We start from the raw sequence: 72089 nt of genomic DNA on the forward strand, positions 1-72089 counted from the left end.
AAAATATGGTCAAATCTATCATTTTTTTTTTCATGGCTACCGGGTTTTGTGTCTTGGTTGGGAATGCATTTCTTACACCACATTTATTACAATTTTTTTCCAATATTTTCTTCTAGTTATTTTTAGATTTCCATGTTTAATTCATCCTTTTTTATCCATATGAAATAAGAACTAGTAGTAAATAACTTCAACATCATTTGCTGAATAGTTCAAACCCTTCTCAACTGACTTGTGATGACATTATTTAAATACCAAGTTCCCATATATATACATTGCCCTGTTCCTAGGTTCTGTTCTACATCTGTAAGTGATTATTCCTTACACTAGGGTAAACGAACAGCACATATACCCTAGCTCCATGGATTGTTTTGAGATGTAATCAAAATTGCTTTATGCCTGATGTCTTTCAGATTAATGTGATAATCAGGTTATTACTTCCATTTAAAAAGCTTTACTGTGGTTCTATGAAACTGCTTTGAATTTATAAATTAGCTTGGTAGAACTGATATACTTATTATGTTGGGTCTTATACATGGTATACCTCTATTTTTGTGTTTCTTTTATACCCTCTAGCATAGACTGATCATTTTATTTATATAGGCCTTACATTTCTCTTGTTAATCTTATTTCTAGATAATATTTACTTCTTGCAGCTATTGTGGATGCGAGTCTATTTCCTCATACATTTTCTAATTGGTTATTGCTGGTGTACACACTTTTCATACTGGTGTGTTGGTGTTGTGCACAGCCTCCTTACTAAGCTTTCTTAGTTGTAATAGCATGCCAGTAGATCATCACAGGGGTTTTTGGTCCACAAAAAAAAAAAAAAAAAAGACCCTGTATTTACAAACAACGAGAGCCTTTATCTCATTTTCCAAACTGTGTACTTTTTAGTACCGTTTCTGTCTTCGTATAAACTTTTCATCAAGTTTGTTTCCTGTAGATTTGTTAGGTATATTTAATCAAGCCAAGAATCTAAGCTAAGGAAGTTTCCTTCTATTTTGAGATTGTTAAGAGTATCAGAGGATGTTGAATTTATCACATGCTCTTTCAGCTTGTGAAGATGACTACAATCCTTTAATCTGTTAATTTAGTGAGCTACAGTGAGTTACTCGTGACTCAGTCTTGCATGTTTTGGTATAAATCTTACTTGAAAATGATATATCTTTTACTACACTGCTGAATTCAAACTGCTAGTTTTATTTTGGATTTTTGCACCTACATTAATTGAATATGGTTTAGTTTTCCTCGTGTTTTATTTGTGCAGTTTGCTATAAGGATTATGCTAACCATATGGAATGAATTAGAGAGCTTTACATCTCTTTTCTATCCTCTGGAATGGTTTACAAATAAATGTGCCCCTGGAAGGTTTTTCTTTTTCTTTTCTTGAGTCGGAGTCTCACTCTTGCCCAGGCTAGAGAGCAGTGGTGGCATGATCACAGCACACTGCAGCCTTCAATCCCGGCCTCAAGCGATCCTCCCACCTCAGCCTCCTGAGTGGCTGGGACTACATGCACACACCACCATGCCTGGCTAAGTTTTTGGGGGGTTTTTTTTGTTTTTAAATTTTTGTAGAAATGAGGTCTTGCCCAGGCTGGTCTCAAATTGCTGGTCTCAGTAATCTTCCCCCTTTGGCCTCCCAAAGTACTGGGATTTGAGGTATGAGCCACCACACCTGGCCCCTTGAAAGTTTTTCTAATTATATTTGTCTTTTTTTTTTTTGGAGAGAGTTTCCCTCTTGTCTCCCAGGCTAGAGTGCAATGGCACCACCTCAGCTCACTGTAACCACTGCCTCCCAGGTTCAAGCAATTCGCATGCCTCAGCCTCCTGAGTAATTGGGATTACAGGTGCCCACCACCACGCCCGGCTAATTTTTGTATTTTTAGTAAAGATGGGGTTTCACCATGTTGGCCAGGCTGGTCTTGAATTCCTCACCTCAGGTGAGCTGCCCACCTCGGCCTCCCAAAGCGCTGGGATTACAGGCATGGGCCACCGTGCCCAGCCTCTTATTAAAAATAAGTTCTTGGCTGGGTGCGGTGGCTCACGCCTGTAATCCCAGCACTTTGGGAGGCTGAGACGGGCGGATCACGAGGTCAGGAGATTGAGACCATTCTGGCTAACACGGTGAAACCCCGTCTCTACTAAAAATACAAAAAATTAGCTGGGTGCGGTGGCGCGTGCCTGTAGTCCCAGCTACTGGGGAGGCTGAGGCAGGAGAATGGCGTGAACCCGGGAGGCGGAGCTTGCAGTGAGCCGAGATTGCACCACTGCACTCCAGCCTGGGCGACAGAGTGAGACTCCGTCTCAAAAAAAAAAAAAAAAAGTTCTTGTCCTATTTTCCAGTTTCTCCTAAGATGTTTCATTTATATACATTTTCTACTTTTTATCAATTTTTACAATCCATATTTTTACAAAGTCATCACATTTCATCTAGTCTTTCAAATCTTTTGGTTTAACACTATACTATCATTTATAGTAAATTATAAATAGTACTCTCATAATTAAAAATATCTCTTCAATTTGTAGGTATCCTCCTAAAATTATTCCTAATACTGGCAATTTTTGTTAATTACTTCTTGTTTTTCTTTATCATATTTTACAAAGGTTTATCTTTCATTTTTAAAACCCTGTTTCACTGATCAAAATTGCTGTTTTATTCATTTCTGCTTTTGCCAATTCCTCACCTTTCTTTTGGTTTATCTCTTTCTTAGCTTTATATTTTTAATTCATCTCTTTTGTCTTCTTACCTCCTGGAAAGTAAATCAAAATCTATGCAATTTCCTCTAACACCTATTTGGTAGAATTCCTCAGCTTTAGAGAAGTAGTTTTTATTAATTCTAAATAATTTGCAATTTGTTTTGATTTCTCCTTTACATGAGTTATTTAGAAGATCATTTTAAAATTTCCAAGTGGACAGGGGGTGCCCAACATGGCCGAACAGGAACAGCTCCAGCTCCAGCTCCCAGCGTGAGTGACATAGAAGATGGGTGATTTCTGCATTTTCAACTGAGGTACCGGGTTCATTTCACTGGGGCTTGTCGGACAGTCAGTGCTGGTCAGTGGGTGAAGCCCAACCAGCGAGAGCAGAAGCAAGGCGAGGCATCGCCTCACCTGGGAAGCGCAAGGGGGAAGGGAATTCCTTTTCCTAGCCAAGGGAAACTGAGACACACAACACCTGGAAAATTGGATAACTCCCACCCTAATACTGTGCTTTACAGTATTAGGTCTTAGTATTAGGTCTTAGCAAACGGTACCCCAGGAGATTATATCTACGCCTGGCCTGGAGAGTCCCACGCCCACGGAGCCTCCCTCATTGCTAGCACAGCAGTCTGAGATCTAACTGCAAGGCAGCAGCGAGGCTGGGGGAGGGGCACCCGCTATTGCTGAGGCTTAAGTAGGTAAACAAAGCTGCCAGGAAGCTTGAACTGGGTGGAGCCTACCGCAGCTCAAGGAGGCCTGCCTGCCTCTGTAGACTCCACCTCTGGGGACAGGGCATAGCTAAACAAAAAGCAGCAGAAACCTCTGCAGATGTAAATGTCCCTGTCTGACAGTTTTGAGGAGAAGAGTGCTTCTCCCAGCACGGAGGTTGAGATCTGAGAACGGACAGACTGCCTGCTCAACTGGGTCCCTGACCCTGAGTAGTCTAACTGGGAGATATCCCCCACTACGTGCATACTGACACCTCCCACCTCACATGGCTGGGTACAACTCTGAGATGAAGCTCCCAGAGCAAGAATCAGACAGCAACACTTGCTGTTCAGCAATATTCTACCTTCTGCAGCCTCTGCTGCTGATACCCAGGCAAATAGGGTCTGGAGTGGACCTCAAGCAAACTCCAACAGACCCACAGCTAAGGGTCTTGACTGTTAGAAGGAAAACTAACAAACAGAAAGGACACCCACACCAAAACCCCATCAGCATGTCACCATCATCAAAGACCAAAGGCAGATAAAACCACAAAGATGGGGAAACAGCAGTGCAGAAAAGCTGGAAATTCAAAAAATCAGAGCGCATCTCCCCCTCCAAAGGAACGCAGCTCATCACCAGCAATGGAACAAAGCTGAACGGAGAATGATTTTGACGAGTTGAGAGAAGAAGCCTTCAGTCGATCAAACTTCTCAGAGCTAAAGGAGGAATTACACACCCAGCACAAATAAACTAAAAACCTTGAAAAAAGAAAGAAAGAGTGGATAACTAGAATAACCAATGCAGAGAAGTCCATAAACAAACTGATAGAAATGAAAACCATGACACAAGAACTACGTGACAAATGCACAAGCTTCAGTAACTAACTCGACCAACTGGAATAAAGAGTATCAGTGATGGAAGATCAAATGAATGAAATGAAGTGAGAAGAGAAGTTTAGACAAAAAAGAGTAAAAAGAGATGAACAAAGCCTCCAAGAAATATGGGATTATGTGAAAAGACAAAATCTATGTCTGATTGGTGTGCCTGAAAGTGACGGGGAGAATGGAACCAAGTTGGAAAACACTCTGTAGGATATTATCCAGGAGAACTTCCCCAACCTAGCAAGGTAGGCCAATATTCAAATTCAGGAAATACAGAGAATGCCACAAAGATACACCTCGAGAAGAGCAACTCCAAGACACATAATTGTCAGATTCGCCAAAGTTGAAATGGAAGGAAAAAATGCTAAGGGCAGTCAGAGAGAAAGGTCGGGTTACCCACAAAGGGAAGCCCATCAGACTAATAGCAGATCTCTCGGCAGAAACTCTACAAGCCAGAAGAGAGTGGGGGCCAATATTCAACATTCTTAAAGAAAAGAATTTTCAACCCAGAATTTCATATCCAGCCAAACTAAGTTTCATAAATGAAGGAGAAATAAAATCCTTTACAGACAAGCAAATGCTTAGAGATTTTGTCACCACCAGGCCTGCCCTACAAGAGTCCTGAAGGAAGCACTAAACATGGAAAGGAACAACTGGTACCAGCCATTGCAAAAACATGCCAGAATGTAAAGACCATCGATGCTAGGAAGAAACTGTATCAACTAACAAGCAAAATAACCAGCTAATATCATAATGACAGGATCAAGTTCACACATAACAATATTAACCTTAAATGTAAATGAATTAAATGGTCCAATTAAAAGACACAGACTGGCAAATTGGATAAAGAGTCAACACACATCACTTTGCTGTATTCAGGAGACCCATCTCACATGCAGAGACACACACAGGCTCAAAATAAAGGGAAGGAGGAAGATCTACCAAGCAAATAAAAAACAAAAAAAGGCAGGGGTTGCAATCCTAGTCTCTGATAAAACAGACTTTAAATCAACAAAGATCAAAGGAGACAAAGAAGGCTATTACATAATGACAAAGGGATCAATTCAACAAAAAGAGCTAACTATCCTAAATATATATGCACCCAATACAGAAGCACCCAGATTCACTAAGCAAGTCCTTAGAGACTTACAAAGAGACTTAGACTCCCATACAATAATAATGGCAGACTTTAACACCCCACTGTCAACACTAAACAGATCAACAAGACAGAAAGTTAACATGGATATCCAGGAATTGAACTCAACTCTGCACCAAGTGGACCTAACAGGCATCTACAGAACTCTCCACCCCAAAAGAACAGAATATATATTCTTCTCAGCACCACATCACACTTATTCCAAAATTGACCACATAGTTGGAAGTAAAGGACTCCTCAGCAAATGTACAAGAACAGAAATTATAACAAAATGTCTCTCAGACCACAGTGCAATCAAACTAGAACTCAGGACTAAGAAACTCAATCAAAACCGCTCAACTACATGGAAACTGAACAACCTGCTCCTGAATGACTACTGGGTACATAACGAAACGAAGGCAGAAATAAAGATGTTCTTTGAAACCAATGAGAACAAAGATACAACATACCAGAATCTCTGGAACACATTTAAAGCAATGTGTAGAGGGAAATTTATAGCACTAAATGCCCACAAGCGAAAGCAGGAAAGATCTAAAATTGACACTCTAACATCACAATTAAAAGAACTAGAGGAGCAAGAGCAAACACATTCAAAAGCCAGCAGAAGGCAAGAAATAACTAAGATCAGAGCAGAACTGAAGGAGATAGAGACATAAAAAACCCTCCAAAAAATCAATGAATCCAGGAGTTGGTTTTTTGAAAAGATCAACAAAATTGGTAGACCGCTAGCAAGACTAATAAAGAAGAAAAGAGAGAAAAATCAAACAGACGCAATAAAAAATGATAAAGGGGATATCACCACTGACTCCACAGAAATACAAACTACCATCAGAAAACACTATAAACACTTCTAAGCAAATAAACTAGAAAACCTAGAAGAAATGGATAAATTCCTGGACACATACACTCTCCCAAGACTAAACTAGGAAGAAGATGAATCCCTGAATAGACCAATAGCAGGCTCTGAAATTGAGGCAATAACTAATAGCCTACCAACCAAAAACAGTACAGGACCAGACGGATTCACAGCTGAATTCTACCAGAGGTACAAGGAGGAGCTGGTACCATCCCTTCTGAAACTATTCCAATCAACAGAAAAAGAGGGAATCCTCCCTAACTCCTTTTATGAGGCCAACATCATCCTGATACCAAAGCCTGACACAGACACAACAAAAAGAGAATTTTAGACCAATATCCCTGATGAACATCGATGCAAAAATCCTCAATAAAATACTGGCAAAACGAATCCAGCAGCACATCAAACAGCTTATCCACCATGATCAAGTGGGCTTCATCCCTGGGATGCAAGGCTGGTTCAATATATGCAAATCAATAAATGTAATCCAGCATATAAACAGAACAAAAGACAAAAACTACATGATTATCTCAATAGATGCAGAAAAGGCCTCTGACAAAATTCAACAGCCCTTAATGCTAAAAACTCTCAATAAATTCAGTATTGATGGAACGTACCTCAAAATAATAAGAGCTATTTATGACAAACCCACAGCCAATATCATACTGAATGGGCAAAAACTGGAAAAATTCCCTTTGAAAACTGGCACAAGACAGGGATACCCTCTCTCACCACTCCTATTCAACATAGTGTTGGAAGTTCTGGCTAGGGCAATCAGGCAAGAGAAAGAAAGAAAGGGTATTCAATTAGGAAAAGAAGTCAAATTGTCCTTGTTTGCAGATGACATGATTGTATATTTAGAAAACCCCATAGTCTCAGCCCAAAATCTCCTTAAGCTGATAAGCAACTTCAGCAAAGTCTCAGGATACAAAATCAATGTGCAAAAATCACAAGCATTCTTATACACCAGTAACAGACAAACAGAGAGTGAAATCATGAATGAATTCCCATTCACAATAGTTTCAAAGAGAATAAAATACCTAGGAATACAACTTACAAGGGATGTGAAGGACCTCTTCAAGGAGAACTGCAAACCACTGCTCAGTGAAATAAAAGAGGACACAAGCAAATGGAAGAACATACCATGCTCATGAATAGGAAGAATCAGTATCATGAAAATGGCCATACTGCCCAAGGTAATTTATAGATTCAATGCCATCCCCATTAGGATACTGATGACTTTCTTCACAGAATTGGAAAAAACTACTTTAAAGTTCATATGGAACCAAAAAAGAGCCCACATTGCCAAGACAATCGTAAGCCAAAAGAACAAAGCTGGAGGCATCATGCTACCTGACTTCAAACTATACTACAAGGCTACAGTAACCAAAACATGGTACTGGTACCAAAACAGAGATATAGACCAATGGAACACAACAGAGTCCTCAGAAATAATACCACACATCTACAGACATCTGATCTTTGACAGACCTGACAAAAACAAGAAATAGGAAAAGCATTCCCTATTTAATAAATGGTGCTGGGAAAATTGGCTAGCCATAAGTAGAAAGCTGAAACTGGATCCTTTCCTTATTCCTTATGCGAAAATTAATTCAAAATGGATTAGAGACTTGAATGTCAGACCTAAAACCATAAAAACCCTAGAATAAAACCTAGGTAATACCATTCAGGACATAGGCGTGGGCAAGGACTTCATGTCTAAACACCAAAAGCAACGGCAACTAAAGCCAAAATTGACAAATGGGATCTAATTAAACTAAAGAGCTTCTGCACAGCAAAAGAAACTACCATCAGAGTGAACAGGCAACCTACAGAATGGGAGAAAATGTTTGCAATCTACTCATCTGACAAAGGGTTAATATCCAGAACCTACAAAGAACTCAAACAAATTTACAAGAAAAAAACAACCCCATCAAAAAGTGGGCAAAGTGAACAGACACTTCTCAAAAGAAGAGATTTATACAGCCAACAGACACATGAAAAAATTCTCTTCATCACTCCCCATCAGAGAAATGCAAATCAAAACCACAATGAGATACCATCTCACACCAGTTAGAATGGCAATCATTAAAAAGTCAGGAAACAACAGACACTGGAGAGGATGTGGAGAAATAGGAACACTTTTACACTGTTGGTGGGACTGTAAACTAGTTCAGCCTTTGTGGAAAACAGTGTGGCGGTTCCTCAAGGATCTAGAACTCGAAATACCATTTGACCCAGCCATCTCATTACGGGGTATATACCCAAAGGATTATAAATCATGCTGCTATAAAGACACATGCACATGTATGTTTATTGCAGCACTATTCACAATAGCAAAGACTTGGAATCAACCCAAATGTCCATCAGTGACAGACTGGATTAAGAAAATGTGGCAAATATACAACACGGAATACTATGCAGCCATAAAAAAGGATGAGTTTGTGTCCTTTGCAGGGACATGGATGCAGCTGGAAATCATCATTCTCAGCAAACTATCACAAGAACAGAAAACCAAACACCACATGTTCTCACTCATAGGTGGGAACTGAACAATGAGATCACTTGGACACAGGAAGGGGAACATCACACACCGGGGCCTATTGTGGGGAGGGGGAATGACGGAGGGATAGCATTAGGAGATATACCTAATGTAAATGGGTGCAGCACACCAATGTGGCACGTGTATACATATGTAAACCTGCACATTGTGCACATGTACCCTAGAACTTAAAGTATAAAAAAAAAAAATTTCCAAGTGGACAGGCCTTTTGTTATTACATTATACAAAGAACACATGATCTATATGATCTTTGAATTTTGTAAGTATTTTTCCTTCATACAAATCATTTATATGAATGTTCCATTGGTTTTCCAGGAGAATATGCTTTGTATTCATGATAGATACAAAATATTTATGTTCAATGGTATCTTTCATATCTTGACGGCAAGAGGGATGAGTTTTTCAAGTTCTAATAATACTATACAGTAAAACTAATTTTTTTGAGAGTGTGCAGTTCTACAAATTTTAACATATGTATAGACTCATGTTACCACCACCGCAATAAGGATACAGAACTGTTCATCACCAAAACAAACAAAAAACAAACTCCCTTGTACAGCCTCTTTGTAATCAACTTCCCCCAGCCCCAACACCTGGCAACCTCCGATCTGTTCTGTCACAACAGTTTCGTCTTTTCAAGAATATCATATAAATGGAATCATACAGAATGTAGCCTTCTGAGACTGGCTTCTTCACTCAGCATATGATGTTGAGATTCATCCAAATTGTGACATTTGCCATCATATGGATGCATCTCTATCCATTCACCTGTTGGAAGACATCTTGGTGATTACGAATGGCGCTGCTATAAATATCCATGCACAAGTTTTGTGTGAACGTAAGTTTTCATCTCTCTAAATACTCAGGAGTGGGACTGCTGGGTCATATGGTATGTGTATGTTAGCATTTAAAGAAATTGCCAAACTGTTTTGAGTTAATGAGTCATTTTGCATTCCTACCAGCTGTGAGGAACTCCAGTTGCTCTGCATATTTATGAGCATTTCAAAATGTTAGCCATTCTAGTAAGTGTGTGTGCAGCAGTAGATCCACTGATTCTGAAAAGAGATGTGTTAAAGCTTCTCATTATAACTGGTTTGTCCATTTTTCCTTGTATTTCTAAATTCTCACCCTACAATTTTAAGATGAAGGTTTTTGTTTGTTTTGAGACGGAGTCTTGCTCTATCGCCCAGGCTGGAGTGCAGTGGTGCCATCTCAGCTCACACCAACCTCCACCTCCCAGGTTCAAGCGATTCTCCTGCCTCAGCCTCCTGAGTAGCTAGCTGGGATTACAGGCATGCGCCATGACACCCAGCTAATTTATTTAATTTTTTTTTTTTTTTTTTTTGTATTTTTAGTAGAGACGGGGTTTTGCCATGTTGGCCAGGCTGGTCTTCAACTCCTGACCTCAGGTGATCCACCCACTTCGGCCTCCCAAAGCGCTGGGATTACAGGCGTGAGTCACCACGCCCAGCCTAACATGATGTTTTTAAATTGCAGATATAGTTTTTAAAAAACCTTCTGCAACACTGTACTTAACAGCCAAGAGTCTTTTGCCCTCTTTACCAATTTTCACGTTGGGTTCTATTTAGTCTGAAGTTAGCACAGCCACATTTACTCTTTAGCATCTGCCTAGTATATTTTTGTTCATCTCTTTATAATCTACGGCAGTGTTTTAGATTGTGCAAATAGCACACAGTGGGATTCCGTGTTTTTACTTAAGCCTAAAGATTCCAGAATTTAACCTGTTCATGTTTATTATGAGTAAAAAACTTGATCTTGCTGTATTGTGGATTTTTTATTTCTATGTAGCTTCTTTTTCTTTCTCGTCATGCTGGATCTAAAAATTCCATTCCCTCTTTCCAGGTAGTTTTGTAGCTATTAAAGTTGTTGACATATACTTGCTTCCCTCTCTTCTCATGGCAAATGGCAATTCTGCACTTCCCTGGTCTGCTGAACTCAGGCACAGCCATGGGATTTTCTTTGGCCAAAGAAATGTGAACAGAAGTGACATTTCTAGACGGAAGCTTTAAGTCATAATATATGCTGCATCATACTTTCATTGGACACCGCAACCAGCAATGTTCCAAATATTAACGTTCCACCAGCCTTGCTCCCAGACTGAGGGTGATATTGAATAGGGGCCTCTAGCCAATCTGCCAAAGGCAAATTGCATGGGCACAAATAAACCTATGTTGTTGAAAGTAATTAAAATTTGGGAGCTGTTAATGCAACATCATCTAACCTATCCTTACTAACATACCCTTAACTTTATATATATTTTAATATATTTTTTCAATCAACACCTAGAATCAAACACTACCTATATCCTTCCCGTGAATAAGACAAGATCTAGGACAAGCTTTCACTTTCTATGTCCTGTCCTGCCTCCATTCATGTTCAAACCTAGAACTTTAGTTGGACTTTGTTTTCACATGTCATTAGTATTTATTTAGACTTTTTCTGACTACAGGCACCTCTGGTGATTATAGTGGATTTGCAGGTCACAAAGCCAAGTAGTTTGTCTCATATCTTTATCAGTTTATTTGATCTAAACATCTTTCATGGGGCTGGGCCCAGTGGCTCAGGTCTGTAGTCCCAGCACTTTGGGAGGCCAAGATGGGAGGATCATTTGAGGCCAGAAGTTCAAGACCAGCCTAAGAAAGAACCCATCTCAGCCAGGCACAGTGGCTCACACCTGTAATTCCAGCGCTTTGGGAGGCTGAGGCAGGTGAATCACCTGAGGGCAGGAGTTTCAGACCAGCCTGGCCAACATGGTGAAACTCCATCTCTACTAAAAATACAAAAATTAGCCGGGCATAGTGGTGCGTGCCTGTAATCCCAGTTACTAGAGGGGCTGAGGCAGGAGGATCACTTGATGGTTGCAATGAGCTGAGATTGAGGAGGTTGCGATGAGATGAGATGGCACCACTGCACTCCAGCCTGGGCAACAGAACGAGACTCCTGTCTCAAAAAAGAAACAAAAAAAGAAAAAGAAAAAGGAAAAGAAAGAACCCATCTCTACAATAAGGTTTTAAAACTTAGGCATGGTGGTACATTTCAGCTACTTGGGAGGCTGAGGTGGGAGGATCATTGAAGCCCAATGGTTCATGGTTACAATGAGCTGTGATCCCATCACTACACCCCAGCCTGGGTGACATGAGTGAGACCTTGATTCAAAAAAAAAAAAAAACACCCTTTAATGGATTCATTGTTCATTTTGGTTAGTTACTCTGAGGAAGATTTTTTCTAAGTAATTTAGTTGCTGATGAAACGTCTAATACCCATTAATATCTTCCATTTCATGAATTTAAGCTTCAACTGAATCCATTCTGCTGTGTAGTCCATCTTCTGAGTGTTTCAGTTTTATAATCAAATTTTTAATTTCCAGAAACGCTAAATATTTTTTTCATGGCATCCTATTCTTTATGAACATAATTATCTTTATGAATTGCTGCAGATTTTGATTCATTAATTTAAAAATTTCATGTTTCTCCTAGTAACTATCTTCTTGAACAGGTTAATTTTAATTTCATGCCTCCTTTTATGTTACTGGTTTTCTTCAAATTTGATGATTCTTGGCTGTCCATATTTACAAATGAGGGCCTAAGATTAAAGTATGAAGTATTGTTTTTTCATCCAAATGGGAATTCTGGTTCACTTTCAATGAACACAAATGATTACAGGCACTTATATGGCGATTATAAATGGAAGTGGCAGATCATCATAGTCAGAGATCGATCATGTGGGCAGCTTAACTTCAGTTCCTCTTCATAGCCATTATGGATAATTCCCTTATTCTCTGATCCCAGCATTTCTTGGGTAAGAGCTCCCACTTCAGATGGCTGCTTTCTTAGCCTGGTGGCAAACTCCAGAATTAGATGCTCCAAAGATGAGTGGAATGGCTTAGCTGTTCCACCCTTTAATTAACTGGTACTTAGATAATCTGCTTCTTATCTTCCAGAAATTCCACACTGTTCAATTTTTGGTTTTCCAACTCTGCTATTATTTTTATTTTAATATTTCTCCAATCATTTCAATGGGATTCTAGAAGAGTAAAAGAATGTGTTCAGTCATCCATGTTAACGTTCCAGCATGTAGTTTATAATCAGAATTTTTCAAAAAACCAATCATCTCCTATCATGCCGATCCTCTGAAAATCAAGTGTTACTGTCTTAAGATTAGAGATTCTCTAAATACCCATTTGAAATTGGACGAACTCATTATTGGATATAGAACTGGATGGGCAAGTAAGAGTGATGATTTTTGACCACTAGTAACTATGTGTGAATTTAAGGCAGGATGACAAGCTCTTTGCTACAGTATCACATCTGACTGTTTTCTGAAAAAAGTCCTGTTTGCACATGGATTGTATATGTTATGGTAAGTACTCAGTAAAGGTGCATAGTAATTTCTCAGTAAAGGAACATACTTATACCTTTCTTTAAACCAAATGAAAATACCATATTTCAAAATTAAATGATATTATTTCAGGTATATTGAAAGTTTAACAATTATTTGTAGGGCTAAAATTGTATATATTAAGCAGCAAAATATCCACATTTTTAATTCTTAATGTTATGGTTTTAAATGTTTGATAAAATATATGTAAAATATGGAAGAATTTTAAAACTATAATTATGTGTATGTGTGTAGGTCTTGTAAAAATCCATGGTTAAAGAAAATTGGGGATATCAAGTATAAACTGATTTAACTTCCAACTCTTCCCATTTTTGTCTCTGTTCACACTTCCCAGGATCCCCCAACTCTACAATAACTTTTACATATTTTACAATGTGACCCCATCCCTGCTTTTATTTTCTTATCTGTATTTCTTTCCCAGATTCTCTAAGTTATTTATCTAACCATTTTGCACTCATCTCAAGTTCATCAAGAATTCAAATATGTACATCCCCATCTGTTCAGATCTGTTTCTTTTAGTCTAAAGAACATTAAAGTATCTCATGCTCCCTCCTTGTCTGAGACCCTGCTGCATAAATGAGCCTCTCCTTCTTTACTTGGTTCCTTCCTTTCACCTTACAAACATTTAAGTCTTTCTTACTCTAAAAACTTCCTCTGCATCTAACTCCATTTCCTCTTACCATCCAAACTCCTTCAAAGAGTAGCCCTATATCCAAACTTCATTGTCCCCTCAGGGTATTCCTGCCCCTCAATTTACTGCAATCTGGTATCTTCATCAACCAATTCAGTGAATTGCTCTCATTAAGGTCACCTGGGACCTAACTGCCAAAATCCGGTGGACACCTATTCTCTGCCAGGTGACACTGTATTCTTTTTATTTTTTAATTTTTTTTTATTATTATGCTTTAAGTTCTAGGGTACACGTGCATAACGTGCAGGTTTGTTACATATGTATACTTGTGCCATGTTGGTGTGCTGCACCCATGAACTCGTCAGCACCCATCAATTCGTCATTTATATCAGGTATAACTCCCAATGCAATCCCTCCCCCCTCCCCCCTCCCCATGATAGGCCCCTTCCCGAGTCCAAGTGATCTCATTGTTCAGTTCCCACCTATGAGTGAGAACATGTGGTGTTTGGTTTTCTGTTCTTGTGATAGTTTGCTAAGAATGATGGTTTCCAGCTGCATCCATGTCCCTACAAAGGACGCAAACTCATCCTTTTTTATGGCTGCATAGTATTCCATGGTGTATATGTGCCACATTTTCTTAATCCAGTCTGTCACAGATGGATATTTGGGTTGATTCCAAGTCTTTGCTATTGTGAATAGTGCTGCAATAAACATACATGTGCATGTGTCTTTATAGCAGCATGATTTATAATCCTTTGGGTATATACCCAGTAGTGGGATGGCTGGGTCATATGGTACATCTAGTTCTAGATCCTTGAGGAATTGCCATACTGTTTTCCATAATGGTTGAACTAGTTTACAATCCCACCAACAGTGTAAAAGTGTTCCTATTTCTCCACATCCTAGGTGACACTGTATTCTACTTCTTCCTTCTTGACACTTTTATCACTTGTCTCTCTCAGAATCCTTTCTTTGCTTATCATTTAAACTTTGACAGTCCCCACAATTCTGTGTTCTCATCAACTTTACGATTTTAACTACTGCTTATATGTGCTGATGACTTTCAAATTCTTTATTTCCATGTCTTCCCATGCACATCTAATCATCTACCAGTCATTTCCTCCTGAAATTTACAGGTGATGTATTCAACCTGTCCCAAACTAAACTCTTCTTTCCAAAGCAGTTCTTCATCCCATATTCCCAGCCTCAATGACACCACCACCCAATCTTAGTCACAGAAACACAAGTCCACCCACTGCCTTTCTCCTTATTTTCCATAACCGAATCTAATTTAATTGCCAAAATAAGATTAAAACTTATTCCCTCCCTTCATCTATACCTTGTTTTAGATCTCCTTCTCTTCTTCCTAAGTCATAAGTTACCAAACTGGCATTTTGTGGCACCAATTGTTAGGCACTCCTATTTAAAAAGGATTCTATAAACAAGTATATTTGAGAAGGGCTGCATACCATATGCCTGTCTTGAAGAGTCAGAATGAACATTAGCCTCTAGCACCCCTGAGAAGTACTACTGTAAAGAAACCTGCGGCCAGGCGCGGTGGCTCATGCCTGTAATCCTAGCACTTTGGGAGGCCAAGGCGGGCGGATCACGAGGTCAGAAGATCGATACCCTTCTGGCTAACATGGTGAAACCCTGTCTCCACCAAAAATACAAAAAATTAGCCGGGTATGGTGGTGGGTGCCTATAGTCCCAGCTACTCAGGAGGCTGAGGCGGAGCTTGCAGTGAGCCAACATTGCGCCACTGCACTCCAGCCTGGGCGACGGAGCAAAACTCCGTCTCAAAAGACAAAAAAAAAAAAAAAAAGAAACCTGCCTAATTCTATTTATGCGAGGGTCTCCTTTGTTTGTCTAAAAATTATTTCAGTAGCAGAAGAAGTGGAAAGATAAGTCCCATTTACAAATCAAAGACAAACCCTCTTCAGAAGAGTGCGGAAAACTGATTTCCATACTTCTTTAACGTATCAGCCTAAAGCTAATGATCTTAAATGCAAACCTGAGCATATCATTTCCATTCTTTACTAGCTCATTATTTACTGAAGAAAAAGAACCAGCTCCATGCAATGTGGATTATAAAACCCAATCTCGTTCCCCTAGCTGCCTCCTTGAGCGACATTTGCCAGTGCCTGATGACATTTCGGTAACTCTCAACTACTTGTGTTTGTGGTTCCTCAAACACACATACTCACACTTACAGCTCTGTACTTAAGCTCATGCTAGTCCCTCTGCCCTGAGTATCCTTCCCCTTCATCTCCTTATTCACCAACCTCTAACTCGTCCTTTAAGACTTAGCTTAGAAATTAACATGACCTTTGGTCTCTTTAGTTGGCCTTTCTTGACCCCACTGCTCTCCTCCTCCTTTTTCCCCAAACATTGGCTAAACTCCCTCAGCATTCCCACCATAGAATGTAATATACAGTATTACACCATCTGCTTGTGTGTCTCCCCTTCACCCGACTGTTAAAAGGCCAAGATTACATCTTGTTCATTGTTTCATTCCCATAACAGTCAATCCATGATTAATGAACTCAGTAGTATTGTAGTAGCCCTTTTGATAACAATCAGGCAAGACTATCCTGAAGAAATCCAACACTCCAGCTTTTCTCTCATCTCATCTCTCAAGTCATAGTCTGGTTGTAGGAAAGGACTTACCTATGCATATTTTACCAGGGAGGGATATTTACTCCAAAGATTTATGTCCATACTCTAACTCTGCCTTTAAAAAATTCAACCCAGGTGTGCTTTCTGATAGCGCCACTCTTTTCTACTTACAGTGTTCATTGGCTTTTTTCTTGGAATCTTCCTTAAGTGGTTCCTCTCTTAACAGTGAAACACGGTAGCTGCTTAAAGTATGGGTTCTGGTTCAGATCCCAGCCCTACCACCTATTTACAGCTGTGCAACTTTGGGCAATTCACATAATCTGTCTCCTCAGACTCCCCATCTATAAGATGGGCATAATAATATTAATAGTTCCCTATCTTATAGGGTTGCTATAATCCATGAACATGCTTAAGCATCTAGACATGTTTGCTGCTCTGGTTATATATTAGAATATGTCAATGGCTTCTGGCCATGTGATATATATTTATTTCCACATTTAACCAAATGGTAAAATTATTCCATTTATTCACTCCCATCCCTTTCTATTCGTCATACTCTCCTTTGTTGTTCTGTTTTCTCCCTCCACAGAATATTAGTTCCTTGAGAGTAAAGGCTTTGTTTTGTCCACTGCTGAAAGTCATAGCACCCAGAATGATATTATACATACTAGCCCCTCAGTAAACAATTGCTGAATGAACGGTGTAAACTATCAAAGGGAAAAATAGACCAAAAATTTCATTATAATAAAAAGTACAGAGAAATCTTCCTTTAGTGGCTTCCAATCCTATATTTTAAGACACCATATGCCGTAATAAAAACATAAGAAAAATTATTAAAATTTAACGTTAAGGCAAAAACATAATTTCAAAAGATTTAGTCGGATGAAAGGCGTGATAGAGAATGGATGCTTTCTTGAAATTCAAAATCAGATCCAAGAGTATCACTTTCAGAATGTTCTAGTGGACTGGATTTACTTTTATTTGTCTTGGATGAAACAGTCACTATTCTATTTTCTTTCTTGACAGAAACAGATTTTTTCAAAGACCTACTTTTAATTGGTTCATTAACCAAAGAACTAGTTTCCCCAGTTCCTTTGCTTTTCCGGTTTTCAGGAGAGTCAGAGCAGGAATGCAGGTCCTTTCCAGGGTGTTTCTTACCAGAGTGTTTTTTGGTATATTCACCTGTTTTGGTCTTTTTCTCTGAAGAAGATCTGCTATTTCTGGACAACTCCTCTTCTTTTCTTTGACTTCCAGTTCCAGAAGTCGCATGTGGTAAAGGAGAACACATTCTAGCAATGAATCCCTCAAAAGACTCCTGCTGCTGCTCAGTGGCTGGGACTCCCAGGTTGTCGTTGGAAGTTCCTAAGGTCTCTGGAGTAGACATTGGGACAGGGAAGGAGTCGAGAGGCAAAGGAATTCTAGCATCACCTGTAATTTTCTGAAACTAGAAGGAAAAACAAAACAAAAATTTAGTGATGAACAAAGCCATCCATTAAAAAGTCAAGTTCAGGCTGGGCACGGTGGCTCAAGCCTGTAATCCCAGCACTTTGGGAGGCCGAGACGGGTGGATCACGAGGTCAGGAGATCGAGACCATCCTGGTCTACACGGTGAAACCCCGTCTCTACTAAAAAATACAAAAAACTAGCTGGGCGAGATGGCGGGCGCCTGTAGTCCCAGCTACTCGGGAGGCTGAGGCAGGAGAATGGCGTAAACCCGGGAGGCGGAGCTTGCAGTGAGCCGAGATCATGTCACTGCACTCCAGCCTGGGTGACAGAGCGAGACTCCGTCTCAAAAAAAAAAAAAAAAAAAAAAGTCAAGTTCAAAACATCAATGTTATTCTGTGATCTTAGAAGATTTCCAGGTCATTTTTCCCCTTATTATATCTTGCCAAGTGATTGCCAACTCAACTTAGCTATATCCAGAGGTAGGTCCAGCACATTTTCAGACTTTTGTGTTTTGCGTAATTATTACTAATTTATCACTACCTCATTAAAAAAAATAAAACCTTATTCTATAAGAAAATTAATTTCTTTCCTATCCTCTACGCACATGTAAGCAGTATCCAATTTGTAAGCAGACTGAGTTTTCAAGTCATCAGCTGCCAAGACCAGTCTGAGACTGGCTGAGATGAGAGATGGGGGCTCCAAGTAAGGCCAGAGGAAAAGCAGCAGGGGATTCCTGTGGCAGACAAGTTTGCCCCTCCCATTCCCATAACTAGATGATGCATATAATATACTGCCTGTTTGTTATATATGAATTACTTATTCTGAAAAATTATCTATATCAGTACTTGTACCTTCATTAGTGTTCCTTCATTGTAAGCTGACTGCATACAAATAGAAACCTAGATGAAATATGAATAGAATATTTATAAAATTTAAAATTTAAAATATTTTCTCTAATCTTTCATTTCTTCACTGAGGATAGTCTACTTTAAATCATAAATTTTCAAAAGAACTTTCTTATTTTTTATTTACAACAATACAATATAATGAAATGGGCACAAACTTACTAATCTCAGTCTTGGAAAGGACCCCAAAGATGCTTCTGGTCCCCGAGCATGTGAACAGATCATTATTCTTTTCTCTCTTAGTAATTCCCTTTTTTGCTGATCACTTGTAGAATCACTAAGTTCCGTTCTATTCACTTACCTGGATATTTTGCATCCGCCCTAGGGCATTCTGCTTTGGTTCTGGTTTTTCATCTTCAAGTGCCTTCTTTTCTTCTTTAGGTGGATTACTAACAGTAGAAGTCATCTGGGGATGACCTAGTAATTGAAAATCTGACTGATCTATCCCAGCCATTGTGGCAAGCTGCCCAAGCCTGGTCAAGAGAAGAAAAAGAGGAAAAGGCAAGGATTACTAGAATCACGTAAGAACAGTTTACATTTCCCAGAACCTATGACCATGAAATACTTCTAAAATCTTAAAACCCATTATCCTACTCCAGACCACATCCCCAACCCTCCCAGTTTCTCAGAACTTCCCACATTTATCCTCTGAGATGAACCATATCAGATCGTACAATCCTTTAAGCACTGTTTCTTCCCCCAACAATGTATTAGATACCTCTTGACTTCATTTCCTTACTTACTCCCTATTTTACATACAGTCTCAGTAGAAGTTGCATTTTCTACCGTATACCTACTGCCTCTCACCTTCTTCCCCACACATCTATACCACCTTTCCTCCAGTATCTCCAACTCTCTCTTTCAGTATCTTCTTTTAGCAAAATCATTCTTGGTTGAGGACCACTGATCCATATCTCTATCTATATCTACCCTGCAGATTAATAACAATTTTAATGTCTAAGACAAAGTTTATTTTAATTCAAATTTATTTAACAAGCAAAGTGAATAAAAGAAAAATTCCTATACATTCCTGAATACTTTCAATTAAAACTACCTTCAATTTAGTCTTTAACAAGAATTACCCTTAACCAATTACTCTATCTACAGCTTACTCTTTTTTTTCTTTTTAAGAGATGGGGTCTTACTATGTTGCTCAGGCTAACCTTGAATTCCTGGGCTCAAGTGATCCTCCTGCCTCAGCCTCCCAAGTAGCTGGGACTACAGGTGCAAACCACCAAGCCAGATAAGTTTACTCTTTCATATTGGGCCCTCAACCAAGGTAGGTTTGTCATTTCGCATTTCTTTTAAAATTAATTCCACATTTAAAAAAATCAAGTGTATTACTTATAATTACACAGTAAATATGACTTCAGGAAGCTATAAAAATTGCTCAAGTTCCTCAGCAAAACACCATTAAAGTCATGGAGGGACGAATGTGATAGGGAGAAAGTAACTAACCCAGCATCTTTAAGGAGATCCAAAAAAGCATGAAACTTCTGAAAAGAATTCTCAATGCTGCCCAAAACACCTTCATCATCCAGGATCATATTTGTCAATGACTGTGCATGAAGGGCTTCAGACAGAGAGAAATTTATATTTCTTAACTGGGCATTTTCATGTTCCAGCTATAAAAGAAGATTGAAAATGTGTGACATGATTTTCTCTCATTATCACCAAAATAGTTTTTATGAAACTAAAATAAAACATTTTAAAAATGTAATTAATTTGCAGTTAATCTAACTCTCCACCAGTAAAGACAGACCATATTACATAACAATCAAAACCTGGAGATAACTGGCAAAACCTCCTACATAAACAATATAAACAGTATTTCATTAATGATCTTTCAAAAAGATCACATTTCTAACAGGTTAAATGCATACCTGGATCATTCTATATTTAAAAATTAGCTGTGTAAGGTTTCCCTCAAATTAGACAATGAAATAAAGAGTAAGCATATTACAATTTGGCTGTTAAGAACTAATTTTTGCCAGTAAAATACTTAATAAATTTAAAAGTCCTATTTCAGACCCAATTTACTAACTGTACAATCATCAATATTCCCCCTTTGCTTCTTGAAAATATGTACTCTCCTGCACACCATCCCCCTTTATCATCTATTTATCTAATACTACACATAAGTCTAACTCTGGTATTTCTCAGAAAGGCCATTGTGTTCACAATGCACCTTTTGCCTTATACAATCAGGTGCTCAACCTTTACTGAATGATTAACTGTCTTCCAAACCAATGCATGTACTTTCAAAAATTCCTCCTTAAACTTGCTTTGTAATAATATAGTTATATAGAACGTTCTAGCTTATGCCCTGCTCTTACGCACATTCACCTAATTTAGTCCTCATGGTATAGATTTTTATCTTTCATTGCATTCTTACCAGTTTTCCTTTATCTTTTACCTTATTTATTCGTTTTCCTAATTCACCATCAGTAGATAGTCTCATCCCCAACTTTTATGTAATTGTATATCAGTATAAGCCTAATAAATGCATTCTTGAATTGATGCATCATGAACAGAAAATAAGCTCCAGTCATATAAAAGCACAGGAAAAGAAAACAAACTACAAGTTTTACATTTTTAAAAAGCATGCTTTTTGGAATAAAGACCACACAATCACCAAATATAAGTAAATACAAATATTAACATAGTGTGACCAATTTGCAATATACTGTATTGTCTCACTTTAAAGTTTATAAAATGTATGTATGTATGTATGAGTTAAAATTAAACCAAAACCAAAACCAAAACAAAAAACTCTCAAAAGGTAAGAAAACTTTTATTTACCTCACTGACTCGCTTATCAGCCTTAAGTCTTATCACTCTTTCCTCCTTTAACTGCTTTAGGCACTCCTCCAGTTTTTCCTAGTATTAAGTAATAAAGTAAAGATTGTAATTAATTCCCAATACGATCCCCAAAACTCTTCCAGCTGTTGAGCTCACCAAGTGTTTAGGGATAGAGCCAGAAGTGAACTCATATATCAGGATTACAACCTACTGCCTGTATAATATCATACCATGCTAGGGAAATTAATTACCAAAAACATATCAAATTCTCATATTACAGATTTATTTAAATCCCACTCTTTCCAAAATAAATTTGTGATAGCTCACCATAGAAGGCATACACATATGTTTATTGAGTCAGAAATAAAAATTAAGGCTATGAAAAAGAAATTCTATTCTTATTTGTGGATCCATTATAATAGGAAGCCCTAGTAACACACTTAACACACCTGAATTACGTAACAGCAAATTAAAAATCAAGTAATCAATTAAAAGGGACAGGGCTCTTTCTGGTAAAGATTGAAATACAAAAGGAATTAGACATGATGGAGATTCTCCAATTCCCTCCAGAGTGAGGGAAGGAACTCTACTATATACCTACATTAGGAAAGGAAATTGGTACCACTTTCTGGAGTAATCTTCAGTAAATACTACCAATTCTATGTCTGGGAATTTACCCTAAGGAAATCACCGAACATGCAGACAAAGATTTATCTACCAACATAATGTCACAGGACTGTTTGTAACTAAAAGCCTCCAAATTGTGATTGTTAAAAAAAAAAAAAAAAAAAAATACCACATTCATATGATGAAATGTTCTCTGGAGTCACTAAAAACAATGATACGGGTCTTAACCAGAGTTAATGAAGGTCGTTTTTTTTGGGAGATGGTCCAAAAGCTAAGTAAGATTCTCTGATGTGGAAGAGCATTCAATGATGTGACAAAATATTTTGATAACTTTTTAAGATAAAAGGGCAAATTACAAAATATCCAGGTGTGTGTACCACGCAGAGGTGGTTTTTATTTCCCTCAATGGTTTTCACGATTTTCAAAAATTTTCTCAAAGGGCATGTATTTTTACACTCAGAACACGTTTGAAAAATCAGTAAATGCCCTAATAACTACAATTTTTTTTTTGTTTTTTTTTTTTTGAGACGGAGTCTGGCTCTGTCGCCCAGGCTGGAGTGCAGTGGCCGGATCTCAGCTCACTGCAAGCTCTGCCTCCCGGGTTTATGCCATTCTCCTGCCTCAGCCTCCGGAGTAGCTGGGACTACAGGCGCCCGCCACCTCGCCCGGCTACTTTTTTTGTATTTTTTAGTAGAGATGGGGTTTCACCGTGTTAGCCAGGGTGGTCTCGATCTCTTGACCGCGTGATCCGCCCATTTCGGCCTCCCAAAGTGCTGGGATTACAGGCTTGAGCCACCGCGCCCGGCCACAAATTCTTTAATGTTTCATTATCAGTTAAAAACAACCAAGTTTTTACGGGAAAAAGAAAAAACAAATTGTAAAATTCCTCTACTTACTATTTACATAATGGTTTTAATATTTAGAACTGTTATCAAAGAACTTCTAACCAAACATGCAAATAAGCAAAAAACTTATCACAATTGGAGAAAGAAGACTAAAATCCTACATTCCTAACTAGTTCTAAAAATCACATCAAAGCACAATTACATGAAATTGTTTCTCCCTCTAGTGGAGGAAGTGAGAACATAATGTTACATTTTTATGAAAGCACCCTCCTCAGTACTCCTTTGAAGAGTAATTCACGCTCCTTAAAGAAAATAAGGAAATATGAAAGGAAACAATTAGAAAGTAAAATCACTTAACATTCCACTACTTAAAAACGTCTAAAGTGTTGTAGTAATAATTTTCCTCCCTGACAGCTGCTCCTCTTCCTCCCTTTTCTATACACGGAAGAGTTGATTTTTTTTCTGGAACACAATCCCAGAAATATCAAATGTTATACCGTACAACAACCCTTGAACATCAAGGGCTTCAAGTATGCAGGATCATTATACACAGATTTTTTTCAACCAAATGCAGATCAAAAACACAGTATTCTGGCTGGGCACGGTGGCTCACACCTGTAATCCCAGCACTTTGGGAGGCCAAGGCGGGTGGATCATGAGGTCAGGAGATAGAGGCCAGCATGGTGAAACCCCATCTCTACAAAAAATATAAAAATTAGCTGGGTGTGGTGGTGCGCACCTGTAATCCCAGCTACTCGGGAGGCTGAGGCAGGAGATTCACTTGAACCCGGGAGGCAGAGGTTGCAGTGAGCCGAGACTGGGCCACTGCACTCCAGCCTGGCGACAGAGCAAGACTCCGTCTCAAAAAAAAAAAAAAAAAAAAAATACAGTATTCTCCTATGCAAAACCTCATACAGAGGGCTGACTTTTTACATACCCTGGTTCCACAGGCCAACTGTGGGGCCTGAACATGCATGCATGGATTTGGGTATATGCTGGAGGATGGAGTCATAGAATAATAACCTGAGTAAACTGAGGGAAGACTGTATATCCAATTTTATGTTAGACATTCTTCCATTTAACATTGAATCAGAGAACTCATAACTTTGACTTTTTTTTTTTTTTTTTGAGATGGAGTCTCGCTCTATCACCCACGCTGGAGTGGGTGGCCCGATCTTGGCTCACTGCAAGCTCCACCTCCCGCGTTCACGCCATTCTCCTGCCTCAGCCTCCCGGGTAGCTGGGACTACAGGTGCCCACCAACACGCCTGGTTAATTTTTTGTATTTTTAGTAAAGACGGGGTTTCACCATGTTAGCCAGGATGGTCTCGATCTCCTGACCTCGTGATCCGCCTGCCTCAGCCTCCCAAAGTGCTGGGATTACAGGCATGAGCCACTGCACCCGACCAACTTTGACTTTCTTAGTGGGCTACAAAATACACTGAGCCAGCTTATTAGTTCATGTAATCATTCCTTTATGGCTAACAAGGCTGTTTCCAACTTTTCAACATTATAAGATAAAATAACCACTTTTAAGCATGAAGGCTTTGTTCTCCCATATTTAGAATAATTTTTTTGCAATAAATTAATAAAAAAGGAATTTTAGGTCAAAGCAAATAAACATTTTTAAGGCTTTGCAATACTTACATCCAAATTGCTTTTCAAAAGATTTCTAAGATTTTATACTGCTACTGGCAATGAAACAGTCTATCACTTGGATATATCACCTCTACTCTAACTGTTGGCTTACCTTCCCACTTAAAGTGCAAGATATTCAAGAGAAGGTAGTATATTTTATTGTTTATCCCCAGCATCTATGTCTACCACAAAGCAGACAACCAATAAATAATTGCTGAATAGAGAAAATCCCTGCCAATATAAGATTTATGTGTGTGTTAAAGACAGAATGTGTGTTTTTCTCTAATAGATAAAAGGTCACTGTCTTCCTTAAATGTACATCTTTTTTTTTATTATTATTATACTTTAAGTTCTAGGGTACATGTGCATAACGTGCAGGTTTGTTACATATGTATACTTGTGCCATGTTGGTGTGCTGCACCCATCAACTCGTCAGCACCCATCAATTCGTCATTTATATCAGGTATAACTCCCAATGCATTTCTTTGCTTACTAATTAGTAGTTAAATTTCTCTTTTAGGTTATTTTTTGGAAATTCAGATTCTCTGAGGCAAAGTTCTGGCCTTACCCATCAGCTGCATAACCTTAGGCAAGTTCAATAACTCTAGGTCTTAATTTCCTCATCTATAAAACAAAGACAAATTCATGTATCACAGGGCTCTTGAAAGGAGTAAATTAATTAACACACATATAAAACCGAGAAGAGTGCCTGGTGTACATGGAGTATGTTCAATCAATGCAAAATGAATAAACATACAAATAGAATTAGTAGAGAAGAGCTTAAAATGGAAGTTAATCGTCTCCTCTTCACTCACACATACAGTTTCCCAGAGGCAACCATTTCTTTAAGCAGGTTTTTTTATTGCAAAATATGCTAAACATACTGAAAAATACATAAAACACACTATCAGGGAATACTCATGTAGCCGTAAACCCAAGTTTGCAAGTACAACTAGCCAGCATCTCTGAAATCCCCCATATCTTCTACTCATCACAAGCCCCTCTCCTTCTCCCAGAATTAAACACCAACCTCATTTTCCTAATGATCATTTCCTTTATATGTATGCATCCCTAACAATCTAGTTTTGCCTACTTCTAACTTCATGCAAAGAAAATCATAGTGAATGCAGACTTCTGTATCTTCTTTCTTTCAACATTGTTCTTACAATTCATCTGTTGTTGCCTGTAGCTCTTGTTCATTCAATTTTATTACTTTCATAGTTTTCTCACTGTACAAATACAATCTAATTTTTAATTCTTAATGGACATTTAGTTTGTTTTCAGGTTGGGCTATTACAAATAATGCACGTGGACCCTTTTGCACCTGTTTTTCTGGTGCATGTACCCTTGGATGACTTGTTAGGTCACAAGGTATTTATATACTTTCAATTGACAGACAATGCTAAATGCTTTCCAAAGTAGGTGTGCTGACTTATACTTCCAATATAAGCAGGGTAGAAGATTCTTATTACACTCCAGGTCTACAATACCTGCCACTACAAAATTTTATTTTTTGCCAATCTGATAGGAGTGTAGTTGCATCTCATACAGATTTCAGCTCATTTTTCTCTGATTACCTATATGGTTGAACACTTTTCCATATTTATGGGCTACTCAGCTTTTTGTGTGTGTGAGGTTTAAGTCAACTATTCTTCTTTTTAATCCTTCTCTAGTTCTAAATAACATATTATTTAACTACTATATGACCGAATTTCAGACATTATTTACTAACTTTCTGCTTTACTAAATAAAAGTTTGGTTCATTCTTACTTATTTACTTACTTATAGCCACTCCTCTCAATAAAGTTATATCACCATTAGTTTTTCCATTGGTCATGATCTCTTCAACTTCTAGTGATATATATTACTTAAAAATCTAAATTGTTTATCAACTCTAAACTCTCTCAATGCCCTGCTTTGTAAAATAAGGACAACATACTTTTCTGTCCCTTCTTTCCACCTGTGTCCACCTTCCAAACTTAGCTTTTACACTGTTAAAATTAATAATATTTATATTCTGTTTTATATGCAGAGTTGTTTGTTTTTTGAGAGACAGATAGATCAGTGTTTAAGAGAATAGGCAGAAAGCTTAAGCTCAAATCCCTGACCCAACTCTAAATTTAAGTACAGCTTGGGCTTACTTAAATTTAGCTTCTTTTCTGAAAAGTAGGACTAGTAGTAGTAACACCTACCACAGGTTATTCTGAGGATCAAATGAATTAATACAAGCAAAACACTTAGAACAGTGTCCATTACCTGCTAAATGTGACACAAGTTAGTTATTATTGCTATTACATGCAAATTGATAATCAAAGCCGCAGACCACGGCAGTATTCCCATCACATGATTAAATTAATACTGCCTACTGCAGAGTTATATTGTATCTCCATGTGTATACAGATTACACTGCCTTCTATGCAGTTTCAGTGTCACAGCCCTTGTATAGTGTGACCGCGTATTTTAAGTTGCCCTGGACTGTTCCAGTTTACAACCCTTGTCTTGATAGTGTTAACAGCACCTGCTTACACTATTAAAAAGTGTTCTAGTTTTTACAACAAATTGGATAGGTGGTCACTGACTGCTGTGCCACTGAAAAGGGCGGACAAGCTCAAGTGGAATTTTTCCCTTTTGTATATCAGCGGGAGCTCAAAAATCTGCCATAGTTTAATTTGCTTTATCTTCATGCCAACAGAACTTTCTCCTCCTCTGGAGTTTGATTCCCTCCCTCCCTCTTTTCTTCTCTCTCTTTTCCCCTCCCTTCTAATAGTGCCTAATACGTAGTAATACGCTTCAAGGATTTTTTAAGCTCTGAGTCACACAACCAACGGAAGCCTCTCAAATCCAGACCCGCTGCTCTCCACATTGAAACCACTGATCCCTGATATCCTATTATCTTCCTTCTTGGTTTATATCCTCATTTTGATGGACTATGTTTTCAAATAACAAGAAAAAGTACAGCGCAGGAGGTCCAAAATGTCCCATTCAGCCCCAACTTACGATTGACAGTTTGGCTGGATGGGAAACTCCAGGTTGACAATTATTTTAAAACTTTGGAGGTATCCTTCTAATTCCAGGATGCGTGGTAGCTGATGAGAAGTATAATAAAGTCTGGTTTTTATTGTTTTTTAGGTGACTGGTATTTTTCTCTCAGGAATTTCTTTCTTTTCTCAGTATCTTGAAATTTTACAATGAAGACTGTCTACTTATTTGTGTCTATCTAAGGCAAACTTCCTTATAATTTTTTTTTTGTAATTCCTTCCATCCATTTTTTTCTGTCCTCTGATATTTCTTACAGTAACATGTTAGACTTCCTAGATGCAACCCACTATCACACGATTTCTGTCGTATTTTCCAATCCTGCCCTTCTGTTCTATCTACTGAGAAATTTCCTTAATTCCTACTGAATTTATTTCAACCATCATAATTTCCAAGCGACCACTCTTGCTTTCTGCTATTCCTTTTTAAACGACACCCTATTTCTTTTTTTCTTTTTTTTTTTTTGAGACGAAGTCTCACTCTGTCGCCCAGGCTGGAGTGCAGTGGCACTATCTGGGCTCACCGCAAGCTCCGCCTCCTGGGTTCACGCCATTCTCCTGCCTCAGCTTCTCGAGTAGCTGGGATTACAGGCACCCGCCACCACGCCTGGGTTTTTTTTTTTTTTTTTTTTTTTGTATTTTTAGTAGAGATAGAGTTTCACTGTATTAGCCAAGACGGTCTCAAGCTCCTGGCCTCGTGATCCACCAGCCTCAGCCTCCCAACACCCTATTTCTTTTTTACAGGTGCTGTATCTTTCATACTTGTACTTAACAAACCTAAGGATGTTAAGTAGGGTTTTTTCTTAAAGTATTTTTGTTCTCTTAATTAGCTCTGGTCCTACCAGGACATATTTTTCATCTTTTATTTTCCTTGTCATGTTGTGAGTTTTACTCAACTATCAGGTGAACCATGGTTATCTTCTATTTAAGAATAAGGGAGCAGAGGATCACTGGGAGCTGATGACTGGCTTTTCCTATGCATGAAGAAGTGGGTAGCCAGTATGGCAGGATATCCTCAGCTACCCTTTTCTAGGGTGCAAAATCCACACTATCTACCCTAGTTCTCCTCAGTTACTTCACTGTTTTTCAAAGTCAAATGATCTCATTTCAGGAAAGTACAGGTAAGGCTGGGAGTCAACTCTTCCACATACAAACTGTGAAGGAGCTCCCTCTATGTTAGTCACGTTTCTAGTTCCCTTCCTTTTTCCTATACGCATATCTGTGTATGGAGCCGTTTCTGGAGTAGGGATTAGATTCCCTCTGAGCTGTAGGCTTCCCCTGTGCATATTCTAGGCAATGGTTTTCCTCTGTTCTACTGCTTCGGTTTCATACTCATTTCCATCTCTCGTCTGTATTTCAAAAATATGTTGAAATCTCTTCAATTCTCTTGATTATTGTAGGCTTACATGTGTTAGAAATTTTGATAACATCATTTTAAAGAGTTCTTAAAATAGAAAAGAACTGAGAAAATTCTCAGTGCCTCTTGAATCAGAAATTCCCACGTTATATTTCGTAACCTTCTTGGTCTCCTCAGTGTATTCACTTTTAGAATACAATTTCCTAATCCCCTGGTGAAGAAAATAAATACAACACATTTAAAACGATAATGAACATGAATGAGACATTCTAGGATTTTGTTTTTCCTCTGGAACTTAGCAGTAAACCACTTAGGTGCTACAAACTATAGGTGCTCATTTATAATAGGGACAATTCTACATTATCTATAAATTTTTCCCTCTAATGTTCTATCATTTTTATAATTATCTTAAAATTTCTCTATATAAATACTATTAATTTTAATTTTAAAAACGAAAATCAGGCTTCATTTTTTTGAAAATCAAAAAGCGATTTCCATAATCACATAAAAATAAGGTAACTGCCCTTCCACCATGTGATGACATGGTGAAAAGCCATCTATGAACCAGAAAGCAGGCCCTTGCCAGACATCAAATCTGCCTGAGCCTTGATCTTAAGACTCTCCTGCCTCCAGAACTGTGAGACATAAATTTCTGTTGTTTATAAGCTAAATGTAAGTATATAAAAAAGGGATAATTACTTCTATATTTCTAAGTTTCATATAAAAGAAAATTATATTAATTCTAAAAAATTAATTGTGGACTTCCCAGCACACACAAAAAAGTTAAGGCCTCCCAAAGAGCCCTAAATCAGCTGGTTACATTCATTCAAGGCTTAATTTCTTTGAGTTTATCTTATGATCATTAACGCCTTCCCTAAATCTAATATTCTATGATTCTAAGGAAAGGAAAATAGATTACTGATGACATGTTTCAATTTTTATTTCTTAGAGTACAGATGTCCTCCTTTTTACCTTGTTCTATGATAAATAACCATTCAAGGGATATGAGATAGAAGGATTCCCATGCAAGCTGTCCAGTGCATAATCAACCTTTCACCAAAAACTAACTAGAGTTTGAAATAATCTTCTCTATATCTTTAAAGTGATAGCTTTGTACCTGTAATACTTCTTGTTTTATGCTAGTTTTCTCAGGCACTTCATGAACACTCTCTGAAGAATCATCAACCTCTTCAATTTCAGAAGATGAAGGACTCTCTACTGTCACAGTCACAGGAAAACCTGGTTGCTTAAAGAAAGAGGACAAGATTATATAATAATATAAATCAAATACCAAATACTAAAGGACATCTAATCAAAGTGATCTTTCTGAAGTGTTAAGTCATTCTCTATAAATGTCTATCACTACTCCTTCGCCTAACACAATCAATAACAAAGTAAAAAGACACTATTCTTGCTATGTCACTGAAATAATTCTCTCATACAAGGTTTATAATTAATACTGGAATCGCCCATTTTTTTTTTCTTAAATAAAATCTTTCTGAAAAGAACCTGTATTATTTTATTACACTTTTTTCACATAAACCAAGCGAGGAGGCAGCGTAAACATTTTTTCTCAGATCAACTGTAGATGAGAAATTTATTCTCTACCATCACACACAGAGTCTTAAAGAAAATAAGATTTTTAGGAGAAAAAATCCATCAGTGGAGGCCTCACAAAGAATTGGAAGAATAATTTAAACTGTGAATAATAAACACTAGAATGGTCTGTAATCCCAGCACTATGGGAGGCCAAGGCAGGAGGACTGCTTGAAGTCAGGAGTTCAAGACCAGACTGGGCAACATAGCAAGACCCTGTCTCTACAAAATAAAATAAAAACTAGAATTAAAAAAAAAAATTAACCAAATACATGCACGCAACTAAAACTGAGACATCAAAAACCTCATCTTTTCCTCATTCTTAAGCCAAAACTACTGTAATAACAATGCAATTCTCCTGTCAAGTTTCAATGCCACTGGAATGTTGTTCAATATGATGTTTCCAAATATTTCAAAATTGACTGTGTCACAATCCCATAAAAAGTCCACAGATCAAAAAGAAGAGTGCCGGGATACATAACTGTACAGAAGAGAAGTCATGAAAATGCAGTATCTACCACAAGCATAAATCCTGAAAATCCCAGACGGTAGAATGAGATGCACGCCCACACTTTTGGCTATGCAAGGAGCAGTACCGACACACAGGTGCTCCTTCATCTCAGTAGTGCTACCTTTTGCAGAGAAATTACAGTCTCTAAAAACAACTGAAAAGGAAAACCTGATACTCTGTAAGAATTGGCTTGCTCTAATACCATGATGCAGAATGACAGGGAATGTGTTTGATCCTGACAAGGGAGGAAGAAAAACTCTGAGTAAGCAGAGGCTTTAGGAATGGTTGCTTTGTTTTGGCTTTAGAATCTGGAATTTTTATATACATTTATATATAATTTATATATATATTTATATATATAATTTATATGTTTATATATACATATAATTTATTTTTTTATATATATATATAAAATATGTGTCCCCAAAAAACATTTCTTTTAAACTTAAGGACATTGTTGACTATGACAACTCCATGTGCCGGGTGAGAAATGGTGGTCAAATTTGTTTCACTGGGGACAATAGCTAATTTGCAGACCCAGAGAAATGACTTCCTGTCTACACAGATGAAACCACAAGGCCTCCATTGTGTGACACATCCACAAGATTATACTGTGGCACTGGGAGAACCCAGAAAATTTTAAATGAATTTACTTCAGGGAGGGAAATGTTTTTGTAAAATTCTGTTTAGTTTAAAGAGCACAGAGAATGATCTTTCACCCTTCCCATTCCAACCCCCTATATATTATAAACACGGTAACTACGTACCTGCAACTGATTATATATATCACGTGTTTTGATTAATGGGAAACCCCTAAAGAGATATTGATAAATTAAGTTATATTTTGATGTAAATACACCACCAGTTAACACTAGGAAATAACACTTGCTAGTATTATGTAGACTATCCATACATAACTGTGCATAGAAATAAATCACCTCCAGATAAGGGCCTGGAAAACTCTGCTATGGAGAAAATTGAACAATTTAGCAGAATGGCTTTGGGATAAGTCTCTGAAGATGCATGTAGTTCTTATGTTTAGGATGGTTCAGATTTCCAATTTAACTTCTTTAACTGGTGATATTAATTGTTCTCTAATTCACAACTTCTTGTGACCAAGATGGGACTTGAAATTAGTAAGTATCTCAAGAAGACATGAAACTGCAGTTATTAAATGAAACTGTAAAGACCAGGGCCTCAGCACTACAGTTTATGCAATAAAAATTCACATTACCAGTTGTGAAATAAGTATAGTCATCAGTTGCCTAATAAAGATTATACATATTCAATTTAACCTGAGCAACTGAACAGATATTTCACATAGCACCCATTTCCAGTCCTATTTAAAATCAATTCTCTTTGTCTTCTTAAGCAATTGTTAATCTCCAATTTCTTGAATACTAAAAGTCATTTGAAAATAATTTATAGTAATCTAATTCATTTATTAAGCATAAAATTATAGTACAACATTTTTAAAACATTCTTCTGACAAAAATTACTATGAATAGCTACCCCCTAGGTAACTGGCTAAAACTAGTTATATCTGGTTTGATTCACTAAATATGATTCACTAAAATGAGTTAGGCCAGTTGGCTGAGTTAGATTAAGTCTAATCAACACTCTCCTATGCTTTATAATGCCCTTTCCCCAATCTTAAATATCCAAATTCCCAATTCTGTCCTATAGGACTTGTTTTAACTGCATATGCTTTAAATGAAACCCTTCCTCACCTGCACAACTGGAGATAATTTCAGTTTCCTCTGGACTCCCACAAGGATATAGCTTGCTGTGACACTTAATAACTTGAAACCCTACTTAAGATTATTTTTTGTTTTTCTTCCTTAAAGGATTCATGAGGCAGAAGCCACATGAGTCATTTTTACCCTATAGACATAAACAGAGAACTCTCACATAACAGAAGCTCCAAAATAAAGAATTGTGAATCCCATTTTTATCCTAAAAGATAGGAAATAAAAATACCCTACCTGTGCCTTTTTGCACGTTCTGCAGTACGCCATGGCAAGAAACCAGACACACCAGGTGGTAGAGGTGCGGGCGCATAATATTCTTTACCAAGGGAGTGTTTTCTGCCACTACTTACAGGTTTCTTTGTAGCCAATCCTACTTGAGAAAGTGTTAAAAAGAAAGAATCAAGATGCACTAAAGGTCTACAGATTAATTAGCACATGTGTATACTCTTAAAAGAATACCAATGGGCACCTGACAATGACACCAAGGCCATTAAATCAGGATCAATTTGTAAATATCTTTTTACATAGGCCACTAATATAAGAACAAATACATTTTTAATATATTTAAATATAAGTAAAAAATATAATAAATATATAAAAATATAAAAATGTAAGTTGTCTAGAGTAACAAGTTATCACTTTAACTAAAATATAACTTCAATATATGAGACATGCAGAGCATGAAAAAGTAAATAAAACATGTAACCCAAAGAATGAAAGATTATATGTGATACATTTCATTATGCATTATGCAGAAATATTAAGTTATTAAATCTCAGAATATTTTTGGCATTCCTGAATCTCAAGGACAGAACATAGATATACCCATGACTCCTACCAAACAGAACCTTCTGAATTGGACCAAAATTTCAATTTGAGATTAATTTTATCATGGAAAAATTATCCAAGTTGTAAGAGTGAAGGTAGCTGGACTAATTTTATAATGTAAAAACCATCCAAGTTGTAAGACTGAAGGTAGCTGGGTAGTAGGTGAGTCAATGTTGCCGCCTGTATGTCTGTCCACCTTCAGTGTTCATTTGCTTTTATAGAATACAAAAGAAACACATGAAACCTATTGGATAAAAGAATGAAGCATAAAGTCTTATCCAACATTTCAGTATTAAAGAGTCAAGTATCTTTTTATGAAACATTTGGTAGCAAAAGCTAGACCTATTAATATTTTATTTAAAACAAATTATATATTAAAATTCATATTTAAATATATGTTTCTGATATCGCTGAGAACAAATAATACAAGTTTATTAAAATGGTTATATTTATCCTTCCAATCTATTTTACTATGTAAGATCTACTTTAGCAGCTTTAGGACAGCATCTACAAGAACGTGTATGTGGTAATACAGGACAAATATTTCCCATAGTGTAGCTTATTGATAATCACCACATCATGTTGTGCCATTTCTCTGGACAAATTTATATACCTCTTAAAATATATAGGAGCTCAGTTCATTGTGTGCTGTTATTAATATAATTATCCCCAAAAAATTTCCTGTGTATTGTTTGTGGTGTGTGTAGAAAGTAATGCAAATATAATTTTTTTTTTTTTTTGGAGGAGTCTCACTCTGTCGCCCAGGTTGGAGTGCAGTGGCACAATCTTGGCTCACTGCAACCTCCACCTCCCAGGTTCAAGCAATTCTTCTGCCTCAGTCTCCCGAGAAGCTGGGATTACAGATGCACACCGCCACACTCAGCTAATTTTTTGTATTTTAGTAAAGTTGCCCAGGCTGGTCTCCAACTCCTGAGTTTAGGCAATCCACCCACCTCGGCCTCCTAAAGTGCTGGGATTACAGGCGTGAGCCACCGTGCCTGGCCACAAACAGAAATTTTAGTTAAAACCAAACTAATTTACTTATCTTGTTAGATGATGAAAAAAATTATAGTGGAAGTTTCCTATCTTCTGTCTGCACATGTAATTTCAATATGAATGTAACATAATTTACATAAATTATATAACCCCTATACTCACTGACACCTATTAAATATATAGCCAGACACTGATTTGGCTTACCTCTGTGTCTCCAAATAACTGAGGCAAATACAAAAAAAGCCCAAGAAATAAAGTTACTCTTAAAATAGCTCAGTGAGCTTGTAAACTTCAGTCACATTTCCAATTTCTTTAATCACGCTAAGAAAAAAGATTTTTTAGTTCTCATTCAATGATGTCCAATTATATACCACTAGCTACTAAAATTACAGCATTTCCAATGTTTTATATTTTATGTTAAATTGTTTTATATCTTAGCCATTTTTAAGCATCCAGTTCAGTGATACTGTCAAGTGATTATCTTTTAAAAATTTCAAGTAGCATCCAAATAAAAGATTATCTGGTATTAATTGTTTGGTGATCTTAATGTACAGGGTATGTAACTAAAGTCACCACAAACCTTTTTCTGGGAAACTGGCAGATTATAAACATAAAAAAATTATTTTCTTTCCGCTGTATTAGTCTTCATGGTTTTACTGTTTCAAAATTCAAAGTTACTTACAAGAAAAGGTCACTTTCATATTAGATTTGGCTTAACTTATTCCACTGTCACTCATTCTTATCAGTAAAAAAAGGCTACTTATGACTAAAGATAATGTGTTCTAGAAAATAAAAGTTAAAGACTCTTTAAAAACAATATGAAAATATCAGTAGAACTAGATTATATCAAATTTATATATTCAGAAGAATGTGAATTTATGCCATTAGTTGATAAAGAGTTTATAAAGTTTTTTTCATTACTCTTGGTCACAAAATTATAGACAATTTCAAAATTCTAAACTGTTATTTGGTAGATTAAATAAACTATAAATAGCAAACATTTACGGAATGTTTGTCTAAAATGTTCCATCTCTGGGTAATAAACTTACCTGCAGTATTGTTTTATAAGGATTACATACATTTTAAGGTTTTTTCATCATTGAAAGAAGCAAGGTGCTACCTGATTCAACAACTTTGGGTAAGAATTTGCAAGGAAGGAGGAGGAAACAAGGGGAAAAAAGGGAACTGGGAAGAGATTTTGTTTTCTGTAGTATGAAAGGATAATTCTTCATTAACAACAACAACAAAATCATACAAAAGCACTGCTGCTAAAACTGTCATCAAAGTGCATCCCAAATTTCAACTGCAAAGTATCAGAAGTAATCATCAATCAGAAAACACACCCAAAATCATGAATATTGTATGAAAAACAAATAAGGGTAATTTTTTTAAATGGAAGCACTAGCTTCCCTTTCCTAATGATTCATTTACTATTTCTACATTCCATAAATTCTCATAATCAGAATAATTATAGTCCTCATAATATGCACAGAGTCAAAATTGGTTGTTACCGTCAATATCATAAATGAGAAGAGATTTTAATTTTAACACACTAGAACACTAGTAGCATTAAAAAGCCAAGACCGAAAAGGTTACCAATTCTAATAGTAGCTTTTCCTTTGTGACCACTTCCTAGAATTATAGTTCTCTTTTTCTGTTTAGCAGTTTTGGATGGTTCCTTCACTGATGGAGAAGTTATCCACTGGTACTAAAAGAGAGAGAATAAACACTACATTTCAGTTACAGATCATTTATGAGGGTTAGATCTTAAATGGAAATTGTTAAGATATTCTAAGTTAATAAAAGGTTTGCAATCAGCAGTTCTGGGACCCAAAATTAAAGAATCGTATGGTATTTACAAAAACAGAAAAGACATTTGATTTGACTATAAATTTAAGATGGCAGCAAAGTGCCTTAATAGTTTCATTTTATTAAAAACAGACAAAAAGCTGGGTACGGTGGTATATACCTAGAATCCTAGCTACCTAGGAAGCTGGGAAGGGGGAAGATTGCTTGAGCTCAGGAGTTTGAGGCCAGATTGGGCAATATAGTGAGATCCCAGAAGAAAAGCAATTAAATAAGAATTATTTCTAGAGAAATAAAACATGATATACCTCTGATTTAGCACTGCTTCCATTCTGAAGAACTTTTTTGATAACTGCTTTCATCATAGAATGATCTAAAGTAAAATAACAATTGAAATTATAGTAATTGTTTCCCAATGAGTGGCTATTCCCATTTAAAAACAAAAGCCAACTAATTATTGCTTTTCCCATGAAATTAAATATGAATTCCATATAATGTAATTATATATCTTTTCCCCCTTTGATTATTCTAACTTCTTCCTCAAAAACAAAATGAAGTATGCCAACATGCATATTGTCCCTATGGCTAGTATTCTGGCAGCAGCAAAGATCAAATGTAAACACTTTGGAACTAAAATAGCTTTAGATACCTCTGAATAGGAAATCAAAAGCCTAGACACTGTCCAGATACTTAGATGCCTAAAAGGCACCAAATATACACAAATCAAAGTCATGATGCACCCCCAAAGCTGCTCTTCTCCACAGCCTCCTTTTCTCTATAAACAGTACCACCCAGTTGTATGCAAAATCATCTAGGACTTGAAAACAAAATTATTATTTCCTTTATACCCCACAAGTCTTGTTAGCTACACCCTGCTTCAACCACTTTTTACCACCTCCAATCTTCCACCCTAAGCAAAGCCACAGCCATCTCTAACTTGGATCAGTGTGAGTCTCCTAACTGGTCTCCCTCTTTCCCTTTTATAGCCCCCTACAAGTCTACTCTCCACACTAAGTCATCTGATTGAATTACTACTTGGAATATAACCCTTACCAGCTCAAAAATCCTCCCATGGTTTTCAGCTCATTTAGAATTATCTAAGTTCTTACCGTGACCTTCAAACCTTACAAGTTCAGGCCCCTGGCTAGTTGTCTGACTTCGTAGCATATCAGGCTCTTCCTCACTCAGTGCTCCCACCATGTTGGCCTTCTTGCTTTTCCTTAAATACTCCATCCACCCTGCCACCTATGTACCTACATATTCACTGCTTCCTCATCACTGGAATGTACTTTATCTGCATCTTTCATGGCTTGTTCCTCTCCTAATCAGGTCTCTGCTCAAATGTCACTTTTTTAGTGAAGCTGTCTCCTAACAAACCTATCTAATATAGTCCCACCTGTCCCCATTTGTCCTCTTACCTTAAGGTATTTTTGCACTTCCTACTGTCTAAATTACATTACCTATCTGAGTTCTGATATAACTCGCCCACTAGAATGTAAGCTCTAGGAGACCAAGACTTTGTCTGGCTGGTTTACTGCTACATGTTTAGTGCCTAAACCAGTATCTAGAAGATAGAAGTATTCAAAAATTACTTGTCAAATCAACAAATGAATGAAATACTATTTCCAAGAATTCAGAAGTTCTACAGGAAGAAAATAATGCACTTGGTGGAAGCAGATTTATTATCTAGGTTCACTTCTATTCAGAGTAGCAGCCAAGAGCAATATAAATATAACTCTTTTCATCAGTAAATTATCTACTAAAAACATAAGTGCAAGATTAGAAAAGAGTAAGATTAGGAAAGCAAACACATTATGTTTTCGAAACTGTCAATACATGAGAAATTATTTTTGTTTTGCTATTTGTTAGTCAGTAAAAAATATTGTAGTGACATACCAATGAGTGGATTTTTTCTTATATCCAGAACGACCAGAGTTGTATTGGTTTCAAGGGCCTCTAGCAAAGCCTTTGCTCCTTCATTGGTGAGGCCGCACTGTTGCAGGTCAAGAGCTTTCAATAAAAGACAAAAGGTCACTTGCTAATTCTATACAGATTTTTTTTTTTTTTTGAGATGGAGTCTCGCTCTGTTGCCCAGGCTGGAGTGCAGTGGTGCTATCTCAGCTCACTGCAAGCTCCGCCTCCCGCATTCACACCATTCTCCTGCCTCAGCCTCTCGAGTAGCTGGGACTATAGGTGCCCATCACCACGCACGGCTGATTTTTTTGTATTTTTAGTAGAAACAGGGTTTCACTATGTTAGCCAGGATGGTCTCGATCTCCTGATCTCGTGATCCACCCACCTCAGCCTCCCAAAGTGCTGAGATTACAGGCATGAGCCACCTCTCCCAGCCAATTCTATACAGATTTAACATACAGACAACTCCCACTTAATCATGCCTGGAAGACTCCTGCCCAAGACTACTCACGGCCAGTTTTCAATCTCGGGTATTGAAAAAATAAAAAATAGAAAACCACATGCACACACACAATACAAAAAAGAAACCCTCTTCTTAGATGTGCCATGATTACCTTCCCTTTAGTACCAATAAATTACCCAACATATTTTACGATTACAGAGTTGAAAAATAACTCTATATAAAACATCACAGGATGAATATCTGTTCATAATTAATAAGAATGCTAGTGACAGTGTAAACCTCATAGGCAAAAACTGGGTGGAGCTCAGAAATTGCACTAGATTCATCATCAAATTCAAATTCAAACTCCAAGTGACTCTCAAAAAATGACACTAAAAAAGGGAAAAGCAAACAGAAAAATGTAGGAACTGTTAGTTTTAGAATAAAAATGACAAAGAAAGAACTCTAAGGGGATAGAAATAATGAATGCAAAGAATGTGTGAATAGAGATTATATACTAAAAACCTATCAGGAAAAAATGATGGTCACAAACTCTCCCTCACATAAAAGGTCAAAGAACTAAACAAATGCTCATGAATACTAGTAACACTGAGGCTGAACAATCTCCTCATTTAAACCCAAAAGGATTATCACAAAAGTACAGGTATAAAAAAATATTACATCAGAGCAAAAGCACCGTGTGTACCACTACATTAAAATAACTGAAGTCTTTCAAAACCTCATGTTATGGACTACATGTCTGTATTCCCCAAAAATGCATATTGAAACCCTAACCCCCAACAGGGTAGTAGTATTAGGAAGTGGGGCCTTTGAGAGGTACTTAGGTTTAGTTGAGGTCTTGAGAGTGGAGCCCTCATCATGGGATTAATGTCCTTATAAGAAAAAAAAGAGACTAGAGCTCTCTCTCACCACCATTTGAGGATACAAAAGCCTTCCATAAGCTAGGGAGAATGCCCTCACCTGACACCTATCTACTGGCATCTGGATCTTGGGCTTCCCAGCCTCCAGAACTGTGAGAAATGAATGCCTTCTCTTTAAGTCACCCAGAATATAATTGTTATATGCTTCTATAACGGAGTATCATAGAATATTCTATGAAGCCCTAAGACACACAGAAATAAGTCAGATATATGGATCTGATAGAATATGGTACAACCTTTACAAACTCTTGCTGCAGAAGAATGAGCATAGGATGCAATTATCCAACTAGCCAAATTAATAAAAATAGCCAGTAAATCTCACTAGTAAATCAAATGAATATAAACTAAAACAATTAAATGTGATCATGCTTCTATCAGATTGGTGAAGGTCACATTTTTTAAAAACCCTTAAAATGTGCAGATTCTGTTAACACAGCAACTCTCCTTCTAAGAATTTACCAGAAGGAAATAATAAGAGACACGGACAAGGACACGTATTAAAGTACTGTTTATAACAATGATAAATTGGAAATAGCTTATATATCTAATAGGAATGAATAAGCTAAGTGTACTATGGCATATTAACATAATGGAACTCTGAAGAGGCACTAAAAATGATATGGTAAATGTAAACTTATTGATTTAAGATATGCTATACTGAGTGAAAAAAGTGATAAAAATTCACAGAGCAATCCCATTTGCATTAAAAAAGAAAAAGCAGGGAGTTCTCATTTCTGTAAAGTTTAAGGTTTTAAAATAGACACAATCCAGCATTTATGAGACTATAATATGGCACAGCATTTCTGGAAGGCAATTTGGTGACATGTATCAAAAGTCTTTAAGAAATACGTTACACTGAGTTACTCAACTTTAGTAATTTATCCTACAGAAGTAACTTCAGGCTGGGCACAGTGGCTTGTGCCTGAAATCCAGTACTTTTGGGAGGCCAAGGCGAGAGAACTGCTTGAGCCCAGGAGTTTGAGACCAGCCTGGGCAACACAGCAAGACTATGTCTCCACAAAAATACAAAAATTAGCCTGGCATGGTGGTATGCACCTGTAGTCCCAGTTACTCAGGAGGGTCAAGTGGGAGGATACTTGAGCCAGGAGTTTAAGGCTACAGTGTGGTATGATTACGCCACTGCACTCCAGCCTGGGCAACAGAGAAAGACCCTGTCTCCAAAAAACAAAAGTAACTTCAATGGACACAGAGATGTATACATAAGGAGTTTACTACAGAGTTGTTTATAATAGGGGAAAAGCATAAACTGTCCAAATATCAAATAACAGGAAATTAAACTATTGTGCCTCAATGTAATAGACTACTACATGATACATCATTAAATAAAAAAAGCAGGGTTACAAAATGTTAAGTGCACTATAGTTCTGTTCTTGTAACTCTAAGCACACAAATATATGTGCAGGAAAAAACAATACTGAAAGTGTATACTTCAAAATGAACAGTTTATCTCTAAGCATTAAGATTATACGTAGTATTATTTTTTTGTTACTTGGTATCTTCTATAAAGAATATATGTAACTTTCATAAAGGCTTAAAAGCAAAATAAAACCTATGAGAAAAAAAGAGGCTTTTTAAAAAACCTTAGGACAACATTACTGTGCCAAGAGTGAAGCATATTTAATATCAAAAATTCAATATTTTCCATCTTACAAGTTCATTTAACTTACCTCTCAGCCATAAATCCTCACTGAGAGAGTCTGCAAAAGCACTAGCACCTAGGTCACCAATGAGTGTGTTGCAATTCAATGTGATACGTCTTAAGCCAGCCATACAGTCAAGATCAGGTCTCCTATAGCGAAGACTCTCAGCCCAGGTTTCTTCATGCCTTCTCATGGTCTGATACTTTAAAGATTTAATAAGATGAAATTAATACACTTGAATAAAGAGATAGGAACACTAAAAGGAACCAAGTACAGCTGATTACATCAGAGCTTTACACACACACCAGGTACATATGCCAGGTAGGTTAATCTGAGAGACTGATTAAATAGTAGATTTTGAGTAAGGAGTCCAGTGACCCAGATCCTAGTCTGCCACTGACTAGCTGTGTGACCCTAACCACTAATGACCTGTTACTGATTACTTTATGTAAACTGACAACTTAGTTAACTTCTTTTTTTTTTTCTTTTTTTTTTCTTTGAGACGGGGTCTCGCTCTGTCGCCCGAGCTGGAGTGCAGTGACCGGATCTCAGCTCACTGCAAGCTCCGCCTCCCAGGTTCACGCCATTCTCCTGCCTCAGCCTCCCAAGTAGCTGGGACTACAGGCATCCGCCACCTCGCCCGGCTAGTTTTTTGTATTTTTTAGTAGAGACGGGGTTTCACCGGGTTAGCCAGGATGGTCTCGGCCTCCCAAAACTTAGTTAACTTCTAAGAATTTTATTTTCTTTACACGCCAAGTGAAGGTATTGGTTCTAAATTCTATCATTGCTGAGCCTCTAAACTATATCATTCTGTCCTCTAGTGGTCTCTAAACACTTGACTGGACATCCCACAAGTAAATATTACACATATATGTTATTTATTAATAAACTATATACAGGAAGTTCTACATACATATTTTATGTATATTACAAACCAAACAGAAACAACAGATTTTTTTAAATGATATAAAAATATAGAGGTTAATATTTTCTTCTCCTAACCCAAGGGATCTCACATATTTCTTATGCACACCAAATTTAGAGGCCTAGAATATACAAAGCAAGGTTGATATGCCTTAGGAAATTGGTGGTTTGAGTTTTAACCACAGGTATTATCTTAAAGACATAATCACTTCTCTATATCCATAAAGTAAATTTTGGTAACAGGGAACACTGATTTTAAGAGAAAAAAAATCTTATTACATTCTAAAACAACAGAAGATTCAAAGCTCCTATGACTCTGTCAAATGAAAATTGTGTCATTTGCTATTCATAATAACTGTATAAAAGCAATAAGAGGAAATAACAGCAAACACTTAGATAGCCAGGCACTATTTTATATACATTAGGTCATTAAATCCTAAGAATGATAGACACAGGTTTTCTTACTATACACATTTTACGGATAAGAAAAGTGAGGCACAGAGAGGTTAAGCAATTTGCCCATGGTCACAAGTTATTAAATGGGAGAGAGCTCGGGTTTTAACCTAGGCCATCTGGCTTCAGAATCCACATGTGTAACCATTATCTATCCCAGGGAGAGTGGGCTTATGCTGTAGAGGCCCCAAAGTAAACATTTTTAGCTCTGTGGGTTATATAGTTTCTTTTGCAGCGACTCAACTCTCCTAGTGTAGGGTGTAGCAATAGTTAATATGTCAACAAATGTGCATGACTATGTTTCAAAACTTTATTTACAAAAACAGATGATAGGCTAGATTTGGTCCACAGGCCATAGTTTGACTACCCCTGGTCTATACCATCAAATTACTAAAAAGGCTTCATGTCACAGTATTATGTAATTTTTTCCTAAATACAGTAGTAATAACCACTATAAAGTTGTTAAGGCACCTTTAAAATTATTGTTTTACAAACCATATTTACAGAAAAACATAATTATTATGCTTTAGATCTCCTATTTCTAAGATTAAGCATACTACTTTTACTAAATGGTAGAACTCCAGGCTGAAAATTGGTCATATTCTTTAAACAAAACTAAAACTGCAATCCCTGTATGTATCAAAAGACAAAAATAACTGCTGTCTTGTAGCAAAATATTAATGTGTGGCAACCATATAACACATTTTCATGAAAGTTGGAACATAAAGTTACCTTTAAGATCTTGGCCATGTGATCTGCTCCCTGCCATGTCAGATTACATCCTGTGAAGTTGACTGTCTTAAGAGTGATAGAGCTCTTTATACCTTGACAAATAACTAAAATGGAAAAAAAACCATATACAATAAGACGAAGAGTCTATACAACCTAGTCAATCTTGATTTATTTGTTCTTCTTCTATCTTTTCTATTTTATAGTTGTATTCTTAAAATCACAATCTACAATCTACCTAGGCAACTGATTGGTCCATTCTGAAATATGTCAGTAACAAAGTGTTACTCCAGTTTATTGCAATAGCTCAATTCTATTTAGATGCCAAAACTGAATAGACTGAATATTGCAACCTTACTCCCGACCACAGTACAGTTCTACATACTTTTTGAGACATCTGAAAGAAAAACATAAAAAACATAAAACTCTTCCTATTTTCATTTCCAACAGCAAACCTCAATCTGTTATCAACCAACAATTCAGTGTCAACTATAAACCCAGAATTTCATTAGGTGCTACACTAGAGCACCTAATGTACTAGAAAAATAGAAGACAGAGGCCTTTAAACCCTCTGCTCCCTCAAATTGAAATGCAGGCTTCCTTACCCCTCCAGACCACTATTTCATACAATGAACACAGGTCAAGACTTCAAGATCCCAACCAACGGTCACCTTCTGTGATTATTTCCAACACCCCATCCCCTTCCCCGAGTCTGCCAGCCTTTTATATGCTCCCATACAGCACTTTGCCTATATTTCCTATTTTGGAACATACCACAGCACATTAAAAATTGATTGTACACGTTTTAATTATTTAAAATAATGATGATTTTTCTCTTTACTTTTTCGTTTTAGACGGAGTCTTGCTCTATCGCCCAGGCTGAGTGGTGCAATCTCACCCAATGCCCAGTGCAGTGGTGCAATCTCGGCTCACTGCAATCTCCGCCTCCTGGGTTCATGCCATTCTCCTGCCTCAGCCTCCCGAGTGGCTGGGACTACAGGCGCCTGCCACCACGCCCGGCTAATTTTTTTTGTATTTTTTTAGTAGAGATAGGGTTTCACCATGTTAGCCAGGATGGTCTCGATCTCCTGACCTCGTGATCCACCTGCCTCGGCCTCCCAAAGTGCTGGGATTACAGGCGTGAGCCACCGCGCCCGGCCTCTTTACATCTTGCTATTTCCTTCCCATAAATATTTCTTGAAGAAAAACTCTAAAATATGAACAAACACAAAAAAACAGAGAATACCAGATGGTATATATCTGTGTGGTCTGTGGTTTAACACAAACTTAAGTAAAGTTAGTTTAGATTATATTCAGCATGCCAAGCTTTCATGGTAGACTTGAGACTGGACCAAGGTTTGAACAAGCACACGAGGCAGTAGTAAGATAAAGGTACAGACGAGAATTAACATGGCATGTAGGGAAACATGAAACCGACCTGACCGGACAAGAGTTAAATTAAATTTAAACTCACTTTCTAAACCTCCATCTCCAATTGGACAATTTGCAAGAGACAGGTGCACCAAAGAAGTCGATTTATTCAATCCCTTTAATGAGGGGGAAAAGTTAAAAATGTTATTGAGGTTTTTTTTCCTCCAAAAGCAACTATCAAATGTCTACAGGCCAAATGAGACAAAGCTTACCTTTGCTAAAATAGTTAAATCCCTCTCTCTCAGAATTAGTCCATTTAGCTCCAGGTTCTTTAGCACACTTGATATACTTAAACAGCCTTTAAGAGCTTTACACAACTGGAAGGTCACATCTTTGTATCTTATCGCAGGAACACGACTTCTGCAAAATTTATTTACGTCAGAACCTAAAACAAAGATAAAGGAAAGTTAGTGACTTCAATCATACAATGTATCATTCAAAAACATTTGCTCTGTGCTAAGACATAGAAATGAGCCATGTCCTTAAAGTCCTCTTAAGGACAGACACATGTAAACTCAAGCCACATGAGATATATCAAACTACGTACATAGAGGTTCTCATGGAAGCAAAGAAGGTGCACTGAAAGGATGGCTTCAAGATAATCCTGAAGCTGAATCTAGAAAGATGAGAACAACAACATGTGGTCAGAGTGGGTGATGCATTAACCAGAGGAAACAGCAAGAGCAAAGTCATCTAACCCTGACACCTGCCGGGCACTGGAAAACTGCAGGTGGATATGACTAAAGCCCAGAGCTGTAGCAGGTAGAGTCAGAAATTTACAGAGAGGCAGGGAGAAGCAAGCCTGCGAGAGTTGACTTTTACCTCACAGGTGATGAGGACCAGGGCTACCACTGACACATTAAGGATACCCCTAGCAGGTCAGAAAAATGTACCTCACTGCTGGAGGACCAAAGAGATAAAGGACATGGGAAAAAGCTCCCTTTCCTCAAGACCAACCCCAGGAGGCTTAACAGAACACAGTTGGGATTTCAATGCCTCTGTGCAGAACACAAGCAACCAATACACACTAGTCCTGTGTGGGCATGCCACTTTAAGCATGTCTTTTCCTTTTAGAAAGATCACTTGAACCAAAGTAGGCAGATGAACTGAGAAAAACCAAGCTCAGGGGCAGCAAAACTAGCTAGGAGCTTCTGCAATAGTCCAAGCAAAATGTAATTAAGGATGGACAAGCAATATGTAGGAGTTAAAATCTACAACCTAGACCCACTGGATGCAAGAGATAAAGAAGGTTCAGTGAAGACTATCTTGACAAGAATGATCTGTAATACCTTTTTCTTACATTCAGGGCAAAGTATTAGGCAAGATCTAGTAGGCTAGCGTTGACTCTGAGGTCCCTCCCATCTTTAATTTCTTTTGGCTCCTGTTTTGTTTATTTTTTGTGGGGGGAGGGTCATGGACAGGGTCTCACTCTGTTACCCACACTGGAGTACAGTGGCAAAATCATGGCTCACTGCAGCCTCAACCTCCCAGACTCAAGAGATCCACCAAGCCCAGCTAATATCTTTTACTTTTTGTAGAGACAGGGGTCTCACTATGTTGCCCAGGCCAGTGACAAACTCCTGGCCTCCCAAAGTGTTAGGATTAACAGTGTGAGCCACTGCACCTCACTTGGTTCCTGTCATTATTTTGGTTAAGTAAAGTCCATTCAGAGGTACAGAACAGTTCCTGCAGCTGAATGAGATATAGAGAATAATGTGACTTATTTTCAGAAGCAGATGTGTTGAACTGTCCTTGCAGAAGAGATGGTGCTAACCCCAGAGCCTAGAAAAGGGCCGAGCACACAAGTGGTCAGGTTGTTTTTAAATAAATCAACAATCATTTCCTCTCCCAGATCACACACCCTCCCTCTTTCTCTCAGCTTATAAACATATTAACGTCCATATCCACTTAAAAACACCTTTCAGACCTACAATTAGCTGGATCTTCTTTGTGGATAATCTAGGTCCCTCCCATGCCTTCAAATACCTGTCCTCCCACAAAGCCTAAATCTTGGGTCCAGATCTGCCTAGCAGACACATTTGGATGCCCCACAGACCCTTCCTAAAACATTAAAGACAAATTGAGATCCTCTTCCCATTCCCAATCTCATTCAACTAAGCTGTGTGTCATGGAAAGATGCTGCTGTAAACTGTCACCCACACTTACTGCCCTCCTCTTCTAACTGGTCACCAGGCCCCATCCATTCTCTTAGATGTCTGAAATCCAACCCTTCTCTTTTTTTTTTTTTTTTTTTTCCCGGATACAGAGTTTTGCTCTTGTTGCCCAGGCTGGAGGGCAATGGTGCAATCTCTGCTCACTGCAACCTCCACCTTCTGGGTTCAAGCGATTCTCCTGCCTCAGCCTCCCAAGTAGCTGGGATTACAGGCACCAGCCACCAAGCCCGGCTAATTTTTTTGTTTTTTTTTAAAGTACAGATGGGATTTCATCGTGTTGGTCCGGGTGGTCTCGAACTCCTGACCTCAGGTGATCCACCCGCCTTGGCCTCCCAAAGTGCTGGGATTACAGGCATGAGCCACAGTGCCCAGCCCCAGCCCTTCTTCTCTATACCTTAATTTGGGCCATTAGATTACAACAATTCACCATCCTTCCAATTTTAATTTGCCTTCCACATGGAGGTTAGAGTGAGCTCCTCTAGAAATTCCCTCTCATCATCGTACAGCGGTTTCCCAAAACCTTCAGGATAACCCATGACAGGACAAACAAGGACCCTCCCTGTTTCGCCGCCACAAGCTTTCCAGCCTCAACTCTCTCTGCTCTTTTTCAAACCCTAAATTCTAGTCCTGTACCTCAGCTCGCCATACTCTCTCCTAATTTCAAAACTTTCGCAAACTGTTCCCTCCTGTTACCTAGCTAGCCTCTATAGGAAGCTGCCTCCATTATGCACAAAATGCTAAGTGCTCAAAGGAATAACAGCATTTTGTCATATATCCTGGTTGACCTAACATATTTTCCGAATAATCAGAGAGTCTGGATCCCTAATTATACCACCATACATTTACAAATGGCTTCTATTTGTAAAGCACTTTACAAACTTCTTATATACACCTTAAAAAAATGAAGACAGGCCGAGAGCGGTGACTCACGCCTGTAATCCCAGCACTTTGGGAGGCCGAGGCGGGCGGATCGCCTGAGGTCAGGAGTTCGAGACCAGCCTGGCTAACATGCTGAAACCCCGTCTCTACTAAAAATACAAAAATTAGCCGGGTGTGATGGTGCGGGCCTGTACTCCCAGCTACTCGGGAGGCTGAGGCAGGAGAATCACTTGAACCCAAGAGGCGGAGGTGGTAGTGAGTCGACATCCCGCCACTGCACTGGATCCAGCCTGGGCGACAGAGTGAAACTGTGTCTCAAAAAAAAAAAAAAAAAAAAGCGAATGAAGACAAAAGCTGACATATATTAATTTCCTACCTGCTTAGTTCTATATCTGGCAAATTAAAGTCATTCAATAAAATAGGTAACATCTGTCAAATGTTTAATGACGTCCCAAACTGTGCTAAGAGCTCTGCAGGCATCAGCAGGGCAGGGAATCCTTGCAAAGGCGCACATAACCTGGGTCTCGTTATTAAGCCCATGTTACAGATGAGCACACTGAAGCCCTAGAGACCTTAAGCCACTCACCTAGTTGGTGAGTTTCCAGGCCGCACACCCCGTCTATTGCACACACACCCCAGCAATGGACACCATCCACCTAAAAACCCACTTCACCGCACCGACAGAGGGGCCCTGGAGGCAGGAACTACAAACCTGTGTCCCCCAGCCAAGGCTGGAAGAAGCTCTTGATGGAGATCAAGGGTAGGTCTTTATTGATCTTGAGAGTGCTCAGCAGAGGCGCCCAGTCCACCCCGCGGAGGCGGTCGGCGTTGAAGTCCAGCACGCCCTCCCGGAGACAGGCGCGCAAGGCGGGCAGCGGCACCGAGTCCTGCAGCGCGCACAGGTACTCGTAGTGCGAGAAGAAGTCCGCCGCCCTGTCGCGGCGCAGCTTCACTGAGTCGATCATGGCCCGAGGGCGGCCTCGGGGGATGCCCGCCGCGAAGACGCCGCCCGCGCCCACCCAGGAACCCTGGGTCGCCGCCCGGCCGCTCCGGCACCCACGGCCAGGCGGTGGCGGCAGCCGCGCACCGGGCTCAGGAGCGGCTATTTGGTCGGAAGACGCAAGGCCGGAGCCCCACGCTAGGCCGGTCCCTCAACGTCCCGCTCCCGCGCTGCCTCCAGCCCCGCGGCCCAGGCAGTTGGCGCCCGCCTCATTCTCCTCTGAGGCGCCGGGATTCAAGCCGGTGGGCGGTGCCGCGGAACGGTGCGCGAAGACGTCAACGTCCTCGCTGTGCGTAGGCACGCAGGCCCCGCCTCCTGAGAACCGGCGAGCTGGCAGCGACCCTAGATAGTGGTCAGGAGAATGTGAGGGTTTACGAAAGTGTTTACTGATCGATCCGAATAAAAGTGAAATGTGTGGTCGTGTGCGGTGGCCCACCTCTGTAATCCCAGCACTTTGGGAGGCCGAGGCGGGCGGATTACCTGAGATCAGGAGTTAGAGACCAGCCTGGCCAACATGGCGAAACCCCGTCTCAATTAAAAATACAAACATAAGCCGGGCATGGTGGCAGACGCCTGTAATCCCAGCTACTCGGGAGGCTGAGGAAGGAAAATCGCTGGAACCCGGGAGGCGGAGGCTGCAGTGAGCCGAGATCGCGCCATTGCACTCCAGCCCAGGCGACAAGAGCGAAAATCCGTCTCAAAAAAAGAGAAGAAAAAGTGAAATGTGGATGTAACAACGCACTTTTAAAAAATAGTCTAAACATCTAAGGAATGTGTCTGTGTTTGCAGCGTCCAGCCAGCACAGAGATTGCTCTTAAGGGATGTAGGAACGACTGATTGAACGTGAACTGCGGTCATTAAATCTTTTACATCTATGTTAATGTCTACAAATAAGCCTTAATTTCTGTAGTTTCTGCATATCTCACACGGCTCCTGGCAAATTGAAGAGTGTTTCATGAATTCAGGACTTTATTGTATTTGCTGTGAATCAGTTTGTTTTGTACTGACGATGATGTTGGCTAACTCCCTGATAACTAGTACCTATTTGAAATAATGTTCTCGGGATTATTTTAAGCACTGTTTAAGTATGAAATCATGTCATTCTCCTAACATCTCCTCAAGGAATATACTATTATATTCTACTTTACAAAAGGGGAAACTGAGGGACGGGAAAGTTAAGTGGAAGCAAAGTGGAAGAATCCAGATAATTTTATCCCATCGCTAGAGCAGTGATATTCCTCTGGTAGAGCCTTAGACATGGTGTTTATTGCATTCCTCTTCCACCCACTGCATTCCGGATATTCCAACTTACTACCAACACACACACATGCACGTGCCTCTAAAATTCCGGAGATGTGGTCACCAATGATTTCTATGTGCTACGTGCTCAAATCATAGTAAGCACTTGTATATTCATAAACCAGCTTAAGAAATGAAACATTACCATTCTTGTTGAGGAGCCTTGTGTAACCACCCTCCCAATCACTACTACTCTCTAACTGACCCTGAGATAACTGCTCTTCTGAACTTGGTATTCATCATTGCAATGTATGTCTTTATATTTCTGCTACATATGTAAGTAAGCAGTATATAACATTCTATATTTTCTTTTCCTACTTTATTTATCGTTACCTTTACTAGGTCCATCTGTGTTGACATATAGAGATATTCATTTATTTTCCCTGTTGTGTATAGGAGTTACATGTAGAAACATACAGTAATGTGTCTGTTTTTCTGTTGATGGAAATTTAAATTGTGTCCAACTTTACGATTTCTTTGTTGCTCTATTCAGTTTCTTGCTAGTCTCCAGCACCAATTAATGTAGTGTCCCTACCTTCTTAAAGCTCCCTCTTCCCTGTTTCCCGTGAAGCCACCTGATTTTTTTTTTCTTTACCTCTCGAATTTCTTCTTCTCAGTCGCATTCTTGGGCTTATCTTGCTTACCCATGCTAAATGTTGCTGTTCATCAGGTTTCTTTTTTTTTTTCTTTTTTTTTTTTTTTTTTTTTTTTGAGACAGAGTGTCGCTCTGTGGCCCAGGCTGGAGTGCAGTGGCCGGATCTCAGCTCACTGCAACCTCCACCTCCCAGGTTCACACCATTCTCCTGCCTCAGTCTCCCGAGTAGCTGGGACTACAGGCGCCCGCCACCTCGCCCGGCTAGTTTTTTGTATTTTTTAGTAGAGACGGGGTTTCACCGTGTTAGCCAGGATGGTCTCGATCTCCTGACCTCGTGATCCACCCGTTTCGGCCTCCCAAAGTGCTGGGATTACAGGCTTGAGCCACCGCACCCGGCCCCGTTCGTCAGGTTTCTACCCTCAGCTTTCACCCTTCTGACATTTTACAGTTTCTCTGGGTGTTCTTGTCTTCTGCTCCGCTGTAACTTCCCCACTCTAGACAGATGACTTCTAACACAGATAGTTCTCTTCCTCCATCAAATTGCCCCCTAGAAAGCCAAGATTTCTCATTGCCCTCAGGATCAGATCTATATCACATAGCTTGACATATAGGCTCCTTCATAATTTGACTACCTCTGTTGTCTCTCTCCTTGCTACATTCTTCCTGGCATGTCTTCTCTAGATACACAGAACTGCTTGAAGTTTCTGATGTCCTATTGTTGCTGTCTGGGCCTTTTCATAGGCTGCTCCTTTATTTAGTGGGCTAACTTCCATTCTTTTCCCAGCCTTGGTTTGGGGCTTCCCTAAAAACCTGTTTCTCTCTAACCCTCATCTCTCCTCCCATGCTTGTTCAGTACCTCACTACTGTGCTCCCTGACACCCTGTAGCATAACACTTAGAACACCCAATGATAAGCATCTTTTTATATGGTTTTCCTTCCATAGTCTGTAAGCCCTTTAAAGGCAAGAAGCATGTCTCATTCATGCTTACATTCCCTATGCCTAGCACAGTGTTGGCACAGGGGAAGTGCTGAACAATGACTAACTGTAGGAACATTCTTCCCTATTATCCCCACAAGCTGTTGTCAGCACCCTGTGGCCACTGCCTATGAATGCAGCTCAGAGAAGACTTCCTCACAGTAGTAATCATTTAACATATTCATTTAAAATTTATGTTTCCTGTGCTTACTTATTTTTAGGATGGCAAGATTTCCTTCAAGGACTTGCCTGATAATCTCAGAGTTCTCTGCTTCAGTTAAATTGCGACTTCATAGTTGCTTCAAAAAAAAAAAGTGGCTTCAGTTCTCCTTTCAGCATCTGGTGGGTTCACCCACATGCTTCCTTGAACACCAAATGAAAACTGCCTCTCTGCAGCACCTCTGGGATCCTCTGACAAACCAGGCTCACACCTGGCCCAAGACAAAATGACTTGGTTTCCTTGCAGGTGCATGACTTGGGAGGGACATTCTACTGGTATAAGAGATGAGCGCTCCTCCTTCAGGGGATCTGGTGAGTGTTTGAGTAGAATATAGCTAAATGGTATCATTTAAGCTCTTATTCGCTGTGCTCTACTCCCAGTCAATCCAGACAACGTTATACCCAGACTTCCTAGCTCACTTACCTTTCCATAAAACTGCAAGTTCGTCTGCTCATCTCTAACATTCATCCTCTTTGTGCTTGCCTCCAGAGCAGTGAGGTTTGATGGATCCAGGCACAGAGCAATGTCAACCTGGTCAGAAACATAAGCTGTCTTATTTTAGCGGACATGTGGTCCCCATTTCTTTTTCCCATTACCTTCCTTATGGCTACTCACAATGGCTGTTCCAATTCCTTCTCCTTCATTCTTTTCGTGTTGCCACTTGATATGGTTTGGCTGTGTCCCCACGCAAATTTCACCTTGAATTGTAATAATCCCCACATGTCAAGGGCAAAGCCAGGTGGAAATAATTGAAGTATGGGGGTGGTTTCCCCCATATTGTCCTTGTGATAGTGAATAGGTCTCACGAGACCTGATGGTTTTATAAACTGGAGTTCCCCTGCACAAGCTCTCTTGCCTGGCGCCATGTGAGATGTGCCTTTGCTTCTCCTTTGCCTTCTGCCATGATTGTGAGGCCTCCCCAGCCATGTGGAGCTGTGAGTCCATTAAATCTCTTTCCTTTATAAATTATCCAGTCTCAGTTATGTCTTTATTAGCAGCTTGAGAACAGATTAACACACCATGACACTTCATCTACATCCCTGCTCTGTCACCTGAACAGGACACCTCTTACTTCACCAGGGAAACAAGTTCCAAATGTAAACTTTCTTGTCTTCTTTCTTCTGACTTTAGCTGCCTTCCAATCCATGCTCCACACTGCAGCCGCCACCACCTCCTCTGAAGAGAAGAATATGTGGTTCTGGCTCATGAATCATGTAATGAACCCAGCCTAGACGCTGTTGGACACAAGTCTCCTCCACTCCTCTTCAGACATCAGATGAGTTTTAGGTACTTGTTTGGAAAGTTCTCTGGGTAACATAACATGCTGATACTTGTAGTGCTCCTCGAAGTACTTTTCCGGGTGATAGATTTGCTGTGGGCCATCCTGCTGGCGCGCTGCAGGAAATGAAAGGCAAGCGCTAAGAGGGGAAATGAAAGAGCGCGCGAAGAGGGGGCGCAGAAGGCAACACGTCCCCGTCCAGCCAAGGCAACGATTGATTCGCAAGAGACTAACCAGATCCCGCATCTCTGTGGGTCCCCATAGACACATAGCAGATGAAGCAATCAGACAGGATTTTTATGCTCAGAGAGCTAATATGAGACCTGTCCCCAGTGGAGATGGGCATGTGTCCAGAGAGGGGCTTCAGCACTGTGCTCTCTCGCCTTCCCCAGTGCCTGTCCACATGGGAAAACGTAAAGGCAGAAAAGCTAACCAGCTGAATAATGGTGAGGAGATGACCTTTTTACTAGGGAAACTTGTAAATGCTTTGTGCACAAACCCAGGGCTCACAGAGGTATTAAACCAGGCGCTATCATTCAGTTTGCCAGGGTTGTACGGAGAGCACAAAAGCTGCACCTCAGCAGGTGTCACTGACATTGAACACACGGGAATGGGACTCCCTGCAGTTCTATACCACCAAACCTCACATCTCACACTAATGTCAGGGCAACTAGAGCGTGAGTCGGCGGGCACCTTCGGAGGGAAGAAGAGCCCTCAGCATCCTCATAGCCCAGCTTCCTCACAGCCCAGCTTCATGGACCACAGATTTCTTTAACATAGCATAAGCAAGTGGATGATTGTTTTAGATTGTCACTAGTTTTATGTCAAACCATATCACTGAAGTCCATTGAAAGCTCTCTTTCTAGCAACAAACACGCATGAAAAACATTTGCAGCTCTTGTTGCCTTTGGATATATGCATTCCCAGAATAAACTCCTTCCTATGAAACTAAACCTAGCACTTAGTCTGGGCAGAAAGGAATTCTAACTCCAGTACCTTTCAACATGCGGTTAAGAATATGCTAAAACTTAGACAGTCACATGCTGCATTATGACTTTTCAGCCAACAATGAATGGCAAATATGATGATTATAATGGAATTGAAAAAGTGTACAATCATGTTTTATGATTGTGTCTATGACATTACTGTACACTACTGTAGACTTTATAAACACTGTACACCTCACGTGTCCGTGGTGATGCTGATATTAAAAAAACCCTACTGTCCTACCTATGAATGTATAACACATACAATTACATATAGTATATAATACTTGATAATGATAGTAAATGACATGTTACTAGTTCATGTATTAACTATACTATGGTTTTTATTGTTATTTTACAGTATACTCCTATTTTTTTAAGTTAACTGTAAAACAGCCTCAGGCAGGTCCTTCAGAAAGTATCCAGAAGAAAGCATTGTTATCATAGGAGATGACAGCTCCATGCATGTTATTGACCCTGAAGACCTTCCATTGGGACAAGATGTAGAGGTAGAAGACAGTGATATTGATGATCCTGACCCTGTGTAGGCCTAGACTAATGTGTGTGTTCATGTATTTGTTTTTAACAAAAAAATTTTTTTTAATTTAAAAAAATGTAACAGAAGAAGTTTGTAGAATAAAGATAAAAAGAAAGAAAATATTCAAAGTATTTGTGGTGTTTTTTTGTTTGGTTGGTTTTGAGACAAAGTCTCACTCTGTCACCCAGGCTAGAGAACAGTGGCTTAATTTTGGCTCACTGCAACCTCCATCTCCCGGGTTCAAGCAATCCTCCCTGCCTCAGCCTCCCAAGTAGCTGGGATTAAAGGCATGCGCCACCACTCCCCGCTAATTTTTGTATTTTTAGTAGAGATGGGGTTTCGCCGTGTTGGCCAGGCTGGTCTCAAAGACGTCAGGTGGCCTGCCTGCCTTGGCTTCCCAAAGTGCTGGGATTACAGGTGTGAGCCACCATGCCCAGCCCTTTGTGGTTTGTTTGTTTGTTTGTTTGTTTGTTTGTTTTTGAGACAGTCTCGCTCTGTGGCCCAAGCTAGAGTGCAGTGGTGTGATCTCAGCTCACTGCAAGCTCCGCCTTCCAGGTTCACGCCTTTCTCCTGCCTCAGCCTCCTGAGTAGCTGGGACTGCAGGCACCCGCCACCACATCCAGCCAATTCATTTTTGTATTTTTAGTAGAGGCAGGGTTTCACCGTGTTAGCCAGAATGGTCTCAATCTCCTGACCTCATGATCCACCCACCTCGGCCTCCCAAAGTGCTGGGATTATAGGCGTGAGCCACCGCGCCTGGCCGGCCCTTTGTGTTTTTAAGCTTAGTGTTTTAAGCAAAAAATCCAAAAAGTTAAAAAAAAAATTAAAAGTTTATAAAGTAAAAAAGTTAAAGTAAGCTAAGGTTAATTTATTATTGAAGGCATTTTAAAAATTAACAAATTTAGCATAGCCTATGTGTACAGTGTTTATAAAGTCTACAATAGTGTACAGTAATGTCCTAGGCCTTCTCATTCACTCAGCACTCACTCACTGACTCACCCAGAGCAACTTCTAGTCCTGTAAGCTCCATTTACGGTCAGTGCCCTATGTAGATGTACCATTTTTAATATTTTATGCCATATTTTTACTGTCACTCTTCTATGTTAGATACACAAATACCACTGTGTTACAACTGCCTATAGGATTCAGTACAGTAAAATGCTGTACAGGTTTTTGGTCTAGGAGCAATAGGCTGTACCAGATAGCCTAGGTGTATAGTAGGTTTTACCATCTAGTTCCTGTAAGTACACTCTGTGATGTTCAAACAATGATGAACTCGCTTAATGATGCATTTCTTAGATCCTATCCCCATCGTTAAGCATGTATACATGTACACAATCATGTTTTATGTCCCAGGATACAGTTTGTATTTTCTGAAAATAACCATAGCACTATTTCCAGTCCCTCATTGTCTTCCAGAACTTTGCTACCCTCCACCAAATGTTGAAGACATATTACCTTTCCTTTAGAGTTGGGTGGAATCCATCGCTGTCTCAGTGACTAGAATGCAGCAGACATGAGTGCATTCATTTCCTAGAGCTCCTGCAACAAAGTGCCATAGATTGGGTAGCTCAGAAAAAAAAAAAATAACAGAAATGGATTATCTTACAGTTTCTGAGGTTAGACATCTGAAATCAAGGTGTCAGCAGGGTTGGTTCCTTCTGAAGCTGCTTAGAACAACAGAAATTTATTTTCTCAGAGTTCAAGAGGCCAGCAGTCAGAAATCAAGGTGTCGGCGGAGCTGGTTCCCAGCTTTCCCTGGAGCCTCTGAGGGAGAATCTTTTCCATGCCTCTCTCCTCTCTTCTGCTGGTTGCCAGTAATCCTTGGCATTCCTTGGCTTGTAGATCATCATTCCAATCTCTGCCTCTACTGCCACATGATGAACTATCCCCCACCTATATCCTGTGTCCAATTTTCCTCCTCTTATAAGGACACCAGTCATTGGATTAAGGCCCATTCTAATGCAGTATGACTTCATTTTAACTTGATTATATCTGCAAAAATGTGATTTCCAAATAAGGTCACCGCCAGGGGTGAGATTTCCAAGGTTAGGTCATAAAAGAAAATCCCTCTTCTGCCTGAATCTCTCTCCCAATAGATGATCACCATTGGAACCCAGCTACTATTTTATGGGGAAGCCTAGAACATATGAAGAGGCCACATGTAAAAGATCCAACTGACAGCCCCAGCGGAGGCCCCAGCCCACAGCTAGACATTTAAGGGAACAGGCCTTCAGATGATTCCAACCCCAGCCTTTGAGCTGTGCCAGCTGAAGCTGAGTAGAGCAGAGAAGAACCACCCCCACTCACCCCTGCCCAAAAATGCAGATTCGTGAGCAAAATATATGTAGTTGCTCTTTTAATCCACGAAATTTTAGAGTGGTTTGTTATGTAACATTCAATTACTGGAACATTACCCAATGTCCACCGCCCTACGTGAGACCTTTGGAATCGCCTGTGGTAGGGTCACCTTTTGGCATGCGATCACGACCTGGGGATCTTGCTGTGGGTTTCTTTTGAGTTCAACCGTCCTTCTCTCTGGACATAGTATGAAGCAGTTTGGCTAGATACGTAGGTGTTATCAGCTTCAGCCTGGCTTAAGTAAAGATGTAGCTAAGTACTGACAAAATTTAACTGCTTCTTTTGCTGGTGAGGTAGCTCTCCCAGCCTCTGGAGGACCAACCAGTGGCACAGAAGCGTAACTCTGATACTTACTAGTTGTGTGATCTGAGCCAAATTCCTCAAATTCTCCAAACTTTATTTTCCATCCGTAAAATTGGCATAATGATAACCATCTCATTTATGTAAGCTTGTAGTTCAATGTCTGGCTTATTTTAAGTGTTCAAGAAGTAATAGGTGACTGTTCTAATTGAAAGTTAAAATGTTCAAAAAATTTTCCTCTTAATATGTAAAATAACCTCATTGATGGAGGTTGTATAAACTTGTAAAACATATCCATACTTAGTAACCAACTGTAAGACTATGCCACTCTGGAATCTGGACTTTTCAGCATCAAGTAAGGGACAGTAAATATTTATAACAGCAACATAATCCTTGTTGCCACAGCTCACAAGGGCCTATTTATTAAAACAGGTGGCACTAAGCCAAGAGTGACTATTAAATTTGTAAGTTGAAAAGAATTTTCTTTGAATAGCGATAGTCCCCTTACTAAGCAAAAGAAGACAAAGAAAAAAAAAAAGGCCTACACCAAACACTTGGGAATTTCTAACTAAATAGTTTCTTTTTTGTGATGGCAAGATTTATCCCTTATACTAGAAACACACGTGAGACCAGGAGGCTGTGAATCCACGGAATGGGTTTGAAGACTGCAGAATTAACTGGACTTAGGGAGCACTTAGTTGATCCTTGGATCTCAAGTGGGGGCCAAATTTAATGCTTCTGAGTAATGTTATTTTTATATATGAGATTCTATGTACTATTTACTAGTAATTTTTTTCAGCTTTGTGCATGCATCAAAAATTCAGTCATTTTACAAATTGCAACATAAATAGCAATTCCATCCACACAGTTTTTGAAAGAAAGAAGTTTCTTTCAGCAAAGTCCACTCAGTTTTGCTTATTTCATTTTCCTATTTGCAAGTATATACTGAGGAGAAGCCATTCTTACTGATATTGCTGGCCTTTTTCAAAGACCCTTCCCACTTGCCTCTTACAAACTGAGGCTCTACTGAAAAATGGCTTTTTCTCCCTGCATTCTGTGGAAAGCTTACGGATGCTGAATGCTAAGTGGAAGGCAACCAAAACCCAAATTCACAAATCTGTGCACTTGAAAATGTGCCGTTGGAGTCAATCCTTGTCTGGAGCCGGGAGGAAAATACTCGATTCTGTTGCTAGGTGGCAATGTTCCTTTACCAAAAGGGTGGTTATCAGCGTCTGCTCTAAAACAGAAAGGAAAATGCTGCCTTCTTGACCTCTCCTTAGCAACTTTTTAACCAGACTTCTTGGTTTAAGACCACAAAGAGACATCAGTAACGTCAGAAATTCCAAGCCTGGAGTACGCAAGCGAAAACTTATTCCCCTGGTCACTGTACATTGCAAAACTCTATGATATAAAGCACATGATTGCTTCCAATGACTGCAAAAATCCTCTCTAGGCTGGGACTAGAAGTCTCTTCCAGGCCTTAGTGAACAAGTGATATAATCTCAATGTCCAATGATCAGTGGTATAGTATTAATTTTATTTATGAAAAAACAGCCCTTGCTTTGAGATTCTTTTTTAAAAAAGGAGTTTCTTCCATCCCATTATCAGTTAGGGTTACCAGATTTAGTAAATCAAAATACAGGACAGCTAGTTAAATTTGAATTGCAGATAAACAATGAATACATTTTTTAGTATAAGTATGATCCATGCAATAATTTGCAACCTACTGCTACTAAAAAAAGTATTTGTTAATTATCACAAAAAGTTCTGAATGAGTGGGCCTGGTACCTACATTTTAACAAATACTTATGGTGTTTTCAGTACAGATAATTCTCAGATCACACTTTCAAATAGCAAGAGTCTGAAGCTGTGGGATCATGAATCTCCTTGAGAATCAAGTCTTTTCCCAGAAAGGACTCATATAAACTCAGTACTCTCACACTTCAGTGAAAGAACTGAAATTCAGAATTGCCTAGAGCCTACAAACCTCATGAACCCCAAGTTAAGCACTAGCCTTAGTAATCTCAAGTGGTTTACTGAAAAGCTTAGGTCTTCCACAAAAGTGAGAGGAGAACAGGCTCATTTTGAGCCCTCCCAATTGGCCTACTCCTTGTCCTTCCCAACACTTCTCAGCACAAGGAGCTTTTTTTTTTTTTTTTTTTTTACTTTCCACAAGAAATAATCCCCTGCAACACTATGAGTTCCCTCATACTGTTATGAGGGACATACTTTTTTTTTTTTTTTTTTTTTTTTTTTTTTACTTTCCACAAGAAATAATCCCCTGCAACACTATGAGTTCCCTCATACTGTTATGAAGGACATACTTTTTTTTTTTTTTTTTTTTTTTTTTTTTTTACTTTCCACAAGAAATAATCCCCTGCAACACTATGAGTTCCCTCATACTGTTATGAGGGACATACTTTTTTTTTTTTTTTTTTTTTTGATACGGAGTCTTGCTCTGTCGCCCGGGCTGGAGTGCAGTGGCCAGATCTCAGCTCACTGCAAGCTCCGCCTCCCGGGTTCCCGCCATTCTCCTGCCTCAGCCTCCCGAGTAGCTGGGACTATAGGCGCCCGCAACCTCGCCCGGCTAGTTTTTTTGTATTTTTTAGTAGAGACGGGGTTTCACTGTGTTAGCCAGGATGGTCTCGATCTCCTGACCTTGTGATCCGCCCGTCTCGGCCTCCCACAGTGCTGGGATTACAGGCTTGAGCCACCGCGCCCGGCCGAGGGACATACTTTTGCCGCGGTGCCTTCCGGTTAGCTCCGTAAAAGGATCGTTTGGAAACAGGGTCTGCCTGAATGAAGCCTAGAAGCTGTAAACAAAATTCATCTTCATCAATGATGCAAGTAAACAATTCTGGGCCAAGCTGAACCACAGAGAGGTCATCTTAAATGCCCATCAAGCCATAAAAGGGTAGCCAGGAGATTGAAATGTTACACTTGTGTAAGACAGGGAAGTAATTCTGTAGTTAAAGTAAAATAGCAGGCTCATACACTTGAAGAGGGTTATTAAGCAGAGGTTCTCACCTTACCTCTGTGAGAACTAGTCTTGCAGATGCCTTGATAAGGCGTCGTCTCAGCGTGGGACTCTGAGGGCCTTGGTGTGCTGACCCTGCAGCAGAGCCATTGCCCGCTACACACTAGCTTTGGGTGGAAAGTGTAGAAGTTGCAGTGAAGTCCCACACTCATGGAGCAGCTGTGGTGCTGAGAAAGTGTCTTAGAAGGTTGTGTTCAGAGATAAGGCACCCACGATACCTTTCTGAAGGCCCTTTAAGCTGCTCATCTGGCCACCTGTAAAGCATCTAAGGCACCCTGGCCCCAGGTCGGGGGATGGAACCACAGTAAGGCTGTGGTACTACTGTCCCTTGGAACTGAAATAAGTGCTGGGTAAGATGGCACTGGGACTTGGTTGAGTCACTAAGGTGGAAGTCCCAAGGCCCTCCATTAAGTTTCTCCCACCTGAAAGTCCGGGCCTCGTGAGGGTAAAAACTGCTACACAGGTGTCTCTGAAGCTGCTGGAGCTCCCGTTGGGCTGAACCAGAGCCCTTCCGTAACCTCGGCACTCTTGCAAGAGAAGGCAACCCCACTGTATTATACTCTCATGGGCTGGAATAGGCCTGAGTCCCAGGCTTCAGCGCTTTGGGTTTATAGGGATAACCACTTCTCCAGATGTACCAAGGTTAATCTATTTCAATGACTCTATTGGCTAGCCTCCTACTGGCTCTCAACCCAGCCTCATGGACCTCTTTAATTCATAAAGGTAGGCTGGCATGGGGAGAGTATTGCTCCATTTTCCTTTGGAGATAAAAGTCTTAGTATATCTTAATTACCAGACAATGGAGTCTTCATTCCTTCTTTAGATTTGCCTAACCAAGAAAACCTCAGAGTAACATTCCAAGAGCAAAGATGAACATCTATCCTGAAAACAAACAAACAAACAAACAAAAAAGCTGCTTTTGACTACAAAGCTATAGCAGGACACTTTCTCTGCGGTGAAATGACTGAGTCAAAGGATACGGGCATTTGAAAAGCCCTCTTTTGTGTAACCACTATGTGGAATAAAGACAACTCATGCGATGTAATTGTAAAACAATTTCTTATTTCCCAGTGTCTCCTTAACGCTTCCGTTCTTCCTCTCTCCTGACTGAAAACTCCTATGGACCCAGGCGACGATCAAAACTTTAATCTTCATTCAAAGGTAAATCACCCTGCTTTTCCCACTGTGGTACTGTTTCAGGACATGGTCGACTTGGCTCTGTCCTACCCACAACACTTTCCCTCCATCTGCCCATCAAGGCTGTCTTGGCTTCCTCAGGCTGGAACTTGGAGGGTGGGAAAGGAAGTGAAAAGGGCAAGAAAGTTCTTATTTGATTGATGTTGTCAGTGGATGGCTTCTACTTGTTGGAGTGTGAGGCTATTTTTTTCTCTTATGTGCATTTTTTCTGGGTTCTCATGAAAGCTGCCATTGTTGGGGGATGCTTCTCTTTCCATTTCTCTGATGTGGGCAAATGATGTCTCTTCTAGCTGGTCACTGGCAACTCCTCTTGCGACCTCTCACCATCCAGTGACTCATGGCTAGCTTCCTTATGCTGATGTTCTCTTAGTCTTCAGATAGCCCTCAGAAAGATTGATGCTCCCAGACTGCCTGCCTCTCAAGAGTGGTACAAACTTCTTCCTCAGGAAATACACTTTCTTTGGCCACAGCCACCTCTCCTAGATCAGCTGCTAAACACTTCTATCTCATTGTGTTTACATTTCTTAGTGGGAATCAGACACAAGTATAGTCCTGTAAATCAAGCTTGTCCAACCTGTGGCCATAAACTTTTTAAAACATTAGATTTGTTTGCGAATTTTTTTAAAGCTAATCAGCTGCTGTTGGTTAGTGTATTTTATGTATGACCCAAGACAATTCTTCTTCTTTCAGTGTGGTCCAGGGAAGTCAAAAGATTGGACACTGCTGCCTTAAACTGAATGTAGTACCTCTTGAATTCTCTATGTGGGCTTCTTAAAACCATTAAGTGGGAAACATCTTCTGTTCCTCACCCTTGTTGAGGTATCTAGCACTCCAACATCTATCTCCAAAATCCTTCTCCCAGTTTCACCTTCAACTTCCATGTACTTCATCCTCTTCATATTTTTAATGTGTGCGAGGGATGAGTTCTGTCTTTGGTGTTCAGATATTTCTTTTGAAAATTTATATTTTGTTTTAGCAACTCACTTTGAAATGCAATATATATTGTATCTTGATTCCTCAGTCAAAATCTTCAAGGAACAGCCAATTGCATAAGAAAGATTTGCTCTTGTCACATAATCATAATTTCATATCAGATATAAACCTGAAGGATTTGCAGGTGATATCATTGCAGCTGCCATTTACTAGCCACCCGCAATATTCATTTACTCATGAGAGATTATTCATTGGTGGTCCTATGGAAACCAGATCCTCATTTGATTTCTCATTGAGGTCGCTATTGCTAAATCTTTGAAGGTAGGGATCAGCTTTTCCACTTCTTCCATGAGCTTTTTGAGCTCATCCACAGAGGCATAGAAATAATAAGAAAACTGGTTGATATGGTTACCATTTTGCTTACGCCCTCAAAAAATTAAATACAATGTGTTTATTAAAGCAAAAGTTGACTGGTGACTTACATATAATAAAAGCCATACACATTTATCACAAAAAGCTCAAATTGCAAAGAAAATTAGAAAGTGGAAAAAAGTAATGCGTGATCCCACCACCCAAAGAGGTAATGAGATAGTCTTTTTACTTAATTTTTTTCATTTTTTTCATAGTTGTACTAATAATGTACTGACCCCTGGGTCCTACCCCAAATATTCAGATTTATTTGGTATGGGGGCATGTTCTAGACTCAGTATTTTTCAAAAGCTCCTTAGTTGATTGCGACATGCCATTGGCTTGCTCTGGGCACCTGCCATTGACTTGTTCTCCATGCTTTTTCTGTATTCTTGGTTAATTAGGCCATGCAGAATGGATTGTAGAACCCACTGAGAATCAACTGTAATCATAAGTGTGTGTCAACCTGAGAGGGAACAAGTTTTCTAATTACCAGTTCATAATGGATGCACATCTACATCTGGCCACTCATGATGAAGGATAATGATGGATAGGGATAAGTTGGTCTCCTTATCACCATGAGGACAGCCTGACTGCTTCTCCAATCCCCGACTCCCTCAAGACTGGCATCAGAGACTAGTTAGCTTTCCATGTCGGAGGATTTACTGCAAGTGATATCACTGTGGCAGTCTGACCCTCTAGTGGTCACAAGTCATAGTTATAAGGGATTTATAAAAGTGACAACTTTTAGGTTGCACTGAACTGTGAGAAAGGAATTGGAAGAGTCTTGGGGCTTATTTTATGAGCAGTCTCAAGGAACCTTTTATGGTTGGTTGCACCCACAAACAACTTTATAATCAAAATGACTTGCTCCATCATAGTTTCAGAAACTTGGAGGGGAGGACAGAAATGGTCAGGACCCTTCTCAATGCTTTCTCTTCTCAGGAGGCTACATATCAGAAACAGATGTGTTAGCCCTCAGATCGATGGTGGGAAAATGTGTCAGGAGACTCAGAATGGAGATACACGTGCTCACATCGCATACTGGTTTTGCAGATAGCTTGTATTATAATTTGTAATAAAATTATGGTAGTTAGCCCAGCTGCTAGATCTTGTTATTTATTAATAAAGCACACATGTTACATAGGATTTTAGCATTTTGTCAATGGTATTTCAATGTTACTGATATAATCCTAGGTTTTTATAAAGTATTTACAAACATAAACAGGCTTTTGTTTCATATTACTTTGGTAAGTGATGCATGTCATTTTCATTTTTAATTTAGAGGTGATTTTGGAGTTGGGAGGAGAAAACTGGCAGAGATAACTAGGAAAATTTACATTGTCATAGCTTCTATTTTTTAAATTCTATACTTTATTTCCTGTGTTTCCAGTATACTTTTTCATCTGATATTATGGCTTACATATGCTCATTTGTTGCCACATTTTAATTACCTTTCCCAGTGAATAATTATTTGCTTCCAGATAGTGGGCTGGTACGATTCCCGCTGGTTCTATTTTGGAACCAATGATAAGGTACATTAGCGAGGCTCAGAGTTGCTCCCACGAGACTGTTTTCCTTTTCCCATTGATGTGGCTTCTTCTTTTCACAGTATTAGAAATTGTAACTCAGGCACAATGCTTATTAGCTTATTCTCTTTTCCCTAGGTAACAGATAGAGATGTGGTTTTTAAAATATCTCATATTAAAAGTTCCAAAATCAAGAGTAGGGTGATGTACCACCACCGCCAGGTTGATATCCTAGGAATAAATGTCAAGAATAGAGATAGAAATTACGTATTACAGGCAGCCTAATCATAAACATTCTCAGGGCTGTTTTTCTTGGGTAACGTGCTGCAACCCTGCTCCTGTATGATTTTCTCAGAAGTACACAAGCAAGAATGGCGTCTTAGAGCTTTGTTCTACCAGATATAAGAGAAAATGAAATTTATATTAGCACTAGTGAAAGTTAATATTCAAAGAAAAGTGAAATATGTTTCTTTTTGTGCATTTTAACACCTCCCCATCTAGTGGAGAAAACTGTATTTCCACCATATGCAACATCAAATGCACCACCATACACATTGATGTATTCCATCATTTGTGAGTCCTGTGTAATTCCCTTGCAATTGTCCTGGTATGATACAAGGTCAGCTCATTTCCTATTCAACATATTTGATGAAATATCTAGAGACAAAACAAAGTGTGCAGGAGTACAGTCATGCTATGTAACTAAATAGTTCTTTTTTTTATTATTATTATTATAGTTTAAGTTCTGGGATACATGTGCAGAACATGCAGGCTTGTTACATAGGTATACATGTGCCATGGTGGTTTGCTGCACCCATCAACCCATCATCAACGTTATTTCTCCTTATGCTATCCCTCCGCTTGCCCCTCAATGCCTGACAGGCCCCCGTGTGTGATGTTCCCCTTCCTGTGTCCATGTGTTCTCATTGTTCAGCTCTCACATATGAATGAGAACATGTGGTGCTTGCTTTTCTGTTCCTGTGTTAGTTTGTTTAGAATGATGGTTTCCAGCTTCATCCAGGTCCCTGCAAAGGACATGAACTCATTCTTTCTTACAGCTGCATAGTATTCCATGGTGTATATGTGCCACATTTTCTTTATCCAGTCTATCATTAACGGACATTTGGGCTGGTTCCAAGTCTTTGCTATTGTGAACAGTGCTGCAATAAACATATGTGTGCATGTGTCTTTATAGTAGAATGATTTATAATCCTTTGGGTACATACCCAGTAATGGGATTGCTGGGTCAAATGGTATTTCTAGTTCTAAATCCTTGAGGAATCGCCACACTATCTTCCACAATGGTTGAAATAATTTACACTCCCACCAACAGTGTAAAAGCATTCCTATTTCTCCACCTCCTCTTCAGCACCTGTTGTTTCCTGACTTTTTAAAGATCACCATTCTAACTGGCATAAAATGGTATCTCATTGTGATTTTGATTTGCATTTCTTTAATGACCAGTGATGATGAGCTTTTTTTCATATGTTTGTTGGCCACATAAATGTCTTCTTTTGAGAAGTATCTGTTCATATCATTTGTCTACTTTTTGATGGGGTTGTTTGTCTTTTTCTTGTAAATTTATTTAAGTTCCTTGTAGATTCTGGATATTAGCCTTTTGTCAGATGGATAGATTGCAAAGATTTTCTCCCATTCTGTAGGTTGCCTGTTCATTCTGCTGAAAGTTTCTTTTGCTGTGCAGAAGCTCTTTAGTTTAATTAGATCCCATTTGTCAATTTTGGCTTTTGTTGCCGTTTCTTTTGGTGTTTTAGTCAGGAAGTCTTTGCCCATGCCTATGTCCTGAATGGTATTGCCTAGGTTTTCTTCTAGGATTTTTATGATTTCAAGTCTTACATATAAGTCTTTAATCCATCTTGAGTTCATTTTTGTATAAGGTGTAAGGAAGGGGTCCAGTTTCAGTTTTCTGCATATGGCTAGCCAGTTTTCCCAACACCATTTATTAAATAGGGAATCCTTTCCCCATTGCTTGTTTTCGTCAGGTTTGTCAAAGATCAGACAGTTGTAGATGTGTGGTGTTATTTCTGAGGTCTCTGTTCTCTTCCATTGATCTATATATCTGTTTTGGTACCTAGTACCATGCTGTTTTGGTTACTGTAGCCTTGTAGTACAGTTTGAAGTCAGGTAGTGTGATGCCTCTTTTTGCATAGGATTGCCTTGGCTATACGGGTTCTTTTGGTTCCATATGAAACTTAAAGTAGTTTTTTCGAATTCTGTTAAGAAAGTCAATGGTAGCTTGATGGAAGTAGCATTTAATCTATAAATTACTTTGGGCAGTATGGCCATTTTCACAATATTGATTCTTCCTATCCATGAGCATGGAATGTTCTTCCATTTGTTTGTGTCCTCTCTTATTTCCTTGAGCAGTCGTTTGTAGTTCTCCTTGAAGAGGTTCTTCGCATCCCTTGTAAGTTGTATTCTTAGGTTTTTTATTCTCTTTGTAGCAATTGTGAATGGGAGTTCACTCATTATTTCACTCTCTGTTTGTCTATTATTGGTGTATAGGAATGCTTGTGATTTTTGCACGTTGATTTTGTGTCCTGAGACTTTGATGAAGTTGCTTATCAGTTTAAGGAGTTTTGGGGCTGAGATGATGGGATTTTCTGAATATACAATCATGTCATCTTCAAACAGAGACCATTTGACTTCCTGTTTTCATATTTGAATATCCTTGATTTCTTTCTCTTGCCTGATTGCCCTAGCCAGAACTTCCAATACTATGTTGAATAGGAGTGGTGAGAGAAGGCATCCTTGTCTTATGCCGGTTTTCAAAGGGGAATGCTTCTAGGTTTTGCCCATTCACTGTGATATTGGCTGTGGGTTTGTCATAAACAGCTCTTATTATTTTGAGATACGTTCCATCAATACCTAGTTTATTGAGTGTTTTTAGCGTTAAGGGGTGTTGAATTTTATCAAAGGCCTTTCCTGTATCTATTGAGATAATCATGTGGTTTTTGTCATTGGTTTTGTTTATGTGATGGATTACATTTATTTACTTGCATATATTAAACTAGCCTTGCATCCCAGGATGAAGCCAACTTGATCATGGTGGATAAGCTTTTTGATGTGCTGTGGGATTCGGTCTGCCAGTATTTTACTGGGAATTTTTGCATCGATGTTCAGCAGGAATATTGGTCTGAAATTTTCTTTTTTTGTTGTGTCTCTGCCAGGTTTTGGCATTAGGATGATGCTGGCCTCATAAAATGAGTTAGGGAGGAGTCCCTCTTTTTCTATTGTTTGGAATAGTTTCAGAAGGAATGGTACTAGCTCCTCTTTGTACCTCTGGTAGAATTCGGCTGTGAATCCATCTGGTCCTGGACTTTTTTTGGTTGGTACGCTGTTAATTACTGCTTCAATTTCAGAATTTGTTATTGATCTATTCAGGGATTCGACTTCTTCCTGGTTTAGTCTTGGGAGGATGTATGTGTCCAGGAATTTATCCATTTCTTCTATATTTTCTAGTTTATTTGCATAGAGGTGTTTATAGTATTCTCTGATGGTAGTTTGTATTTTTGTGGGATCAGTGGTGATCTCCCCTTTATCATTTTTTATTGTGTCTATTTGATTCTTCTCTCTTTTCTTGTTTATTACTGTGGCTAGTGGTATATCTATTTTGTTAATCTTTTCAAAAACCCTCCTCCTGGATTCATTGATTTTTTGAAGGGTTTTTCATGTCTCTATCTCCTTCAGTACTACTCTGATCTTAGTTATTTCTTGTCTTCTGCTAGCTTTTGAATTTGTTTGTTCTTGCTTCTCTAGTTCTTTTAATTGTGATGTTAGGGTGTCAATTTTAGATCTTTCCCACTTTCTACTGTGGGAATTTAGTGTTATGAATTTCCCTCTAAACACTGCTTTAGCTGTGTTCCCTAGATTCTGGTATGTTGTGTCTTTGTTCTCTTTGGTTTCAAAGAACTTATTTATTTCTGCTTTAATTTTGTTATTTACCCAGTAGTCATTCAAGAGAAGATTGTTCACTTTCATGTAGTTGTGTGTTTTTGAGTGAGTTTCTTAATCCTGAGTTCTAATTTGATTACACTGTGGTCTGAGAGACTGTTTGTTGTGATTTCCATTATTTTGCATGTGCTGAGGAGTGTTTTATTTCCAATTATGTGGTCAATTTTAGAATAAGTGTGATGTAGTGCTGAGAAGAATGTATATTCTGTTGATTTGGGGTGGAGGGTTCTATAGATGTCTATTAGGTCTGCTTGGTCCAGAGCTGAGCTAAAAAACCAGAATATCCTTATTAATTTTCAGTCTAATTGATCTGTCTAATATTGACAGTGGAGTGCTAAAGTCTCTCATATTATTGTGAGGAGTCTAAGTCTCTTTGTAGGTCTCTAAGTACTTGCTTTATGAATCTGGGTGCTCCTGTATTGGGTGCATATATATTTAGGATACTTAGCTCTTCTTGTTGAATGATCCCTTTACCATCATGTAATGGCCTTCTTTGTCTCTTTTGATCTTTGTTGGTTTAAAGTCTGTTTTATCAGAGACTAGGATTGCAACCCCTGCTTTTCTTTGCTTTCCATTTACTTGGTAGATCTTCCTGCATCCCTTTATTTTGAGCCTATGTGTGTTTCTACACATGAGATGGGTCTCCTGAATACAGCAGACTGATGGGTCTTGACTCTTTATCCAATTTGCCAGTCTGTGTCTTTTTATTGGGGGCATTTAGCCCATTTACATTTAAGGTTAATATTGTTACATGTGATATTTCATCCTGTCATTATGATGTTAGCTGGTTATTTTGCCAATTAATTGATGCAGTTTCTTCACCGCATCGATGGTCTTTACAGTTTGGCATGTTTTTGCAGTGGCTGGTACCATTTTTCCTTTCCATATTTAAGTGCTTCCTTCAGGAGCTCTTGTAAGGCAGGCCTGGTGGTAACAAAATCCCTCAGCATTTGCTTATCTGTAAAAGGTTTTATTTCTCCTTCACTTATGAAGGTTAGTTTGGCTGGATATGAAATTCTGGGTTGAAAATTCTTTTCTTTAAGAATGTTGAATATTGGCCCCCACTCTCTTCTGGCTTGTAGGGTTTCTGCCAAGAGATCTGCTGTTAGTCTGATGGGCTTTTATTTGTGGGTAACCCAACCTTTCTCTCTGGATGTCCTTAACATTGTTTCCTTCATTTCAACCTTGGTGAATCTCATGATTGTGTGTCTTGAGGTTGCTGTTCTCAAGGAGTATCTTAGTGGTGTTCTCTTTATTTCCTGAATTTGAATGTTGGCCTGTCTTGCTAGGTTGGGGAAGTGTCCTGGATAATATCCTGAAATGTGTTTTCAAACTTGATTCCATTCTCCCCATCATTTTCAGGTACACCAATCAAACGTAGGTTTGATCTTTTCACATAATCCCTTATTCTTGGAGGCTTTGTTCCTTTCCTTGCAATCTTTTTTCTCTAATCTTTCTTCACACTTTATTTCATTAAGTTGATCTTTAATCTCCAATATCCTTTCTTCTGTTTGATCAACTTGGCTATTGATACTTGTGTGTGTTTCATGAAGTTCTCCTGCTGTGTTTTTCAGCTCTATCAGGTCATTTATGTTCTTCTGTCAACTGGTTATTCTATTTAACAGTTCCTGTAACCTTTTATCAAGGTTCTTAGCTTCCTTGCATTGGGTTAGAACACGCTCCTTTAGCATGGAGAAGTTTGTTATTACCCACCTTCTGAAGCCTACTTCTGTCAATTCATCAGACCCATTCTCTGTCCAGTTTTGTTCCCTTACTGGTGAGGAGTTGTGATCCTTTGGAGGAGAAGAGGCTTCTGGTTTTTGGATTTCTCAGCATTTTTGTGCTGTTTTTTTCTCATATTCATGGATTTATCTACCTTTGATGTTTGCTCTTGGTGACCTTCAGATGGGGCTTTTGTGTGGGCATCCTTTTTGTTGATGTTATTGCTTTCTGTTTGTTAGTTTTCCTTCTAACAGTTAGGCCCTTCTGCTGCAGGTCTGCTGGAGTTTGCTGGAGGTCCACTCCAGACCCTGTTTGCCTGGGTATCACCAGCAGAGGCTGCAGAACAGCAAAGATTGCTGCCTACTCCTTCCTCTGGAAGCTTTATCCCAGAGGGGCCCCCGGCAGATGCCAGCCAGAGCTCTCCTGTATGAAGTGTCTATCGACCCCTGCTGGGAGGTGTCTCCTAGTCAGGAGGCACAGGGGTCTGGGACCAACTTGAGGAGGCAGTCTGTCCCTTAGCAGAGCTCAAGTGTTGTGCTGGGAGATCTGCTGCTCTCTGCAGAGCCAGCAGGCAGGAACGTTTAAGTCTGCTGAAGCTGTACCCACAGCCCCCTTCCCCCCACGTGCTCTGTCCCCTGGAGATGGAAGTTTTATCCATAAGCCCCTGACTGGGGCTGCTGCCTTTCTTTCAGAGATGCCCTGCTCAGAGAGGAGGAATCCAGAGATGCAGTCTGGCTACTGCAGCTTTGCCGTGCTGCAGTGGGCTCCGCCCAGTTCGAACTTCCTGTGGGCTCAGTATACACTGTGAGGGGAAAACCACCTACTCAAGCCTCAGTATTGATGAATGCCCCTCCCCCCACCAAGCTCAAACATCCCAGGTCAACCTCAGACTGCTGTGCTAGGCAGCTGAGAATTTCAAGCCAGTGGATCTTAGCTTGCTGGGCTCCGTGGGGGTGGTATCCACTGAGCAAGAACACTTGGCTCACTGGCTTCAGCCCCCTTTCCAAGGGAATAAATGGTTCTGTCTTGCTGGCATTCCAGATGCCACTGGGATATGAAAAAAAAAAACTCCTGCAGCTAGCTCAGCATCTGCCCAAATGGCTGCCCAGCTTTGTGCTTGAAATCCAGGGCCCTGGTGGTGTAGGCACCCAAGGGAACTTCCTGGTCTGCAGGTTGCGAAGACCATGGGAAAAGCGTGGTATCTGGGCTGGATAGCACAGTCCCTTACGGCACAGTCCCTCACAGCTTCCCTTGGCTAGGGGAGGGAGTTCCCAATCCCTTGCTCTTCCCAGGTGAGGTGACACCCAACCCTGCTTCTGCTCGCCCACCGTAGGCTGTACCCACTGTCTCATCAGTCCCAATGAGATTAACTGGATACCTCAGTTGGAAATGCAGAAATATCCTCCTTCTGCGTTGGTCTTGCTAGGAGCTGCAGACTGGAGCTCTTCCTATTTGACTATCTTGCCAGTCCTCCCCTGATAAATAGTTCTTTACCTCACTATTCCCTTCATCT

The 72089-nt window shown here is 39.3% G+C and overlaps 1 protein-coding gene across 6 annotated transcripts; it reads right to left on the minus strand.

Moving 5' to 3' along the window:
• Positions 1-17336: 17336 nt before the first annotated feature.
• CEP78 (centrosomal protein 78) lies at positions 17337-49472 on the minus strand. 6 transcript variants are annotated; one of them, XM_030920079.1, is made up of 17 exons: positions 48937-49472; positions 45384-45556; positions 45215-45287; positions 43744-43847; positions 41662-41836; positions 38573-38686; positions 36985-37049; positions 36467-36578; positions 34828-34872; positions 33281-33416; positions 32063-32108; positions 30306-30434; positions 21687-21764; positions 20343-20509; positions 19186-19357; positions 18831-18878; positions 17337-17977 (listed from the first exon to the last, which is right to left on the minus strand). In XM_030920079.1, the coding sequence occupies exons 1-17, from the start codon at positions 49187-49189 to the stop codon at positions 17408-17410; spliced, it is 2460 nt and encodes an 819-aa protein (XP_030775939.1). In that variant the 5' UTR covers positions 49190-49472; the 3' UTR covers positions 17337-17407. The 6 variants fall into 6 exon arrangements, with proteins under 6 accessions (XP_030775939.1, XP_030775940.1, XP_010362754.1 ...); XM_030920080.1 differs by lacking the exon at positions 34828-34872; XM_010364452.2 differs by lacking the exon at positions 34828-34872 and having other exon boundaries at positions 33281-33419.
• Between the last annotated feature and the right edge of the window lie 22617 nt (positions 49473-72089).

Source organism: Rhinopithecus roxellana, chromosome 16 (assembly GCF_007565055.1).
Source record: "Rhinopithecus roxellana isolate Shanxi Qingling chromosome 16, ASM756505v1, whole genome shotgun sequence".
Classification (NCBI taxonomy): domain Eukaryota; kingdom Metazoa; phylum Chordata; class Mammalia; order Primates; family Cercopithecidae; genus Rhinopithecus; species Rhinopithecus roxellana.

Coding starts and splice junctions, on each gene's coding strand:
- CEP78 (XM_030920079.1), bottom strand. CDS start 49,189: ATGATCGACTCAGTGAAGCTGCGCCGCGACAGGGCGGCGGACTTCTTC. Junction 34,873..36,466: donor AAAAGCTACTATTAGAATTG/GTAACCTTTTCG, acceptor GTTTGTGGCCAG/GCACGGTGGCTCACGCCTGT. Junction 32,109..33,280: donor GAACGTGCAAAAAGGCACAG/GTAGGGTATTTT, acceptor ATATCTCTTTAG/GGGTTTCCCATTAATCAAAA.